At 42.9% G+C, this 72,089-nt stretch overlaps 1 protein-coding gene and 2 pseudogenes across 1 annotated transcript; 2 read left to right on the top strand and 1 right to left on the bottom strand.

The window, feature by feature from the left end:
• Positions 1–5,440: 5,440 nt before the first annotated feature.
• LOC148518158 (5S ribosomal RNA) lies at positions 5,441–5,559 on the bottom strand (annotated as a pseudogene).
• Positions 5,560–14,652: 9,093 nt separating this feature from the next.
• On the top strand, positions 14,653–14,771 carry LOC148518159 (5S ribosomal RNA; annotated as a pseudogene).
• Positions 14,772–29,705: 14,934 nt separating this feature from the next.
• OTOR (otoraplin) lies at positions 29,706–45,251 on the top strand. The gene is made up of 4 exons (XM_088477201.1): positions 29,706–29,913; positions 30,458–30,600; positions 34,388–34,498; positions 42,436–45,251. The coding sequence occupies exons 1-4, from the start codon at positions 29,790–29,792 to the stop codon at positions 42,457–42,459; spliced, it is 402 nt and encodes a 133-aa protein (XP_088333327.1). The 5' UTR covers positions 29,706–29,789; the 3' UTR covers positions 42,460–45,251.
• Positions 45,252–72,089: the final 26,838 nt, after the last annotated feature.

The following is a 72,089-nucleotide window of genomic DNA, read 5'->3' on the forward strand; positions in this document are numbered from 1 at the left end:
GGGCGTGTGTGGGGCTCTTTATAGTCTTTCCCTGGGGAGGGATTTTTGTACCTCGCATTTGGAGTTTGTACCTAAGAAGGTGAGAGGCAAGTTTAGATTTATCCAGCATCTTTCCTGCCCTGAACGGTGATCTGTTAACGACGCGTTAGATTCGTCAGTTTGCCGTGAAGTGTACCAATCCTTCGAACAAGCACTGGAGAGGGTGCAAAGTTTTTGAGAGCGAGCTCACCTGGATAAAGTGGATATCTTTCTGTGTATGGGAATTTAAGTAGCTGGAACTTGTTCCATAGATAATTCCTTTCTAACGGTTTGTTCTGTTTACTTTTCCTTTGTCGGCTGTTGCATTGGTGCGTGCAACCACGTACACATCACAGGGGGGCAGCCCAATTATTTGGTTGCTTGATTGGTAGTAGGGGGCCACTCGGTGGTTTAGTTTGCAAGGATTTAATTTTCTTTACAGGCGTCTTTTATTCGATTCTAGGCGTACCGGTTTCTCGCGAAGAAACTGAGGTCTCTGGTTAAACGTTTGTCCTCTCTGGGGATAGATATGCACACTTTGCTATCTTTGCCGATTGCCTTTGGTTAAGGTTAGTGAATTGGGGAATTATTGGGAAGAGTCACTAAAGTAATTGCAGTCGCTTCTAGGCCATGAATTTGATTGAGGAGTAATACCCACGGGCAGGAAATTGTCGTCGCTTGGATCGCTCCACAGCCAGGATTCAATTCTCAACATTTTAGTTTTATCTTAGGGCTTGTGGGAAGATCTGCACGTTTGGTTGGTAATGCTTCGGGATTTCAACGGATTTAGAATTGGCTACCTGCTCAGGTGGACAATTACGGACTGCAGTTGTTTAAGGATGCGTCTAGTTCCGTAGTTTTCGGGGAGTTATTAGAGGGTGACTGTGAGCAAGATTTTGGTCGGAATCATAATGCGGTGAGATCTAACTGCCAGTATGCTGTTTTTGGAGGGTTTTTTTTACAATCCTGGTTGTAGCAGAAAGCTGGGATACCAGACTCGGCACCAGCAGGATTATGTTATGCAGACATATTTTAAGGGTAGTTCAAGCTATCTATATTTACGGCCTCCGTTTGTTTATGGCCTTGCGTTTGTTTAGGCGTTCTTTCACCTCTTTGTGGGTTTGCCCAGGAGCATGGACGTTAGGGCGCATCATGTTATGGGAGCGGAGTATGGTATTGCAGATGTCCTTATCTCGTTTTTTTGCTGAAATACATGGCTTACCCTAGTCCCGTTAATATCGGCTGGCTGTCACGTCGGAATGTAGGTAGTTTGTTTTGAGGTCATTGGCTCCGGGTACGCTGAGTATTTATTTGACGGTTTTGTAAGGTTTACCAAAGTTTTCTTGGTTACGAGTACAAGGGGAGGTTCGCCATCCCATACATACCTGTTAGAATCGTTGTGAATGGCATGAGCAAAGTCGTTCCAGGGCTTCCATGTCGGCAGCTCGGGCTAGCGTTTTCTTCTTTCACAAAGTTTCCTGTTATGTCGGTCAGGGGTGGAGAGCCCCATTCTAAGTGATTTCGCAAAGACCTATGAGCTATCAATTGTAAAAGAGCTGATAGTTACAGGGTTGGGTATCGCATTGGTTCATTAAGAGGCGTAACTTTACCCTGCCAATTTGGTTAGCTTATCTAGGGATCTTTTTAATTGGCGGGTTATTATCAAATAAGATGATTTAGATATCAACGGGTGGTTGATTATGGATTAAGTTTTCAGTATTACCTGTAATTGTGTCGTATTCATAGATTACTTAAATGATCAGCTTGCTAAAGGGTGATTGACCTCTATCCCAACTCCAGCACACACTTTCACCAACCCTAGCCGGATTGGCCGTATGTTTAATAGTTACGGCCCTCACGCAGCGCACGCTGGCTCCTTCACGCCACTCAGACAACATTATCTAGGTTTATTTTACAGGGGTCTTTCACAACTGTTTGGGCCTTTAGATTTGCTGCTAGATCGGTTTGGCACACATTTTTCAGGATTGGAGCGGCAGTCTGCATGGCAGCCGCAGGTGCTTCCATTGATGCTTTAAAACATTTAGGTCAATGGTAGTCGTCAGCCTACAAGAATTAGTTGCATTGCGCTAAGTTGCATAGTTAGCATCGCTTCTTGAAAGTGTGCTGGGAAACCCAGGGGCCCTATGCCTACTGCCACTAGGGATTTTGAAGGGTTTTTCAGCTTTTGCCCTCAAAGAGGTTTTGCTGTTTTTCACCTTCAGGTGGGTCACCCAACTATTGTTTTCCTTCCCTAGGCTAGGGTGTTTTCTATAAATTGTATCAGACGTGTTTAACACCTTTTTGCAGGTTATTAGAAATGCTAACTGTCGAGTGTGGTTCGTGGGACATTCATGTATCTATTGGGCTAATGAGCATCTTTTAGTAATTCAGGCCCCACATTATTAGGTACTAATAAGATTGAGTTCAGTGTTGGGGGCATGCCCTGGTAGTTACGATTACATTGCATTTATACTTGCTATTAGGAAGGACCTGCAAATAGTCTACTAGAGATGGCCAGCAGCAGGGTAGGCTGGCGGTAATACCTAGTCCGGTCACTAATGGACGGGCATGTTATATGGTGCACCTTAGATTGCCTTACAAGAGAGTTTTTATAGGCCCGAAGAGATACACCTCACGGGAGCAAGTCTAAAGTGTTTTATTCAAAACATTGCAGTCTTCCTTGGAGTGCGATTATTTCCTGATGGGTGGCTGGGCTTGGCTCTTTGAGCCGAGCTTTTGGCGGGAAGCAGTGCTCCTAGGAGGCCTATTATAGCGTAAGAGTGCCTGGGTAGCATTTGCCTTTTGATAGCGGCCAGTTGGTCATTCACCTTAAAGGGGGACCGGGCCATCAAAATTAGGGAGGGGTCAGAGCTAGGCCAATTAAGGGAGAATGGTTCTGCCTCAGGCCAGTTTACGCCGGGCGGGGATCCGCCTCTTATTATTTAGTCAAATATATTTGCTGGGCTGTTGGCCTTGGAGCACTGCTTTTTTACTGCCACCATATTTCTAATTACAGATTGATCAATACATTTCGGCTGTGTCCTCTTTTAATTCCACATACGTGTCCATGTGGTTATTTCTAGATAGTAGTTAAGTGAGCGAAGTAGCATAATGTAAGATTAAAACAATGGATGACTTGTTCCACGTGAAAGAACCAGACAAGGCAGCCATCAGGGGCACACTATCTACATAGGTTACATTGGGCAGGATGAGCAATTAATAGATGTGTAACATACAGATATGTCCACTTGCATCTTTGCCGCTTGTGCGGCAAATCGCGCCATGTATGGCGCAAGTCCGCGAACGGGTATGCACGCTGCATTTTCACCTGCGATCCATAGAATTGCATGATACAAATGCAATGCATGGCGCACGCAGCTGGGGCAAATCACATGGCACGATGTGTGCGCACGTCTGCAGCACAAGCGCCAAAGATGCAAGAGGACACATTTGTACAGTGAGGAATTACAAAAAAGGGAAAGAAATCTGATTTCACACCTAAACTATTGTAGTGAACAATAATCCTTTTGTTTGTGCGCAGCTCACGTAAAGTGACAATAAAGTCAAAAAGCCGTCACGGAAGCACACACAAGTGTATTAGATAAAGGATTGAAATTTGCCTCTCAGTCAACTGTTATACATAGATTGTGAAAAACAAGAGAATTGACAATCAGGCGACTAGTTTGCTAGATGTGTAAATTCACACACAGTAAAATGTACAGTGGATAAGTTAATGGTTTCCAAATGTAGTTATACCTCAGACCATATAGAGGGGTGTGTTCCACGCTAATTAATAAATATAACAAACCAATAAATAGCAAGGTGCTTAGTGCAAAATATGATATATCTGATTACATCTAAATAAAAATTGTTGAACTCATATAGATAACAAAGTGCTAGTGCAAAAATATGAATGAATCTGAAACAAAGTGCTAGTGCCAAGTATAATAAAAATTATGACAATTTATTGAAAAACAGTGCACATAAAAATATATAAATAAATATGGCAGTAAATAGATAAAAACAAAGTAGAGGAAAGTTGATATTTTTAAGCAGCTTATCTGATTAAAGGAGAGAGGTAGTTCTCCACAGTGCATGAGGCAGCCAACAGACCCAACGCGTTTCGTCACTATGACTTCATCAAGGGGATATTGCTTCAGTGTGGTGGTCCTGTATTTATACCACACTGAGTTCAAATGAGAGTCAGGTGTTCACCTTATTTCCTTTGTCTTAGGGAGACCTCAAAACCAAGCGATTTCATAATTCAGCAAGCCATCATTTAAAATAGTTTGTGTTACAGGGTTTCCCATAAAAAAATGTTAGTTATAAATAGTCAAACGGCGATCTTTTAAGTTCAACTTCCGCCCTTTGTGAACTGGCTTCTGCCCTTACTTGGAGCGTCACATCCGTTCCCGGCAGCTGTGTTGAACCATAGCGCGCGATGAAGCACTTCCGTTTTCTTCCTCGTGTTCCGAGCTGGACACGTCACTTCCGCCCGCCGCGTGTTGACGTGTTCGGAGGTGAGCCACGTCACTTCCGCCAACCCTTCTTTCGTTTCGCTCCAGGACGCGGCACATCACTTCCGCCCTTACTTAATAGATGTGTTGAGCTCTTCCGCCCCATTGTTTTCTCCGGACTTAATGCTTCCGCCCTTCTTGTCTATAGAATTAGTATGTTTTTGCCCAAGTATGAATAATGAATAGGTGGTGTCTTCCATCTTATCTGAAACTAAAATAATAAAGGATAAGCATTCCATTTAAGGAGGATAATCTGTTTTGATGCTGGATATATAGGTTAGATCATTAAATGATTAGTCTAAGTATACCATTCTCTTTAGGCATAGATATATATTAGAATAATAAGATAGTGATAGTTTGATCTAAAAACTATGAATATGTACTGAATTGTTTTATGTATATAATATTGGATATTGTTTAGATATTTATTCCAAAAAGGAATTTCTTTAAAAGTTCAACCAAGAGGAGCAGAAATTCAGGGATATAATAAGTTGTGAAATGTTCTTAAAGTATGGGGATCATTCTTTCACTCTTTTCCTTGAAGAAGAGGTTCCAAAGACTCTGAAAATTTCTTGGATTTTCATATTGGTCAGACTCAGACAAACGACCTCTTTTCATCCAGTTAGATAGTTAAAATCAGTTTTAAGATGTACTTGAAGTATGGGGATCATTCTTTTACTCTTTTTCTTGAAGGGGAGGTTCCAAAGACTCTGAGGATTTCCTGGATAATCATATTAGTCAGACCCAAGATCCACCTCTTTCCATTCAATTGGGTAGTTAGAATTGTAAAGTTCTGATACCATTATTCACTCCTCAGCCTTAAGGCTTACAATTATGAATATGCTATAATTCCCTTTTTAGGCATTATCATTCTCTAGCCTGGTTATATTCCAAACCGCCGGCTCAATTTGCAGCACCAGGTATTCTCAAGGGGTTACCTTCCTTGGTACTAACCTGGCCCAATCATGCTTTGCTTCCAAGATCGGACGAGATTGGGCTCACACATGATGGTATGGCAGCAAATACATATTTCGATGGTCCATAATGCCAGATATTCTACCAAACCTGGACTTCCCTCAGAAGATGAACCTTCAGGGTACTACTCAGGCCCATCCATAACCTGGGGGTATATTGGTAGATAGGAATGGAGCATATCACAAGAAAGGAGCAATTTCGTAGTATTCATTGAAGCCTTTAGGTGCCAGTGTGTCCAGTTCAAACAGCCAGAACATCTCTCTTCTTGATAGCAGATTGCCCAAATCCCCACCTCTTTCTCCCAGAGTAACGTGTTCTATTGCCTTGAAGGTGATATCTTCGGGATCCGAATTATGTTTTATTGAGAAGTGTTTGGAGACTGCATGTCCTTCAACTCTGTTTCTAATGTTCCTAATGTGCTCCTGAATTCTGATTTTGAGTGGTCTCTTGGTTTTTCCTATGTACTTAAGTCCACATGTGCACTCTAACAGGTATATCACTGATGTGGAGTTACAGTTCATAAAATTCTTTATAGTATATTCCTTAGATCCGTCCGAATTCGTAAATGTTTTTCTCTTGGGGTGAAGAAATTTGCAAATATTGCAATGTCCGCATTTATAGCTTCCATTGCACTTCAAAGTGTTCATAGTTGGTCTTTCATTTCCTTTATCCCTCAGCATACTCGGTGCCAGTAAATCTTTTAAGTTCCTTGACTTTCTATATATAATCTGTGGTTTTGTCGGTAGGATCTTTTGGAGTAAAGGATCCATCAGAAGGATATTCCAGTTTTTGTTAAGAGATTTTTTAATGTGATTCTCGTGTCCATTATATGTTGTAATAAATGGTACCATTTCTTCTTTTTGTGGTTTCTCCGTCTTGTATTGTAGTAGATTATTTCTCTGTAGGTTTTTCGTTTTCTGCATAGCTGTATTGATGATTGCTTCCGGATACTCTTTTTCTCTAAACCTGGTTGCATAAATATCAAGTTGTTCATTACAGACGTTAACATTGCTGCAATTACGTTTAATTCTGTAGAACTGGGAGTATGGTATGTTGTTCTTCCATTTGTCCAGGTGACAGCTTTTATAATGCAGGTAGCTGTTCGCATCTACTCCTTTTATAGATTTTTTGTGCAAATTTGGTCACCTTCTGATGTTAAAATCAAATCCAAAAACTCAATACTTCTGTTGTTAAAATTTGATGTGAATTTAAGATTCATATTGTTATTTGAAATAAAAATTAAAAAATCGTTAAAAGATTCTTCCGATCCTTCCCAAATAATTAAAATATCATCAATATATCTCTTATAAAAAATGATATTGTCTTTAAAAGGGTTATTGCTGTAAATATAATTCTTTTCCCAACATCCCATGAACAAATTCGCAAAGCTGGGAGCAAAAGTTGTACCCATTGCGGTTCCACAAATTTGACGATAAAATTGATTTAAAAATTTAAAATAATTATGAGTAAGTATAAAAGACATAAGATCACATAAAAACTCTTTGTGTGGAACTTCAATTTCTTCATCCAACTCTAAAAACATTCTTGATGCGTTGATACCTTTTTCATGCTCAATACATGTATATAATGATTGTACGTCGATAGTTATCCAGTTATAAGTTGATCTCCATGTTATATTTTCGGTTTGCTGTAATACACTCGTAGTATCCTTTAGATAAGATTCTAGTTTGATAACATATTTTTGTAAAAATATGTCAACAGTGCTGTAATACACTCGTAGTATCCTTTAGATAAGATTCTAGTTTGATAACATATTTTTGTAAAAAGATGTCAACATATTTGGAGAGGTTAGATGTGAGGGAGTCAATACCTGCTATTATGGGCCTCCCTGGAGGTTCTGTAAGTGACTTATGTATTTTTGATAAAAAATAGAAAATCGGGGTTGTGTGGTTTGATTTCATTAAAAATTGAAATTCTTCTTTGGTTAAAATATTCCTCTGTAGACCAAAGAGTAGAATGGTTCTAAGTTCTTCTGTATATTCTTCAACTGGATCTTTGGTCAGTTTTTCATAAGAAATTTGGTCATCAAGTAATCTATGTGCTTCTTTTAAATAGTAAGCATAATCCATGATAACCAAACCCCCCCCTTTATCAGCTGGTTTTAGAACTATCTCACGGTTTTCTTTTAAGTTTTTAAGTGCCTCCTTTTCTCTATTACTTAGATTTTGTTTTTTTATTGGTGCATAGTTTGTCTGATTACTGCAAAGGTCCTTCTTTACCATTTCATAGAAAACGTTTATGTGAGTCCCTTTTGATTCCAGTGGGTAGTATGTTGATTTACCTCTAAGACCGGATTTTGAATTAGGGGCAATATAGTTCTTTAAAGGTGCTGATTCTTTTCTCAAAAAATGTCGTTTGAGTGTGAGATTTCTCACAAACTTGTTTAAATCAATAAAAGTGTTGAATTTGTTCATGCTTCTTGTCGGGGCAAAGTTCAAGCCTTTGCTTAATAGCGTTATTTCAGATTTAGTGAGTGTATGCTGGGATAAATTAAATATGCCTTTGGATTTCGGATCTATTAAAAATTCCTCCTTTTTTGGTTTCTTCCTCCTGCCGCCCCGTTTTCCTCTTCTTCTCTGTACCTTCGCTTCAGGGGGGAGGCTGTTTTGGTGGTTTCTCTGAACATTGGATTTTTGTTGCTTAAATGATCTTGTGCTGGTGATAAAAAAAGCTCATTATCACTGTTTGAGTCCAGATGTTGTAATGCGGAAAATCTATTTCTAGGTTTAAGTCCTATCGGACCAGTATAAGTAGGGGGATCTCTGTTTCTTCTGTAGCTAAACCTTCTAGTGGGTGCTACTTTCCAGCTATGTCCTTCTCCAGACTCATATCTGGTGTTGGTTCTCTCTTTTTTCTGGAATCTCGTCCAATTTTTAACTTTATTCAACTCGTAGTCCTTCTTATCTCTAATAAACTTCTTTTCTTTGTTCTTCATGACTGATTCTTCTACTCTCTCCACCTTTCTAAGTAGTACTTTTTCATTTTCTTTATATTCCTCTTTTTCTTTGTGTTCTTCCATCTGGGGTTCCATTCTAATGATTTCCTTCTATAAATTTGAGAGTACTGCCTTTTTTTCCTCAATTATTAGTTTTATAAGCTCTAATGAGCATTTGTGTAAAATGTCATCCCATTTTTTAAAAAAATCTGAATTATCCAGTCCAAAAGTTGGATTCTTAATAAGTCTTAGACCTCTTGGGATTCTGTTAACAGATAAATAGTGTTTCAGTCCCCTAATGTCCCAGCATGCCTTTACTTCTTTTGTGAGCAATCTTTCCATTTCCCAGAACATATTATCCATGTTCTGTGTGGGGACATTTTCACATATTGGGGTGTTTTCATTGAACACTCTTTGGCATAGGTCATTCCTTTTATTCACACGATCTTTATTTCTAAACATGTTGAACAAGTATAGGCAGCTATTCCCCCAATCAACACAAAAAAGAAAGAAGTATCAAGCAATATATGGGTACAGCGCCACTACCTGTGTGACTTACTGAGTGAAACAAATAAATATTAAAATGTATAGCAACTTAGCCTATTATTTTTTCGGCGTCCGCTCTGAGACAATAGTGTAATACTAGTGTGAGTATTTTTATAAAGTGAAAAACAAGAGAATTGACAATCAGGCGACTAGTTTGCTAGATGTGTAAATTCACACACAGTAAAATGTACAGTGGATAAGTTAATGTTTCCAAATGTAGTTATACCTCAGACCATATAGAGGGGCGTGTTCCACACTAATTAATAAATATAACAAACCAATAAATAGCAAGGTGCTTAGTGCAAAATATGATATATCTGATTACATCTAAATAAAATTTGTTGAACTCATATAGATAACAAAGTGCTAGTGCAAAAATATGAATGAATCTGAAACAAAGTGCTAGTGCCAAGTATAATAAAAATTATGACAATTTATTGAAAAACAGTGCACATAAAAATATATAAATAAATATGACCATAAAAACAACGACTGGCAGTAAATAGATAAAAACAAAGTAGAGGAAAGTTGATATTTTTAAGCAGCTTATCTGATTAAAGGAGAGAGGTAGTTCTCCACAGTGCATGAGGCAGCCAACAGTTCCAACGCGTTTCGTCACTATGACTTCATCAAGGGGATATTGCTTCAGTGTGGTGGTCCTGTATTTATACCACACTGAGTTCAAATGAGAGTCAGGTGTTCACCTTATTTCCTTTGTCTTAGGGAGACCTCAAAACCAAGCGATTTCATAATTCAGCAAGCCATCATTTAAAATAGTTTGTGTTACAGGGTTTTCCATAAAAAAATGTTAGTTATAAATAGTCAAACGGCGATCTTTTAAGTTCAACTTCCGCCCTTTGTGAACTGGCTTCTGCCCTTACTTGGAGCGTCACATCCGTTCCCGGCAGCTGTGTTGAACCATAGCGCGCGATGAAGCACTTCCGTTTTCTTCCTCGTGTTCCGAGCTGGACACGTCACTTCCGCCCGCCGCGTGTTGACGTGTTCGGAGGTGAGCCACGTCACTTCCACCAACCCTTCTTTCGTTTCGCTCCAGGACGCAGCACATCACTTCCGCCCTTACTTAATAGATGTGTTGAGCTCTTCCGCCCCATTGTTTTCTCCGGACTTAATGCTTCCGCCCTTCTTGTCTATAGAATTAGTATGTTTTTGCCCAAGTATGAATAATGAATAGGTGGTGTCTTCCATCTTATCTGAAACTAAAATAATAAAGGATAAGCATTCCATTTAAGGAGGATAATCTGTTTTGATGCTGGATATATAGGTTAGATCATTAAATGATTAGTCTAAGTATACCATTCTCTTTAGGCATAGATATATATTAGAATAATAAGATAGTGATAGTTTGATCTAAAAACTATGAATATGTACTGAATTGTTTTATGTATATAATTATATTGGATATTGTTTAGATATTTATTCCAAAAAGGAATTTCTTTAAAAGTTCAACCAAGAGGAGCAGAAATTCAGGGATATAATAAGTTGTGAAATGTTCTTAAAGTATGGGGATCATTCTTTCACTCTTTTCCTTGAAGAAGAGGTTCCAAAGACTCTGAAAATTTTGGGACTGTTGGCTGCCTCATGCACTGTGGAGAACTACCTCTCTCCTTTAATCAGATAAGCTGCTTAAAAATATCAACTTTCCTCTACTTTGTTTTTATCTATTTACTGCCAGTCGTTGTTTTTATGGTCATATTTATTTATATATTTTTATGTGCACTGTTTTTCAATAAATTGTCATAATTTTTATTATACTTGGCACTAGCACTTTGTTTCAGATTCATTCATATTTTTGCACTAGCACTTTGTTATCTATATGAGTTCAACAATTTTTATTTAGATGTAATCAGATATATCATATTTTGCACTAAGCACCTTGCTATTATTGGTTTGTTATATTTATTAATTAGTGTGGAACACGCCCCTCTATATGGTCTGAGGTATAACTACATTTGGAAACCATTAACTTATCCACTGTACATTTTACTGTGTGTGAATTTACACATCTAGCAAACTAGTCGCCTGATTGTCAATTCTCTTGTTTTTCACTTTCTAAAAATACTCACACTAGTATTACACTATTGTCTCAGAGTGGACGGCGAAAAAATAATAGGCTAAGTTGCTATACATTTTAATATTTATTTGTTTCACTCAGTAAGTCACACAGGTAGTGGCGCTGTACCCATATATTGCTTGATACTTCTTTCTTTTTTGTGTTGATTGGGGGAATAGCTGCCTATACTTGTTCAACATGTTTAGAAATAAAGATCGTGTGAATAAAAGGAATGACCTATGCCAAAGAGTGTTCAATGAAAACACCCCAATATGTGAAAATGTCCCCACACAGAACATGGATAATATGTTCTGGGAAATGGAAAAAATGCTCACAAAAGAAGTAAAGGCATGCTGGGACATTAGGGGACTGAAACACTATTTATCTGTTAACAGAATCCCAAGAGGTCTAAGACTTATTAAGAATCCAACTTTTGGACTGGATAATTCAGATTTTTTTAAAAAATGGGATGACATTTTACACAAATGCTCATTAGAGCTTATAAAACTAATAATTGAGGAAAAAAAGGCAGTACTCTCAAATTTATAGAAGGAAATCATTAGAATGGAACCCCAGATGGAAGAACACAAAGAAAAAGAGGAATATAAAGAAAATGAAAAAGTACTACTTAGAAAGGTGGAGAGAGTAGAAGAATCAGTCATGAAGAACAAAGAAAAGAAGTTTATTAGAGATAAGAAGGACTACGAGTTGAATAAAGTTAAAAATTGGACGAGATTCCAGAAAAAAGAGAGAACCAACACCAGATATGAGTCTGGAGAAGGACATAGCTGGAAAGTAGCACCCACTAGAAGGTTTAGCTACAGAAGAAACAGAGATCCTCCTACTTATACTGGTCTGATAGGACTTAAACCTAGAAATAGATTTTCCGCATTACAACATCTGGACTCAAACAGTGATAATGAGCTTTTTTTATCACCAGCACAAGATCATTTAAGCAACAAAAATCCAATGTTCAGAGAAACCACCAAAACAGCCTCCCCCCTGAAGCGAAGGTACAGAGAAGAAGAGGAAAACGGGGCGGCAGGAGGAAGAAACCAAAAAAGGAGGAATTTTTAATAGATCCGAAATCCAAAGGCATATTTAATTTATCCCAGCATACACTCACTAAATCTGAAATAACGCTATTAAGCAAAGGCTTGAACTTTGCCCCGACAAGAAGCATGAACAAATTCAACACTTTTATTGATTTAAACAAGTTTGTGAGAAATCTCACACTCAAACGACATTTTTTGAGAAAAGAATCAGCACCTTTAAAGTACTATATTGCCCCTAATTCAAAATCCGGTCTTAGAGGTAAATCAACATACTACCCACTGGAATCAAAAGGGACTCACATAAACGTTTTCTATGAAATGGTAAAGAAGGACCTTTGCAGTAATCAGACAAACTATGCACCAATAAAAAAACAAAATCTAAGTAATAGAGAAAAGGAGGCACTTAAAAACTTAATGGAAAACTGTGAGATAGTTCTAAAACCAGCTGATAAAGGGGGGGGGTTTGGTTATCATGGATTATGCTTACTATTTAAAAGAAGCACATAGATTACTTGATGACCAAATTTCTTATGAAAAACTGACCAAAGATCCAGTTGAAGAATATACAGAAGAACTTAGAACCATTCTACTCTTTGGTCTACAGAGGAATATTTTAACCAAAGAAGAATTTCAATTTTTAATGAAATCAAACCACACAACCCCGATTTTCTATTTTTTATCAAAAATACATAAGTCACTTACAGAACCTCCAGGGAGGCCCATAATAGCAGGTATTGACTCCCTCACATCCAACCTCTCCAAATATGTTGACATCTTTTTACAAAAATATGTTATCAAACTAGAATCTTATCTAAAGGATACTACGAGTGTATTACAGCACTGTTGACATATTTTTACAAAAATATGTTATCAAACTAGAATCTTATCTAAAGGATACTACGAGTGTATTACAGCAAACCAAAAATATAACATGGAGATCAACTTATAACTGGATAACTATCGACGTACAATCATTATATACATGTATTGAGCATGAAAAAGGTATCAACGCATCAAGAATGTTTTTAGAGTTGGATGAAGAAATTGAAGTTCCACACAAAGAGTTTTTATGTGATCTTATGTCTTTTATACTTACTCATAATTATTTTAAATTTTTAAATCAATTTTATCGTCAAATTTGTGGAACCGCAATGGGTACAACTTTTGCTCCCAGCTTTGCGAATTTGTTCATGGGATGTTGGGAAAAGAATTATATTTACAGCAATAACCCTTTTAAAGACAATATCATTTTTTATAAGAGATATATTGATGATATTTTAATTATTTGGGAAGGATCGGAAGAATCTTTTAACGATTTTTTAATTTTTATTTCAAATAACAATATGAATCTTAAATTCACATCAAATTTTAACAACAGAAGTATTGAGTTTTTGGATTTGATTTTAACATCAGAAGGTGACCAAATTTGCACAAAAAAATCTATAAAAGGAGTAGATGCGAACAGCTACCTGCATTATAAAAGCTGTCACCTGGACAAATGGAAGAACAACATACCATACTCCCAGTTCTACAGAATTAAACGTAATTGCAGCAATGTTAACGTCTGTAATGAACAACTTGATATTTATGCAACCAGGTTTAGAGAAAAAGAGTATCCGGAAGCAATCATCAATACAGCTATGCAGAAAATGAAAAACCTACAGAGAAATAATCTACTACAATACAAGACGGAGAAACCACAAAAAGAAGAAATGGTACCATTTATTACAACATATAATGGACACGAGAATCACATTAAAAAATCTCTTAACAAAAACTGGAATATCCTTCTGATGGATCCTTTACTCCAAAAGATCCTACCGACAAAACCACAGATTATATATAGAAAATCAAGGAACTTAAAAGATTTACTGGCACCGAGTATGCTGAGGGATAAAGGAAATGAAAGACCAACTATGAACACTTTGAAGTGCAATGGAAGCTATAAATGCGGACATTGCAATATTTGCAAATTTCTTCACCCCAAGAGAAAAACATTTACGAATTCGGACGGATCTAAGGAATATACTATAAAGAATTTTATGAACTGTAACTCCACATCAGTGATATACCTGTTAGAGTGCACATGTGGACTTAAGTACATAGGAAAAACCAAGAGACCACTCAAAATCAGAATTCAGGAGCACATTAGGAACATTAGAAACAGAGTTGAAGGACATGCAGTCTCCAAACACTTCTCAATAAAACATAATTCGGATCCCGAAGATATCACCTTCAAGGCAATAGAACACGTTACCCTGGGAGAAAGAGGTGGGGATTTGGGCAATCTGCTATCAAGAAGAGAGATGTTCTGGCTGTTTGAACTGGACACACTGGCACCTAAAGGCTTCAATGAATACTACGAAATTGCTCCTTTCTTGTAATATGCTCCATTCCTATCTACCAATATACCCCCAGGTTATGGATGGGCCTGAGTAGTACCCTGAAGGTTCATCTTCTGAGGGAAGTTCAGGTTTGGTAGAATATCTGGCATTATGGACCATCGAAATATGTATTTGCTGCCATACCATCATGTGTGAGCCCAATCTCGTCCAATCTTGGAAGCAAAGCATGATTGGGCCAGGTTAGTACCAAGGAAGGTAACCCCTTGAGAATACCTGGTGCTGCAAATTGAGCCGGCGGTTTGGAATATAACCAGGCTAGAGAATGATAATGCCTAAAAAGGGAATTATAGCATATTCATAATTGTAAGCCTTAAGGCTGAGGAGTGAATAATGGTATCAGAACTTTACAATTCTAACTACCCAATTGAATGGAAAGAGGTGGATCTTGGGTTTGACTAATATGATTATCCAGGAAATCCTCAGAGTCTTTGGAACCTCCCCTTCAAGAAAAAGAGTAAAAGAATGATCCCCATACTTCAAGTACATCTTAAAACTGATTTTAACTATCTAACTGGATGAAAAGAGGTCGTTTGTCTGAGTCTGACCAATATGAAAATCCAAGAAATTTTCAGAGTCTTTGGAACCTCTTCTTCAAGGAAAAGAGTGAAAGAATGATCCCCATACTTTAAGAACATTTCACAACTTATTATATCCCTGAATTTCTGCTCCTCTTGGTTGAACTTTTAAAGAAATTCCTTTTTGGAATAAATATCTAAACAATATCCAATATAATTATATACATAAAACAATTCAGTACATATTCATAGTTTTTAGATCAAACTATCACTATCTTATTATTCTAATATATATCTATGCCTAAAGAGAATGGTATACTTAGACTAATCATTTAATGATCTAACCTATATATCCAGCATCAAAACAGATTATCCTCCTTAAATGGAATGCTTATCCTTTATTATTTTAGTTTCAGATAAGATGGAAGACACCACCTATTCATTATTCATACTTGGGCAAAAACATACTAATTCTATAGACAAGAAGGCCGGAAGCATTAAGTCCGGAGAAAACAATGGGGCGGAAGAGCTCAACACATCTATTAAGTAAGGGCGGAAGTGATGTGCCGCGTCCTGGAGCGAAACGAAAGAAGGGTTGGCGGAAGTGACGCGGCTCACCTCCGAACACGTCAACACGCGGCGGGCGGAAGTGACGTGTCCAACTCGGAACACGAGGAAGAAAATGGAAGTGCTTCATCGCACGCTATGGTTCAACACAGCTGCCGGGAACGGATGTGACTCTCCAAGTAAGGGCAGAAGCCAGTTCACAAAGGGCGGAAGTTGAACTTAAAAGATCGCCGTTTGACTATTTATAACTAAAAATTTTTTATGGGAAACCCTGTAACACAAACTATTTTAAATGATGGCTTGCTGAATTATGAAATCGCTTGGTTTTGAGGTCTCCCTAAGACAAAGGAAATAAGGTGAACACCTGACTCTCATTTGAACTCAGTGTGGTATAAATACAGGACCACCACACTGAAGCAATATCCCCTTGATGAAGTCATAGTGACGAAACGCGTTGGAGTGTTGGCTGCCTCATGCACTGTGGAGAACTACCTCTCTCCTTTAATCAGATAAGCTGCTTAAAAATATCAACTTTCCTCTACTTTGTTTTTATCTATTTACTGCCAGTCGTTGTTTTTATGGTCATATTTATTTATATATTTTTATGTGCACTGTTTTTCAATAAATTGTCATAATTTTTATTATACTTGGCACTAGCACTTTGTTTCAGATTCATTCATATTTTTGCACTAGCACTTTGTTATCTATATGAGTTCAACAATTTTTATTTAGATGTAATCAGATATATCATATTTTGCACTAAGCACCTTGCTATTTATTGGTTTGTTATATTTATTAATTAGCATGGAACACGCCCCTCTATATGGTCTGAGGTATAACTACATTTGGAAACCATTAACTTATCCACTGTACATTTTACTGTGTGTGAATTTACACATCTAGCAAACTAGTCGCCTGATTGTCAATTCTCTTGTTTTTCACTTTCTAAAAATACTCACACTAGTATTACACTATTGTCTCAGAGCGGACGCCGAAAAAATAATAGGCTAAGTTGCTATACATATTAATATTTATTTGTTTCACTCAGTAAGTCACACAGGTAGTGGTGCTGTACCCATCTATTGCTTGATACTTCTTATACATAGATACTCAAAAATTCATTAGAAAATTGTGTAATAATAAATACTTTATTAAAGACCCTGTCACGAGACAAGCTACAGCTTCAAGTTCGAAATTCCAACACACACGTCATTAAAACCAACCTCAAACTTTAATCCAGTTCATGTGAAAGGGACCACATATTGCAACTGAAATTAGTAGAAAAAGAAATGGAACTTTTGACAGAAAAAATTAAGATGAATTACAATTTCATAGCTGAAGATCAAAATGGACTAAGGGGCCTATGTATCAAGCTGATTTTTATATAAATAGATGCAAAAACTGCAGTTTCTGCATTATTTTATGTATTGCTCCTATGTACTAATAGCCCTAATGCAGGAGATTTGACAGCAGTGTCAGCTTGTCACGGGAAGTCTTTCACTTCAGTGAAAGACTTCTCTGAAATGCCGGGGGTACAACTTATGTGGACAACAGTTACTGCAACTGCTGTCCCTGCCAGTTCTCGGTAGTACATAGCTGGGATATTTTTATTAAAAATTTAAATATCCCCGGTGAGTTGGAACGTTAATAATCGTGGCAGTGCCGTGATTATTATTACATAGACCCTAAGAGAATTAAAAGAAGATAATTTAATAATTATAACCCTGCTGACAAGAGAGGAGGAGTGGTAATTATGGACAGGGAAAAGTATGAACAGGAGGCAGAACGACTATTATCTGACACAGAAAAATTTGAAAAGCAAAAAAATTTTAAAAAACCATTTTGTAAACTTTTAGATGTAGATAGATATAGTCAATAATAAAAGTACTACTTCCTACTTGAAAAGAATCGAAAGATCCCCAGATTTTATTTTCTGCCAAAAATACACAAGAATCAGGAAAACCCACCGGGGATAACCAACAATATCGGGCATTGGGTCAAACATATCAAAATATGTAGATCATTTTTGCAGCCCCTTTTTGGAAGACAAAAAAAATTATTTTAAAGGTACCATGAATATTTTACAGGAATTCATAAGTTAGAATGAAAACAGTCGTATATACTTTGTACAAGTGATGTGAGGTCATTATACACCAGTATTGAACACAAAATAAGGTGTGAAAATACAAGACACTACCTCTCAATAATGACAAATATCCCCAAGCAGCAAATTTTTTTATGGAAAATGTTGATTTTATTTTAAAACATAACTACTCCTGGTATAAAGGGAGCTTTTATTTGCAAAAGAAAGGCACAGCAATGGACACATCTTTGCACCTAGCTACGCTTTTTCGTAGCAAAATAGGAAGACAATATGATATGTAGTAACAACACTTATACACAAACATCATTTGCTGGCATAGATACAGTACATTGATAACTTGTTCTACATATGGGAAGGATCTGAAAAAGATTTGAATGGCTTTATAAAATAAATGAATGAGAATATAATTAAACTGGAGTTCGTCACCACCACTAGCAAAGAAATGATGGTTTTCTTAAATTTGCAGACTTTTATAAAGGAACATAAAATCCAAACAAGAACCCACACAAAGAAGTAACTGGCAATAACATACTTTCCACTAATAGTAACCACCATCAAAAGTGGATAGACAATTTTCCTGGAGGATAATGACGAATTGCACCGAAGAAAGAACCTTCAAAGAACAAATTCAAGCAATGAAAGAAATATTTATACAAAAAAGATATAAGGAATCAGTCCGTCAGGAACAAATTAACAAAGTTTCACAATTAAATAAGAAAGACCGTATACAATATAAAAAGAATGGGAAAATTAAGATATCAAAATGTGTTTTATTACACAATTCAATAGCAACCACCTGTTACAAGTCGCGGTTACGACTTGTCTCCCTCGAGCAGTTTACCTTCTCATGACGGTGTTGTTCCGAATTCCTCAGTTGCTAGGCAATGTACACGCCTCGGGAGGTCACATGTTATCCACACTACGGTGTGATTGGTTTCTCCTCCTATTTGTACACGCTGGCCTTTTGGCACCGCGCCGACTATAGCATTCCTGTAGGTCCTCTCGGCTCAGCCGCACCGGCAGAATTCTGTATCACCTCGTGAAAGTGTATTCTGGTACTCCACCGGAATTACCTTGCTCCCGGCTCTAGCCTCTCCAACGGCTCCCTAGCTGTACCAGCGGCTTCCGTGCTGCCTCCGGCTCTCAAAGCCGTATCACGGTAGACAGTCTTGTATACCAGCTCTCAAAGCTGCAAACTTGTGTACCAGCTATCAAAGCTGCCGTACACAAACAAGTACACTGTTTTCAGTCTACCGGCTCTCAAAGCCACATCAATTGTGTACTATCATCTGCTACCTGCTCCAAGCCGCACCATCGGCTCCAAAGCCACTGCACATGCATACCAACTTCTGCAATTGGCTCCTGCCGAACCATCGGCTCACAAGCCGCACCATCAGCTCTCAAAGCCGCATCACTTGTTCTCCAAGCTCTGCTACCAGTTCTTGTTGCACAATCGGTTCCCAAACTGCACCGTCAGATCACTAAGTCGTACCATCGACTTTCAAGCCTTACCTGTACCTATATCTGTTCCTGTCGTTCCTCTCACCACTGAATCCCATTGTACCTTCGTGGGAATCAGTGCTACCCCGAGTTTTAAGACCAGGCAGCTGCCTAAGTACTGGTGAATGTGTCTCAGGTTCTAAGGGAACAACGGGCAGTTGTTAGTGGCGGAAGACCTCGCTAGAAAGAGGGGGGGGTACTGCGCTTGAATGAACTTTGTGATATTACGTATATGAATGAAACTCACACTGTATGTTTTATTAATAACTGGCGTTTATTAGGAGTCACACTGCTCCTGCATAAAATTAATGAATGTGTGTCCGTAGGTGGACACTAAATGCTTGTTTGTTCTAAATTAAATGAATACCCTTAGGTACTTGTTAATAGGTCTCTTATTAAGGTGCCTGACCCAGTATGGATGGATTAATCCTGGGTGGATGAGAGTGTATTAATGTCAGGGCATGCAGTATTGTTCAGTATTAATGAATACATAGGTAAATAGTATCGGGCTGAGTGGTGGAGAAAACCAATGTCAATACGCGAGGTGTTGTAAGCAGTGTCTGGCGGGGCGGCGTCCCGTGACCCCCAGGTGCACTTACTTACCCTCCGCGTCCTTTCCGTACACCTCCGGGTGTACCCGCAGTCTTCCTCTGTGTCCTCCTGGTCTCCAATGTCCTGCGTCTAAGGGATGCAGTCCACACTGGGTTCTGCGAGACTTCCGGGTGTCACGTGTACTGTGATCTCGCGGCACCCGGGGTCAGCAGGCTCCCCAGCGGCTCTACTCGCTTCTGGCGCGAGGAGACTTCCGGATTCCTAATTAGGTGTCAGACAATTCTGCGATGAGTGGTGTGTCTCTTAGATCTGTAACTCCGATGCGTATCAGCCTTCCGGGCCTTTCTCAAGGAGTGCTGGTGTGTGCCATCTTGTATGTGGCATCCTCATATATAGGGGAGGTGCTGGTGGGCACCATCTTGGTTGTGGCGTATGTGTCATTACAAGTATCAGTTGTTATACAGGCAATTCCCCATATGCGGTGGCCATCTTTAGTGAGGGAATTATCTTGATTAAAAATGGGAATCATGTTCACTAGATCCCTGTGCTGTGTTTTACTTGTGAATGCTGATGATGATCGACGGTCATCTTAATTAAGGGAAAGCGCAGTACCCCCCCCCTCTTTCTTGTCAGATTATCTTATATAAGGTTTGGGTGACCTTGAAGGTACCACTGCTGCATGAACACACAACCCCTATCCATTTAGTGAGAGCGCAGGTAGACACCCACAATTATAGGAAGACCTCGGTAGCCTGGGTTCTAAGGGGTTCACACGGAGCAGGCTTTGGGATTCATAACACCACCATATGATAGAATCAATACTACAGAAACACTGGCATGGTCTTTTGTTAGACGAAAATTGGAGAAAAACTGGAATTGCCGGGATGACCATGTATGCAAATTAGCCAAGTGACACCATTATCCATGGCTGCCGCTGGCCAGATGCACCCGCTGCAAGAACAGGAGGATCTGACCAATTCGAACACTAAGCTCAGACCTCCAAGAGAATGGCAGGGTTGAATAGGGACAGACGGGGTATTGCACTCTGTAAAGGCACCGGAGCCTCATCTCTAATACAACTGCACCCGGCTCTCACTAAAAGGAGAAGACTATAAACATTTAATACCTCACTAACCCATTTCTCATGTTTACAGGTGTCACCATTTGGAGCGCTTATTTTTCCTTTATTAGCATATTATTTGTATGAGCTGCTACTTTCAAATACTGTGGTCACTCTTCTTATTAATTGGGAAAAAAAACAAAACCCAGAGGTTGTTCATTAGACAGAGTTCTTGTCATACAGGGCAATATTTTCCCCATTTAGGGTGTTTACACAAAGCCACATCTTTATACACCAAAGTCAGCACTGGAGATTATCTTGTATTGTACAAGTCTTTGAAAGGCACCTGGGAAGCTTCAGTTTATCTCCCCAGTTCTGGTCTTTACACGATGTGGCGCCAACTAATGTATTTCTGCTTGCCCAACCCCCCTACCTAAAAAAAATGAGATATGAAAAGCAGCGTGTTGCAAGAAGTACATGGGAACATTGACAAAGGTGACATAATGCAAAATGAGTTTTTTTAGAGATAATAAATTAAGTTTCATATACCAATGTGTTACTCATATGTTCCAACATAATTATCAGAGCGCAGTGTACTTCTTAGCATGCTACAGAGTGGTACACATCTCCAGGGTCGGACTGGCCCACAGGGATACAGGGGAAATCCCCGGTGGGCCCCACTGCCTCTGGCCCCCACTCCCTCCTCTAAGGGTGGAGCAGGCTCATGGATGAACTTGGGTTCTTGAATTGTTTCTATAGAAACTACACTAAGATTAGGCTTAGTGCTGATCAAAGTGGGTGGTGCTCACAAACCCCTACCACCTCTTTTGGGCGCTGTTCTTTGTATGTCCTCTCTAATGGTTGGCCAAGTCCATCTGTTGTGGCTGGTCACACCCCCTCTGGTGGCTGGTCACACTGCTTAAGCTTGGGCCGCTACCACTGCTTTCCCTGGTGGGCCCTTCATGCCCCAGTCCAACACTGCACATCTCAGCCTTTTCTCTGCAGCCTCTAAATTGGCATTTATGTGTGGAAACTGGACGACAACAGTGCAAACGCACCATTTAGCAGATCTGTCATGGGGCGTTGCCAGGATTGACTGAAAACGTTGTTCTGGGTCCTGCGCATGCACAGTGGATGCCAAATTTAAACAGCCGATCTTCTGCAACTACAACTAGTGTGGTAGAGTTTTCCAGCTCCATTACTTGGGGACCCCTAACAGTGCATGTTTTACAGACATCCTCAGAATCACAATTGGAATAATTATAATATTGTAATGATACACCTGTGCACCAACAAGGAGATCTGCAAAACATGCATTGTTAGGGGTCCCTGAAAACTGGAGTCGGGAAACACTGTCTTATCGGGAAGGTGGAAGTGTTGATGATAGTGATGACATATGTTCTTACAAACGGGGGGAGGTGCGTTCGCTACGATGCATTCAACTCAGGATATGTGCGTATAACCGCAACGGCATTCTATTCGCAATCTGTTTACAGCAGTTGCCCGGGGTTGTGTACACATTACATGTAACTCAAAATCGGGCTGTAAATGTTTATTTTATTTATTAGATTCTAGAAGCTATGCAGTCCCTTTGTAACCATAGAAAGGTTCATTGTATAATGTTCTAAAAAACTAAACAAAATACTATTGTTTATAGTGTGTTGTAGATAAATAGAATGAAAATACAGTTCGTGATACAAAAGTTTGTACAACTTTATAACCTGGGGCTCTCCTGTATAAATGCAGAATCTTTTTCTCTCCACTGAATAACCTACATTTTATTCCACGTCCCCTGGTCCTTAATTATTCTGTGCAAAACTTTTCCTGCCCATAGTCAGCTATATATTTGAAGAACAAAATACAACATATTGCAAAAAATAACTGGAACATTAACTATTACAACCAACCTGTTAAAGTACTTCAGGCTCAGCATTCCTAGGATTTCACTGCAATAGAAATGTGATACATTTATTATCTCAGCTATAAAGAATCTATAAAATAAAATGCGTTATTGATTTCACTTTAAAGCATTAGAGAGCTGAGCCACTATTGTCATATTTTGGTGCTCTGTGACTTTAATATAAAATAATGCAATGTAATTATGATACAGTGGGCTATTTATAATTGGTTGCAGTGAGGCCCTGAGAAAGTATCATTCCTCGTAACTGCAAGTCGCAGGGGACTATTTACCAATTTATTCAAGCCAGGACAGCTGCTACAATAAGCATTTATTATTATATTATTAGTTATTTATATTTTCGCACACATATTCCACTGTTTTACTGACAATATTGCAGTCATTCACACCAGTCACTGTGCTATGGAGCTTACAATCTATGAGGGTGGTTCAGTAAGTAAGGTAACAAGACATCTCGTGTGTCTATTTCATTCTTATTTTCCACCAGACCAGAGCCTGTAGGCCACTGCTTCCCCTCACGGCCATTAGACTGCGCCTCATATCAGTCATACTGTCCCTACATCCGATGTAAGATAGCGGGGCTGGTGGAAACATGGTCCAACATTGAGGTGCGTAGTGTGATCAGATTTCTGCATCTAAAGGGCACATCAGCAGCTGAAATTCATCGCCAACTTGTCGTGGTGTACGGTGATAACGTCATGTCACAGAAACATGTTTGGGTTTGGTGCACTGCCTTTTTATCATCTGTGGTGGATGTGTTTGGCCGGCCAGATTGCTGCTCATTTTGAACGTCTGTCCTGCAGTTATCAAAGGCTCTACCTGCTCCGGTCTGTCGGGGAATTGGAATGATATAGAGAACATCACACATGTGAGAGGTCTTGTTATCTTAGTTACTGAACCACCCTTGTATGTTCCCTTACATACACTAGGGTTTCATTTCACACATTTATAGATGGCACATACACAGATGGTCCATGACCAGGAATTGAACTCATGACTTCAGCCACTACACCATCCGTGCAGACCCCAATAAAAAGACACTGGTCCATTCCGTTTGACATTTCATAGAAATTAATAGATTTGTGTTATATTGACCCTTAATTGTCCTTGATCAGTCATTTCCACTACTATATATAGCCATAGCTACCATTTATTGTATGAATGTAAGTAATCTCTTATTATTAATTTCACAACTGATACCTCTTTGTCAAATAATTAACTTTCTAGTTCATTATTCCTTTATTTCTGTGTATTCCTTGAACTTTGTTTAAAGGGCAGGGTGACCCCCGATAAGTAAGTATCCAACTCGCTGCGAGTAGCAATGGTGGATACAAAATCATCAGGGCAATTCAACATAGCTCTGCTGCAGAGACAGCATCCAAAAATCAGCTGTCCCTGTGATCTCTATCACCGCTACTTTATCACCACTACTTTATCATTGCTACTTTATCACCACTACTTTATCACCACTACTTTACTTTATCACCACTACTTTATCACCACTACTTTATCATCGCTACTTTATCACCGCTACTTTACTTTATCACCACTACTTTATCACCGCTACTTTACTTTATCACCACCACTTTATCACCACTACTTTATCATCGCTACTTTACTTTATCACCGCTACTTTATCACTGCTACTTTATCACCACTACTTTATCACCACTACTTTACTTTATCACCACTACTTTATCACCGCTACTTTATCACCACTACTTTACTTTATCACCACTACTTTATCACCGCTACTTTACTTTATCATCAGTATTTTATCATCGCTACTTTAGTTTATCACCACTACTTTATAACCATTACTTTACTTTATCACCGCTACTTTATCACCGCTACTTTACTTTATGACCATTACTTTATCATCACTACTTTATCACTGCTACTTTATCACCACTACTTTATCACCACTACTTTATCACTGCTACTTTATCACCACTACTTTATCACCACTACTTTATCCTTCTACTTTATCACCGCTACTTTACTTTATCACCACTACTTTATCCTTCTACTTTATCACCGGTACTTTACTTTATCACCATTGCTTACCTTATCACAACTACTTTATCACCGCTACTTTATCACCACTACTTTATCACCACTACTTTATCACCGCTACTTTACTTTCTCACCACTACTTACTTAATCACCACTACTTACTTTATCACCGCTACTTTATCACCGCTACTTTATCACCGCTACTTTATCATTGCTACTTTATCACCACTATTTTATCATCGCTACTTTATCACCGCTACTTTACTTTATCACCGCTATTTTATCACCGCTACTTTACTTTATCACCACTACTTACTTTATCACCACTACTTTATTACCACTACTTTATCACTGCTACTTTATCACCGCTACTTTATTACCACTACTTTATCACTGCTACTTTATCACCGCTACTTTACTTTATCACCACTACTTGCTTAAGCACCGCTACTTTATCACTGCTAATTTATCACCACTACTTTATCACCACTACTTTATCATCGCTACTTTAGCACTGCTACTTTAGTAGTGAAACCCAAGTTCACATATGCGCAGTAGCTGGCTCGGCAGTGCTAGTGTGCAAGTGTGAACTTGGTCTCACTTCACACATGCACACAAAAAACTCGGCATCCAGCTGAAGAAGCCGAACAGAGGTGGAGGAATCTGAAAGAATCCTTCTTCCAACCGGGATTCTTTCCCATCGGAAAGGAGCGGTGTCCGGTAATAGTTTTAAAGGAGCAATCAGGTTTTGCCTTTTAAATGATTGCTCCTTTAAAACATCGGTCCGACTTGACAGGAACTCACTGATGCCTGCATCGCGCAGGCTATTACATTTACCCCCTGTTCTTCACTTTGAATCAGATGCCTCAAACTTACTTCGACTCATCTGGCCATAGTCAGTGGCGTAACTAGGGCAGGGCTGCCGGGGTGCGGGGGGAGGGGGGCACCGCCGACCATGGTACAGGCCTGTCCTAGTTAGCCAGTGTAGTGCACACCGCAGTGAATAGTGCGGTCGCACTACACGTTTACACACATATCGCCGCCGGCGGCAATGTGTATGTTTCAGCAGCTAATGAGAGTCAGACAGACTCTCATTGGCTGCTGTGCCCACTGCCAGAGCCGTGCTGGAGCTCACAAATGAGCTCCGCCTTCCTGCTCCTGCAATGGGTGATGGGAGAGACGTCATGATGTCTCTCCCATAGGACCAAATGGAAGGATGGAGATGGAGAAGCAGACTGCTGCGGGTGCGGCAGGAGCGGGGTCTCAGGTAAGTCTGTTTTTTCTGTTTTGTGTGTATGTCTATGCGTGATCACTACTGGGGGCCTGCATAAGGGGGACCACTACTGGGGTCACTGGGCACTAATGGGGGCCTGCATAAGGGGGACCTCTACTGGGGGGGCACTGTGTAAGGGATACTAATGGGGGATTGCATAAGGGGGATCACTACTGGGGGCACTGTATAAGGGGCACTACTGTGGGCCTGCATAAGGTGGACCACTACTGGGGTACTGTATGTGGGGCACTAATAGGGGCCTGCATAAGGGGGACCACTACTGAGGGCATTGCATAGGGGGGACTGTATAAGGGGCACTGCATTAAGGTGCATATGGAATGGAAAGGAATGTTCCCAGAGTGCCATGAAAAGGTGTGTGTGTCATGTTGACAAGCCCCATTTTTCAGTGGCCATGTCCATTTTTGGGTGCACGTACAGAGGGGAAGGAGTGGGGCTCCTTTTTTCAATTTGCCCTGGGCTCCAAATACCCTAGTTACGCCACTGGTCATAGTACTCTTTTCCAGTCATCCACTGACCAACGTCTGTGTTCTTTAGTGAATTGTAATCTTTCTTTCCTATTTGATCATTTCAACAATGGCTTTTTCTTTGCAACCTTTGCCTATAGGGCAATGGTTATCTTTTTACTGTGGCACATGTCACTGGATTTTGGTGTGCACTTTTTAAGGAAGCTGGCAACTCAGAAGCTGTAAAACTTCTGTTTTTCGCACTGCAGACTCTGAAGGGGTTGGGTACAGGATGCTGCCGCTCGGGATCCCAGCAGTCAGAATCTCGACACTGGCATCCCGACAAGGTTAAAATACTGACAGCGGCGGCTATGTACCCTAACCCAACCCCTAAACCTAGCCTCACCCCCTAGTCCTAAACCTAGCCATCCCCCTCTAGTGCCTAAACCTAGCCCTCCCCCTTAATACCTAATCCTAACCCTCCCCCTACTGCCTAACCCTAATCCCTACCCCCCCCCCAGCCCAAGGACGTGCAGTCAGGGTAGGCAGGGGAGGCTGAGCCACCCATGTCATACTCCTGAATTTTGATATAAAAATGATTAGCATAATACAAAGATAGTTATAACTTCTAAACGTCTACAGTACTTTGTTTATTGTTATCATTTTTATAGTTAACACTCACCAGCTTTGTGGAGCTCCCTGGGACTGCAGGGAGACGAGAGATGAGGAAGAACAGCCGAGCCTCACTTCTGTATAGTCAGACACTGCTTGCAGAGCTATGGGTGGGGCCACACCACGGGCAGTAAGCTGCACAGAAAGAGAGGTAATAGAGGCATGCCTGAGTATGGGGGACGTGCCTTGAGCACTGATGGACTCCTTGGATGTGTCATGTGACCAGGAAGTGCCGAGCAGTGTTTAGAGACTGGAGTCAGCAGCAGCAAGAGAAGACAGTGATGCAGGTAGGAGAATCAATGGACACTGAAGCTTAAGTGTAGTGAGGGGAGAGTTACAGTGAGTAGAGGGTGAGAGATAGGCTCCCAGCAGGGGCATATCTACCCATTGGCCAGGATGGCACTCGCCAAGGGTGCCGGCCAAAGGGGGGGCCCCAATCTGGCAGTGCCACCAGCACCCAATGGGTGGACTAACCCAGGGGCTTGAACTAGCCCTGCTAGTCCCCCGGGCCCCAAGTGTAGGGCAGACCGCAGTGAGAGCAGTCTGCCCTACACAGTTACAAACACACAGCCATCAGCGGCAGCTCTCTGTTATAGCAGCCAGCCAATGAGAGTCACAGACTCTCACTGGCTGCTGCGTCATCCACAGAGGGAGCCAGCTGGAGTTCACTCATGAACTCCGACTCCCTCCGCAGCGGGTGATGGGAGAGACGTCATGGCCCGGAGGAGTGGACAGCGGCGGTTGTCGGCAGGGGCGGGGATCAGGTAAGTTGCTTTTTTTTTCTGTGTGTTTTTTTTTTTTTAGCACATCACAGGGGGGGAGGAGTGTGGCTACTAGGGGGCACTGTATAGGAAGTGGCCGCTACTGGGGGCACGTTATGGGGGGATGGACGTTACTGGGAGCACTGTATTGTAGGGGCCGCTACTGGGGGCACGTTATGTGGGGGATGGCCGCTACTGGGGGCACTGTATAGGGGGGACTACTACTGGGGCACTGCATAGGGGGGACTATTACTGGGGGCACTTCTTGAAATTATGGGGGGTGCCAGCCCATTACCTTGCCAGGGGTGCTCGGATCCCTAGACACACCCCTGGCTCCCAGCACTCAGACCCATCTCCATGTTTGCCTCCCCAGCCATTGACCTTACTGCACGTCACTACCCTAACCCCACTACTTACCGTCGGGATGCTGGAGCTGATTGGTGTCGGTATTCCAGCATCGGCATTATGAGTGCCTGTATCTTGGAGCCAGCATTTCAACTACCTCCCCTCTGAAGTACTTATCTTCTTGTACTGTAGTATATCTGGCCCTTCTAGGTTAGTTCCTGTTCTCTCAAGACAATAGTGAACAACTTTGTATGATATTCAGCTTCTTGGCAATCTGATGCATGGAATAGTCCTACAGTAATTTCTCAAAACAATTGACTTAAGTGTTTCTGAACTCAGGGCCTGATTCAGCAAGCATCGCTATTCTGCTAGAACGCACGCACCGCAGTTGCTAATATCAGTGGTGAATGCAAATGTTTGCAATCGCATTGTGATCACAGCTTACCATGAGGACGCCCACTTCCCTTCACACACATCCGTATACTTGGGCAACATAGCAAAATAATCGGTAACATCGGACCCATGCGCACAGTTAAGCAGGTCAGACCTCACTCAGGAATTGCTAACTTCAGCGCACGCTATGCGGCCTCAGGCTGCGTATGGTATTGCAGTGGATAATTTATGCACGCCCCATGCAACGGTGTTGCAATGCACTGGCACGCCTGCGTTCGCCCGCCCACCCCCCGTCACCACCCACAAACGGCACTTCCTGTCAATCAATGTGCTCGAGGTCTGCGTAGCCTCTGCAAACCCATTTCCCATCGCAATTGCTAGTTCGTGCCCACGCACTGCGGTGGGTCTTTGCTACTGCGATCCTTCCCGAATCAGGCCCTCAGAGCTGAACCTTACAAATGCATGTGCAATGCTCTAGTTTGCAACCCAACGTAAAACAATTCGCTTATTTTATTGAACAGAATAATGTTTTTCTGTTTAAATTGTTTAATGGACTCTAACTAGAACGGCTTGTATAGAATTTTTACTGCTCAAGTTCAACAAAAATAAATGACTATACTTACATGATATAATGGCCTATAACGTGATTACTTTGTAAAATGATCAGGAGAGAAAGTACAAAAGTATAAATGTGTAAATGTTTACTGTATGCTAATGCCTGTCTACAGTACAGTATGTGTGTGTTCAATATGTAGTATAAGGAATAATGCACTTCTAGTAATTATTTATAAAATAAATGAAAAAACACTGTATATGGTACATTGGAATTGTTAGACCAGTTAATACTCTGTGTGCATAAAGTTGTTTTTCCAAGTAAGGGAAGTGTCTGCTTGTCTTTCATAACCAGCTGCATAGGAGCCCTCTTGTTTTCACATCCCCATGTGAGAGACTGGAATGCTGCACAAGTCATCCCCTATTGGCTGCCTGGAGTTTTCCAGATGTTCAGCTTCTGCCTAAATGCACTGCATATGATTGAAGGTGCCGAGTAACGCGGCATTTCGTACTACGACACTGACTGAGGTGCTTGGGAGGAAATATTGGGAGAAATGTCTCCGGTTGTTTATTTTGTGGTTATATTCTTGTGTCTTGGATTTATACATCAGGAGGCTAATGGGGCTTTCATGCCGAAGTTGGCAAGGGATAAGCTTTGTGCGGACGATGAATGTGTTTGTAAGTCTGCCAGGGACATAAATTTAAATGTACTATTTTGAAAAACTTCACTCTGGCTAATGCTTTTTTCCTGTTATATCTACTGTACATTCACTTGGTTAAATATTATCTTTATTTATGACAACTTTTAGTAATACTGGATCTCTCTAATCCTGCTTTTTTACCCATGTTCCCTTTTTCTTCTACATTTTTATAAGTATGTTACACAAACCTTTACATATAAAAAATGTATAACTTCTTCAAAGACCCCTATCGTCACCCTGTCTGTTATTGTATGCAACTTGTAGTGTTTGTGACTATGCTTTTGTGTACATGTCTATGTACTGTACACTACAGTATGTGTCATTGGACACAAGCAAAATTGCGTTTCACCATTTAATAAATGTTGAATTTTAATACAGTAAGGAGATGATACAGTGAATGATTTACATTCGTTTTCACCATAGGCACTAAAGATGGAATACTAATTAAATCAAAACAAACTTTAAAGTGACACTAATTTGACTAAAATGATTGACTTTCCCTTGTTTTTTTTCTTATTCAGATGCTATCTCACTTGGTAAAGCTGTAGATGATTATTATGCCCCAGACTGCAGATTTATTAACGTCAAGAAAAATGAGCTGGTCTATGTCTATACTAAACTGGTAAAGGACGATGAGGACTCGGGAGAGTTCTGGTCTGGAAGTGTAAGATTACATATACTGAATACTGAAAATGTCCTTGGTTATAGATTTATCAGCTCGCCATGACCAATATAATTATTGCTAAGTACTAAGACACTGACTTCTTTTAAATTAGTGCTTTTAACTCCAGTCCTCGAATACCATGAAAGGTCATGTTTTCTGGATTCTTTAATCTCTTGGCTGCTGAAGGTTTTCTCAACCCTGCGCAGAGGCCATTTTGTTGACGTTCTAAACCAGGAGGTGGGGCTTCGATGACGTGATTCAGTGCAAATTGCGTCATCGCACCCCCGAACCGCCCATTTTTTCGGCGGGCACTTTGGGAGTCGGGGGAGGGGGGCATCCGCCATTCCGGGGGACTTGCCTACTCTTGCAGGGTGCTGGGAGGAGCACCCGATATTCGGGAGGTCCCGGGAGAGTAGGCAAGTATGCTTTTAATGCAACTATATTGAAAATAACTGGGAATAATAAGACTGCATATAAAATAAACCATAGGAATAAATGGCATATGCATTTTGAAAACGATGGTGATGCTATAATATCAATTAATATCACATTGCAATATTAGATGTTATCACAGGTTTTATCACAAGCTCTGTCCTGGCAATGTGTCCTCATCGGGCTTACGCCTTCACTTGCTGGGTCACACTCTGCACATGCCCAGTACAATAAAGCAGCGGGTGCAGACAGATCATGAAGTCAGTGCCTGATAGGACTACACAGTTCAGCTCATCCAGTTACAGAAGCAGCTCACTCACCGATGGCGTTAGTTTAGAAGGGTTTGTTCCAAAAGATTTAACAATTGAGGTTAGATAAATCTAGGACAACCGGGTGTGGATTGAAAGATCTACAGTAAAAAGGTAGACAATGTCTATATAGACACCAAATGTTAGCCAGTCAATAGGTCAACAGGGACAAAAGGTCGACACACTAAATGTCAACATGTAAGAAGGTCGAAAGGATCAAAAGGTCGACATGAAAAAGGTAGACAAAAAATGGTTGACACATTTTTTTGTTTGTTTTCTAACTCTAATCTTCACCCTAACCCTAACCCTCCCCTTGGTGCCTAACCCTAAGCATTGGGGTAGGTGCCTGACCCTAACCGTCCCTTCTAGTGCCTAACCCTAACCCTCCGGTAAGTGCCTAACCTTAACCCTCCCTCCTGGTGCCTAACCCTAACCATCAGGGTAAGTGCCTAACCCAAACATTGGGGTAAGTGCCTAACCCTCTGGTAAGTGCCTAACCCTAAACCTAACCTTAAACCTATCCCTATCCCTAAAAAACCCCCAAATGTGTCGACCATTTTTTATGTCTACCTTTTTCATGCCAACTTTTTGACCCTGTCGACCATTTGTACCTGTCGACCTTCTTACATGTCGACCTTTAGTGTGTCGACCTTTTGTCCCTGTCAACCTTTTATCCCTGTCGACCTATTGACTGTCTAACATCTGGTGTCTATCTAGACATTGTCTACCTTTTTACTGTAGGTCTTTAGACTGGATCCCGGGCTGACCATATGTACTATCACAGGTGTAGGAAATGTCAATAAGCAGAGCTGATGGGCATGGAGAAGATTTTATTGAAATCTGCTCCAAAAGCCCTGTGATAAATTTTTGTGAAACTAAAATAATGTGAAAATTATGTGAAAATGGCCGTTTTTACATTATTTTAGTTGAAAACTCAGTAATATGCCCCCTAAGTATCATAGTGGTAGTAGATGTTTACATTGAAGAACTAATCATTTATACCTGTGACCAAAAACGTAGTTGAGTTGAGATATTCTTGAAATTCAGGCCCAGATTCATCGAGTGATATTCTTATCACTCATTACGAATCTTATACAGTGCTCCTCCAACCACTCAGCTCCTAACTGTCATGTGTTTGATAACTTAACGTTAGGAGCTGATTGGTTGGAGCACCATTTAAGATTCGTAACAAGTGATAACAAAAATATCACTAGTTGATAAATCATAGTATCATGTCTCTGGCAGTAAACAAAACTGCTCCAGGTGTCATTAAACTGTAGGCTCTGGCAGAGAATATACTGGGCGTTTTAGTTCAACAACAGCTGCACTGCCATAGGCTGAATATATAATTGATTAAGTAGTTGTTATTTTGGCCACAATTCTCTATGTGCTTATCAGTTGATATATTCCATAGCACTTTGAAAATTACAGTACATTCACGGGCAAACACAGGAATTTTACAGGGGGGTTTCCACACATACACACACATACATAAGTCACACATACCTTACACACACACATACATAAGTTACACATACATTACACACACACATACATAAGTTACACATACATTACACACACACACTTACCTTGCACAAATCAATAGGCTCCCCCCTAGCGGCAAAATGCCGCGATTTGCTGGTCAATCATGAGGGGGCAGAGCCAAATTACACGATTCTAATGGAATCACGTCTTATTGGCTCCGCCTTCTCCCGACTGACCTGGGGAATTTGCCTTGAGGTGGACGGGGCTTAAGAACATGGTGCCTGCTCTTGGGTCTGTCAGGGGGGGTTTCTGGGTACTCAGAAACCTCCCTGCGTGCGCTACTGAGTACATTTGCCCTCTGAACCCTTTCCTTGTTTATACCTAAATCAGAACTGTCCTGGTGTAGCCTGGACCAATTAGTCATATTCTGAGCATTTAAAAAAGTGATCAAAGGATTAACATGTCATTCATTTAAATATATCTTCTCAAATCAGTTAATTGCACATTTACAGAAGTAGGGATCTTGCATTCAGCTAATAGTGATACTTAGCAGTTTTGAAGTCTTACATAGGGCCTGATTTACTACAGAACCCAACTGTGAATGCAACAGTGATTACGCACGCAGGTCAACTGCGATAGTATGGTAATTCATTGCGATCGCAATGCTGCCACACCACTACGTAGGGACGCCCACTTTATCTTACACACATCTGTAATGTTTAGCAAGACTGCGAAAACATCGGTACAATTGTGTACCATCGCAGCCTCACACCCACCTGCACAAGCTCTAATTTTACTCAGAAATTGCAAACCTCATTGCACGCTATCAGGCCTCAGGCTGCGTAGGGCATCGCAGTGGATAATTTAGGCATGCCCCTGCAAAGGCGTTCAAACGCACTGGCACACCTGCGTTCAGCCGACCACCCCCCCTTATCACCCACAAACGGTACTTCCTGTCAATCACTCTGTGATGGGTCTGCGTAGTCACTGTGATGGCAGTCCCGATCGCAATGGCTAGTTCGCGCACTGCGATGCATACGTATGCGCAGAATGCAATAATCGGCCAATTCCGTGTGTATTAGCAACTGCGTACCTTCCTGAATCAGGCCCATAATACAGTAACCAATGTTCCGGCTACTGTATTATCAGACTGTATAAAACGTGACATTGGAAACATGACTTATCACTTATTGTTACCACATACTGTCCATCATGGGCTGGCGAGAGACAACAAAGGCCTGGGTACTGGAGGGGTGTGTCCAAATATGGGAGGCGTGACCATGTCCACTCCCCCCAAAAAAGTGAAAAAATACTATGTCCCCCTCAGCAGCTGACCTGGGTTTCTGCCGGGCCCCTCCAACAAGCCTGGGCCTGGGTAATTAATAACCCCCACCCTCTTGGTGAGCCAGGGTCCATCTGGTAAGCTAGTAGGGCAAGTTGTAAGATTTGTTTGATTATTCATTGAAAAAATGATCGTTCAGCAGAAGTGACAGCTGCTTTGTTCCATATCAGTGCAACCTGGAATTATGCCGATCTTGTCTAATTCTCCTTCTCATTGGCAGGTATATAGTGACCAGTACAGGGATCAGATGGGAATTGTTGGTTATTTTCCTAGCAATCTCATCGAAGAGCTGACTGTCTACCAGGACACACTTCTGGAATTACCCACAACAGTAAGTCAGCAAGCTATTGAATACAATGTGCAACATGCAATTCGCTTTCATTGTATTTGTTAACATTGTTTGAGATGTATCAAGTTTTAGAGAGAGATAATCTGATGTATGCAGATAAACCAAATTGGCACTCAATGGGGAGGAGGGAGATAATGGGGTTTATAATAGTAATAATAATAATTTTAATTGTATTGCACTTTTCTCCAGAAGGACTCAAGAGTCTATACACAAACCCGATGGTTTAACATATTCCGGAGCTGCAGTGCACATTTGCTGCAAATTAGCTGCTGCTCCAGTCGCAGAGTGTTGGGGAAGCTGCAGCCTGATTGACAGGTTGCTGCCATTTGGGGGCAGGGAGGCTGACCGTTTCAGCCTAATTTCTGGGCATGGCAAGGCCAGTCTCTGCGTCTTCTGACACAGATTAACTGGCCTCAGCAGTGGAGTTCGGGCAGCCATTCTGAGTAGGCTTACTCAGATGGCCGATGACCAATGCTACATCTTTGGATGCAGCCCTCAGATCTGTGATGCTGGCAGTGGGCATCCTATGCATGCTCAGAAAACGGGGCTGACCCCCCATGTTTTCTGGGATGCTGGCCATCTCCCCTTCCTCACCTCAAAATGGCTACAGCATTTCAACCATGCTGCAACTTAGGGGGCACTGCGACCGCCATCACAGATCCTGCACATGCGCCAATCGGGAACCATTGGAGTTGCACAAACCATTGGGTTTGCGTACAACTCTGAACAGGGGCGGTTGAAGAAATGAGCTGGCAGCACTACTGCCCAGAGCACTGCGGCCTTGGGCACAGCTGCAGTCACCCCACCAGCACCGCTGCTGCCATATAGCCAATGGGCACTAAGATCCTGCGGCGCTCCACAGAGGTGCATCTCCAGACATGTGCCTTCTGCACATGTACAAATGAAGGCAGTCCAAGAAGAAGGTAAGTTGAAGCGGCCAAGAAGGCGAATGGAGTGATGGGGGACTGAAGGTTGGAGTGACAGGGAACAGGAGGCTGGAGTGATATGGGGGAAGAGAATTGTGTGATGGGGCAGGAGGCAGGAGTGACAGGAGGCTGGAGTAACAGGGGGCAGGAGGGTAAACTGATGGGGCAGGAGGCTGGAGTGACGGGGCCGGAGGCTGGAGTGATGGGGCAGGAGGATGGAGTGACGAGGCAGGAGGATGAAGTGACGGGGCAGGTGGATGGAGTGACAGGGTCCAGGAGGCTGGAGTGACAGGGGGCAGGAGGCCGGAGTAACAAGGGGCAGGAGGCTGGAGTGATGGGCCAGGAGTATGAAGTGACAAGAGGCTGAAGTCATGGCGCAGAAAGATTGAGTGATAGGAGGCTGGAGTGACAGACAACTGGAGATTGGAGTGACAGCCAGCAGAAGGCTTGAAAGACAGGAGGCTGGAGTGATATGGGTCAGGATAATTGTGTGATGGGGCAGGAGGCTGGAGTGACAGGGAGCAGGAGAATGGAGTGATACAGCAGGAGGATGGAGTGACAGGGGGCAGGAGGCTGGAGTGACAGGAGGCAGGAGTGATGGGGTAGGAGGGTAAACTGATGGGGCATGAGACTGGAGAGACAGGCAGGAAGATGGAGTGACAGGGGACAGGAGGATGGAGTGACAGGGTCCAGGAGGCTGGAGTAACAGTGGGCAGGAGGATGGAGTTACAGGGGGCAGGAGGATTGAGTGACAGGGGGCAAGAGGATGGAGTGACAGGGGCCAGGAGACTGGAGTAACAGGGGGCATGAGGCTGGATTGATGGGTCAGGAGTATGAAGTGACAGAAGGCTGCAGTGATGGGGCAGAAAGATTGAGTGATAGGAGGCTGGAGTGACAGAGAGCTGGAGACTGGAGTGACAGCCAGCAGAAGGCTTGAAAGACAGGAGGCTGGAGTGACAGGGGGTAGAAGGCTAGAGTGATGGACCAAGAGGCTGGAGTGACAAAGGGCAGGAGCCTGGAAAGACATGGGGCAGGACCCTTTAAAAATGGGAGTCTGGTAGGACAGGAGGCTGGAGAAACACAAGGGGCAGGAGACTGGAGGGGACACATGGGGCACAAGTCTGGTTGAACCTGTGTGGAAAGACAGGAGGCTGGAGTGACAGGAGGCTGGAGTGAGGGGGCAAAAGGCTGGAGTGACAGGATGCTGGAGTGAGAGGGACCAGGAGGCTGGAGTGACAAGAGGCTGGAGTGACAGGGTGGAGGAGGCTGGAGTAATGGGGCTGGAGTGACAGGAGACTGGAGGGGACATGGGGCAGAAGGTAACACAGGGCGCACAAGTCTGGTTAAACCTCTGTTGTATGATGACGACATTGGTCACATTCCTACACAAACAGGCATCTTCCGGACCATGTGATCTCTTACATGAATACAGAATACCAACTGAAGACACTGCCTGACCGTGAGTGCACTCTATTACTTTCTTTTGGATTATATAGTTATAAATAAATAGAGTGATGTTACAGGCAGGCATAACAGATACAGCTATGAATCAGTAGAGCCAGTGAATAAGTGGTGTGAAGGGATGCATGGATAAAATGTTCCTTCTTTGTGAGTAGTCAGAGGCATGTGTCAGTCATGCCTAATTATACATCTAGTCCAGGACAACATTCCAACCATTAATTGGAAGCATAGCTTTTTATTTGAATAATATGAATATATTCTTAACAGAAAAATAATCAGTCAACAGCTAATATAATTGTTTATTTAATATGTTTTTAAGAGGCCATTTAAACAACGCATTCAAACAAAATTGTATTTAGTTCTGCATTCTGAACTGTAGCTGCAAATCACCCAGCAGATTGCATACTAGCAAATGAACAGTTGTTTATTAAGATATTTGTTACTGCACACGTGGAAACTAAGCAGAAATTGGCAGCATTGCTTACGCCTCTCAGTTCTAGACAGATGGATTATTGAATACACACACGTACAATTGCGTTTTATGTTTTTCTCCTCACTTCCCTAAAGTATTATTATATATTCTGGAGAGCTGGTTTTACAAACATAAGGACTGTATGAAATGTATTTGTACAGCGTTTTGGTCATCTATATGTGTCATGCTTTTACTGTTATGATGCAAATATATATTAAACTTGTAATTTTATATTAAGCATGTTTTAGATCGGGATTCTCAACTTCAGTCCTCAGTAATTATCCCACCTGCTTCCACAGACAGAAATGCTGAAAACATGACCTGTTGGGGAAACATGAGGGTTGAGTTCCTCTGCTTCAGATAGTAATGTATTCAATTTTTTTATACAGCAAGTGTCTGTGGCACTATACATGAAGTATTATTAGCTGTTGCTTTGGAAGTCTTCTTGCCTGGCCTGACCCAGACTTGGCTTACATAGCTGGCAAAAACCAGTCAACCAAATGTTAGAAATGCCTAAAATTCTGGGATCCCATAGCTAGTTTGTGTCCTTTCAGGATAGGCTAGGATAGGTCATATACAGTGCATCCGGAAAGTATTCACAGCGCTTCACTTTTTCCACATTTTGTTATGTTACAGCCTTATTCCAAAATGGAATAAATTCATTTTTGGCCTCAAAATTCTACACACAATACCCCATAATGACAACGTGTAAAAACTTTTTTTGAGATTTTTGCAAATTTAATAAAAAAAAAAAACCCTAAGAAATCACATGTACATAAGTATTCACAGCCTTTGCTCAATACTCTGTTGATGCACCTTTGACCGCCATTACAGCCTCAAGTCTTTTTGAATATGATGCCACAAGCTTGGCACACCTATCTTTGGGCAGTTTTGCAGTTTCGCCCATTCCTCTTTGCAGCATCTCTCAAGCTCTATCAGGTTGAATGGGAAGCCTCGGTGCGCACAGCCATTTTCAGATCTCTCCAGAGATGTTCAATCGGATTCAATGTCTAGGTGATTGCTAGTGTAAGCTTGTCTGTCTGCTGCACACCACTTTTCTATCTGCTCTTCAGTGTATTAACCCCAACTGATTAATTGACCATCTGTTCTGCCTGTTCCATTTACCTGCTCTGATATCTGTGTATCAGATCTCTGCTACATTTAGTCCTTGTTCTTTGTCAAACCTTTACTGCTTACTCTCCTGTGTATCAGACCTGGAACAGTACTTAGACTCTCCCTTGCCTTGTCTGCTACTGAAGTGCCTGATTATGTACCAAACCTGACTACGATTCAGGGTGCTGCCCCTTGGTCTGTTAGTGTATTGGACCTCCGAATCGAATCCAGACTTCATTGTCTGCCATTATATTTGCCTGCTAGTGTGCTAATCTCAGGACTCTAGACCCTGATATAAAATAACATTTACATGTTGTTCTTCCTAAATGCCATATCATCATTACCACTTTTAGGTCACTCTTGCCCTGTTGCCATACATGCACCTGTGCTCCTGCCACTGGAATACTCCTGTAAACACAGTAAAATCCTCACTTGAGTTTTATACCTGGTTCACGTAACAACCAGTTAGCCATCTTAATAAATAATGCATAGTCAATCATTTCCCTGCTCCTCAGTCCTTATTCGATGTAAAGTAATCCATGTGAATCTTGATTGAAGCTCTTGGGATTTTCATCTCAGGTCCCAGTTAATTTCTTCTATCACCTGCAGTTGTTTTCTTTAGTTGACATGGCAACTGCTGATTGCTAAGTACGGTATACAATTTCATTTTCCAAATATTCAAAATTCTTGCTTAGCTTTACTCAATTTCTGTGGCATAGTTCAGCTTAAACTTTTGATTATCTTCAGATATATTTTTTTCTATTGCGAACAGTTATCTAGTCTTCATGTTGGTCTAGGCTCACTGACACCAGGTCATGCACTAAAGAGACTGTAGCAGCCAGGGCCAAATTAACAATGGGGCGGATGGAGCTCCTGCTCCAGGCCTTCAAATAAAAAATAGGCCCACCTTCATGGCAGCATGATGATGCCCAGCTGCCCACACAGTTGGCCAGATATCTTAAGTATTAAAATTGTGTTTCTAGTGTTCTCAAACTAAATAAATAAATAAATAATAATTATGCAATTTTTCACTTTTTATGTACTTAGAGGGACCATGGAGCGGATAGTGTAGGGGTGTACACGCCCACATGGCACCACCCACACAGCACTCCCCTCCCCTTCTCAGTATAGGCCTTCAACTTTTTCCTGGTAACAGTCTAATATAACTCATAATTTTTGTGACTCTGAAAGGCCAATAGAAAACTACTGGCAATCAACTGTGTCATTACTCAAAATGGCTAATAATAACGTACTGTATGTCACCTATGAACAGAACTAATCTTAATTGCAAAGGGGATTTCTGTAATTCTGTCTTATTTTCATATACTATCTGAATCAACTTTGACTCCTCTGTCCCCATACCGATGGAGAGCACTGTGTAGGCTGGTTCACAGTTGCTCACAGTACATTTTGCATACATATACACACAGGGGCATCTTAAGCGAGGAAGGGGCCCGTGTGCACTCCCCGTGCAGGGCCCCCTCCTCTCTTCCAGGTGGCCGGCAGCCGACTGATGCGACTGGCCAGCCACCGGAGCATTAGTAGACTCCGGGCACTAGAGTGTGCCCGGAGTCTACTGCGCATGTGCAGAACACCGGAAAAATGGCTGCGGCGCCCATTTTCCGGTGTTCTTAGCAGCGCTGACACCGATCGCGGGACCACAGACAGGTAAGTTTAAAATAATATGGGTGCAGGGTGTGCGGTGCGGGACCCCCCTGGACCTGGGGGTCCATGTGCCCCGCACACACTGCACCCATTATAGATACGCCACTGTATATACAGTATTCATTATTTATTTTCTTGCACTGGGCGTGCATCCAAGCTGAGCATTCACAACTATGAGTGGCTACAAGAGATTCAGGGTCGTACCTATCTCAGCTGCATCTCCACTTGTAGCTAAATTGTTGTAACTGGGCATTCACGGGTAGCATAAGTCCTAAAGACCTTTCTAAGCTGCTGGTCCTTCTGAGTCACACGCAGAGGGGCTGTAGCTGCGGGCGGCCCCATATGGCTGATTTACTACCTTTTTCTCATGTGAGAATCCGTAGGGCTACTGCAGATGTTCGTGCGTCTGCATGTAGAAACCTGCGCCGCCCATTCATTTTAGACCAGTTGCAACCGTCATCATTATAGTATCGGTATTTGCCACAGCCCAAGGGTTGTGGTTGCTACGGGGCTCGCAATCCCCCCTGCACTCAGTTATGCATCAGAATCTGCCCCCCTGCTGTCCATCCTCCTGCCTCCAGCAAGGCTCTCTGCAGCTTACAGACAAGGAGGTGGCGGCCCCAGCTTGCCCGTCACCTTCTCCATCGAATCACACTGCATAATCTATTCCAGCTGCCCTGCTGGTATGGACTGACTGTGCAATGTTACAGTAGGCAGAGGTGGCAGGAAGAGTGCGCTGCTTTGGAGTCCCGTACTAGGGGCGGAATACAGCAAAAGCAAGAAATGCGGTCAAACCCCTGAAAGTGCCCTTTTCAGGGTTCTGACCACATTTCTCATATGCATCAAGCCCCGGAATGCGATATATTTCAGGGCTTTGATGCGGTGGGCAACGTCATCTTCAGATGGCATTGCCCAATAGAAGCCTATGGGCTTCTATTCACAGCGCACCCCATGGGGAGGCATCCAATCGGATTCCTCCCAGCAACTCACAGGTTGCGTGTCCTTCTACACATGCGCAGAAGGACGCCAAAGGGTCATAGACCTTGAAGTCCTTCACTTGCAAAGGATAGCTCTTACCGAGAGAGCTGACCTTTGCATTTTCCATCATGCATACTGGTGTTATTAACGCCGGCATGCATGCAAAGAGTGGCGGGATACCTCGCAACCCGAATGCGATGCGTCATGCATCCCGCCATAGGTAAACGCTGTCCACTTTCTCTCGGACATTAAGCAATAGTCTGCAGATTGAAGCAGAAGCTGCAATACATAAAGTCAATGATTGTGGACAGGGCCGTAACTAGGGTGGTGCGACATGTGCCACGGCACAGGGCACCACAGGGTAGGGGGCACTGCTCCGACCTGTGAACTTCCTGTTTATAATCATTCTCACTTGTAGACTTTTCTTATATCCCCAGCTTGTTCTGGCCACAACTATCTCCTCCCTGGGCAACTCCCCACTCACCTTCAGTCACATCCTCTTTTATTTAGCGCACACATTTCAAAATGCTGTCATACCCGGGACTCAAATCTATCACCTTTCAAATCCTGCTGCAGGTGCAGCTTCACCAGCGCTCTCCTACATCTAAAGCTGGTGGGTTATACTGCATAATTATTGTGTATCATCACTGCAGCCATTGGATTCACACTGTAGTTGGCTGTGACACCTGGATAGCAGAGGTACAACAGGATCAGTACACCTTCATCATTGTATTTGGCAAATCATATTTGTCATGCCCCTTCCCCATAGGGCCACACCCATCTTTTGGGTGCTCATCTTATGTCCCTATTTGAAAAGTGGGGAGGGGGGGAATGGGGAAGGGGGGGTGCCAATGCTCTTTCTGGCCCAGGGCATCAAAAAGTCTACTTACGGCTCTTATTGTGGAAGGTAAGCGTGGGACTGAGGGAGCGCTTTGAAAACTTGTAACTGGAGAGGGGGGAGACTTTGACAATATTGCCGTGAGGCCGCTAGGTTCTCGTTGCACCCCTGCCCCATCCTAGATGCAAGAGATGCGTCATGACACTGTAAGTACAGGTGCCCAAATTATCACTTGTAAAAGTACTACATGCTTCTGTTGCAGTGATCATTATCCATTCTGCTCACTAGTGTTAATTAGATATTGGGCACAGACCAGCCAGCAAACTAATCCTTTCTGTAACAGAAGGGGATGAAGAAAACTATATTCTAGTAACAAAGGTTTCTTAGATGTTACAGCTATACATTGACTTTTTGTAAGGTACTTTTGGTGTTAATTGCAAATATTTTCTTTATATCTCTCTTGCAGGCTATCGATTTCTACTGTGACTAAAACATAATGGATAAAAAGTGAAGATAAGCATCAAGATTCTGAAATATCCACAGTTATGTGTCTACAGTATATAATATTGCATGCGTTAACAAGAAAACTATCAAACTTTGTTCAAGTTTAACCTTGGTTTAAGATATTACTATATATTGACCAATAAAAATGCATAGATTGCGATGGAGCGAGTGTAATTCAGGCAAACATTGTGGCACAGTGCTAGCTGTACAGCATGTACTATGCAATATCCACCCGGGTACTATGCAAGTGCATTGGATGTGTGGGGACGGCAGAACTGTGGTAAGGAGCCATGCTGCCTAGAGAAAACAGTATTAAGGTGCAGGGGGTTTGGACAACATGGAGAGGGTGTGGACAGCATTAGAAGGCTGCATAACTAGTGTACAGTCTCCATAGGAATGGAAATAATAGCCAGTGTATGTAGAAATCTATATTTAGGACATGGTTTCCTATGGAAAATACTGCTTTCTTTTCACGCATGACCACATCAGAGTGCATAACTAATACCATTATCGCCTGTTGGGGTTGTTAGAGCTTCTAAACAAAGAATATTTCTGAATGACCTGACTTAATGAGACACCCAACAGTTTAGGCAGAGGCATCTATGTTGCATGTTATAGGAGGGTACACTATACTATTTATACTCCTGTCTCCAGTGCTGAACTAAGGGCTATAAGGGCCCGGGGTTGAAAATAATCAAGGGCCTATTGTGAGAAGGGGAGGAGGTGTGACCAGTGCTGTATGGGTGTGGCCAATACCATGTGGGTTTGACCAGTGCTGTATGGGTGTGGCCAGGGCCATGTGGGTGTGACCAGTGATGTGTGGGTGTGGCCAGGGCCATGTGGGCGTGTACCCCCCTACACTATCAGCCCTAATCTCTCCGTAATTATGTAAAAGTAGAAAAAAATTGCATCATTTTTGTGAGGAAATTAGAAATACTATTGTAATACTTACAGTGGCGGCTCTAGAGGTAGAGCTGCAGCACAGTCCAAAATTAAAATAGGGGAACCACACCAACTGCCATTTTAAACGCTGCCAAACATAGATGGCTGGGACTCACTGACAGTCGAAGTGGCTCCCCTATTTGTATTTTGAACTGCGTTGCAACCCCACCCCTGGAGCCACCACTGAATATTTTTTGATTTATGGGCGAGTGTGTGGTCAACTGGGTGGATTGTCATCATCATGCTGTCATCATAATGGGCCTATTTTCATGTGAAAGCCTGGAGCTGTACTGTAGTTCCATTAATAATCTGGCCATATCTGTCTTTTGTCTTGTTGTCTTCTATATTCCTGAATAAATGTTCTCATAGATGTATGATCTCTAGCTTGTTCTTCTCCAACTTCTGTTTCCTATATTCCAATCAATCTCCAATTCTCCTTTCTCTCCTGCTGGCAGAGTATTTCTCTGCTAGCAGGATCCTTGTATTTTGTTTTATTACAGTTCTCCTCATTCAGCAAAGTTCTGCTCAGCCTGGGTTCAGTGCCAGACCGCTGAGGGTTACAAGTTGAACTGTGAAGCAGATTCTGGCCTGGTTAAAGCTCCTCTCAATAGGTAGGAGAGGAATGGGAGTAGAAGGTGGAGCAGCTGGAACGTTGCTACACCCACCATTTAGTTCCAATTAGGAAGCACTCTTGAGTTTATTACCTGTCTAAGATGACATGATAGCAGTGCGACTCACATGGTGAGAGTGACTGAACACCTGTGGCACCCTGGTAGTGCATCCAGTGCCGCTTCCGCCGACTCCGCCCATGCACTGCCTAAGCGGAAATATGGCACAACATTTTCTCCATCTTGTTATGGACCTCGCCATTTGATTTAATTAAACTACAGATGAGTGGGTCGGTTGTGACTCAGTTCTTTTTATCAAATTACTGTAAGTTTGGATTTATATTATTGGCTATCCAAAACACGTTCGAGCCGGATAGCCAATAAGATGCTGTTTTTGAGATCCCAACATAAACAAGCAAAACCGAACCGCTCATTTATAAATTAAACGCACTTCATTTGTACTATGTCTTCCTACAGTGCAATTGATCAGTGTGTTACTGTGTTCTAATACAAGCAGGAGTGGGTAATGCAATATCTGTTCCTTATTCATTGTATATAAAATAAGAGTTTTGATGGCACAGTTTTCTGCTGCGTTTGGCTTGGATGTAGAACTGGGAATATGAAAACCTGCTGTTTTGTCCAATCAACACATAACACAAAAGTGCCACAAAATATTTGTATACTCTTTTAACATACGTGTGATATCATGGCCTAAAATGGTCTGGAAAATAAAACATAGATGTGCCAATCCAGTAAATATGTTTAAGTTGGCTATTATTAACACTACGCGGTAATACCGGATGGATACATGAATCTATAGGAGAAATAATTTTATTTGCTCTGCTTACAACCACATCCTGTTTTAATAGGTACTTAGAATATTAAACCTATATGCTACAATGTATTATTACAATAAGAATGGACCCCTACAAAGAAATATACTGCTAAACTCCCACCTTATATACTCTCTTTCATGTGTTATAAGTGCTATTAAATCATTTTGATAAAACGCCAACTCATTTTCTGGGTTCTGTTTCCAAGCATCATTTTATCCTTCACTAATAATTATATTTTTTGTCAGTTTTACCTATTGCTAATCTACAGTGTTGTATTTTATCTTTCTATATATATATGTGGGATTTATTCATTACTGTATGTTGTTAAACTGTATGTATTTGCTACATGATTTATGTATTATATTTCAGATAGCATGCTGGGATTTAATAAATATTGCATTTAATAATCTGTTTTTTTTTCTTCATTTTTTTCATTAAATGTGTTAAGATTTCCACATTTCATGAAGAATCACAGCACATGATTAACAACACATAGAGTAGGTATTAAATGAAAGCTGAGCTGTAACTAGACCAGTCTTGGCTAACCTTGACACTCCAGCTGTTATGGAACTACATAACCCAGCATGCACTGCTACAGTTTTGCTATTAGGGCATGCTAAAACTGTGGCAGGGCATGCTGGGATATATAGTTCCACAACAGCTGGAGTGTCAAGGTTAGCCAACACTGAACTAGACAGTTCCAGGAGAGACAACACTGGCAGCTCCCATGGCACACTCACTTTGGTGGGAGTAATGGAATGTACCCCGGGAGGTATCACATGTTGCACCGCCTTATCCACGGTTCTATTGTTATATAATACAATAGTTTCCATGTTACGTAGCCTTTGAAGTGCAGCTTAACCTTCCAACCCCAATGTTTTACTTGCCATATACTACAAAATGCAAAGCTCGCATTCCCTGCTTCAACACAGATATAAACATTGTATAGACTCAAATGCTTGCTGGGGAAAGGCACAGCCAGTGTTGTAAGCACATTACATTAAGGTGAAATCACTTACAGTATACTGTATTTATTATATAGTTTTGGGATCTTCAGAATGTCTTCACTGTTAAATGCAGTGGAGGAATGAAGAGCAGAGCACAGACAAATTATCAGACATAGAGGTAAGTATTGCTGCCTGTACTACACAGCACACTAACTCCTCACATACACCATCCCTCAAAGAATAAAATCCACCTCACTCACCTCTACTCAGACACCATAGCTCACTCACTGCAAGCCTCTTCCCACATCACTTCTCTTTGGCACCATACCTCGGCCACTGAAATATCCTTTATCCATCACTACTCATTAACCTTACATACCTTACCCACTGAAATAGCCATCACACAAGACTACTATTTGGCAATATGCATAACCCACTGAAATCTCATTTGCCTATCACTACTCACTGGCACCATACCTCACCCACTGAAATATCCTTTATGCACCACTACTCCTTCACCTTACATACCTTACCCACTGAAATAGCCATCACTCTCCACTACTTTTCGGCAAATATCCATCACCCACTGAAATCTCATTTTTCCCATCACTTCTCGCTGGCACCATACATCATGCACTAAGATAGTCACCACTCACCAGCACTCCTTGGCACCATACTTCACCCATCACTTCTCCCTGGCAGCATACCTAACCCATTGAAATACTCCTCACTCACCACCACTCTCTGGCACCATACCTCACAAAATCTGACAAGAAAAAACTCCACACAATGCAGAGAGCATCTGAATGACCACCATACAATACAGAGAGCATCCTATCAACTTCAATACAATACAAACAGCATCTTAGCAAACTCCATACAATAGAGAGCATCCCAGTGATCACAATACAATAGAGAGAGCATCTTAGTAACCATCATACAGTACTGACTTCTGCACAAGCCCCCCACATGCCATCCACATACCTCCCAGACCTCAACACGTGCAACCCTCATCCCAAATACCACCTAAACTTCCCCACACACTAGCTAATCTAGCAAACTTTATTCAAAACCCTTACCTTTAGTTTGGAGCTGACAGAGGAAAAAGGAGCGCAATCGTGGAGAATACATTGCACTCCCTCCACTTCCTCTGATTGGATGTGCTGCCTGACCTTCCTGCAGTGGGCACATGAGGTCACATGATGTGGAAGCCGCTTTCAGTTATGTAACTCAGAGAATAAGAGCAGAGGGCAATGCTAAGGGCCACAGTTAAATATTCACTTGGCCCCCATTACCAGCCACTAGTATAAACTGATCTTATTCACTATACCAGCTGGAAATTTATAAATTACCTTCGGTAACAAGTATCTGGTTACAAAAAAAACAGCTGTGAAAAAAATATCTCAGGGCTACAACAAATCTCATTACAGAATCATTATAGAAGCTTTAATCTTACATATGCACAGGTAGTTACACAGTGTATGGAAGTGCAGACTGTATTATGCCGATAAGTGACATTAACATGAATTAATTTTCTTGGGTTGCCATAAAGTCTATTCCATTTTCCATTCTGCTTCCAGCAAGTGATTGGAAACATCCAGCTTAAGAAACATGAAAACATCTGAATATGATAAAATACTGACATATCGTTTGCAGGTGTTTTCTTTTCTTTTCTAGGAACGTTCACTGCGGGCTTCATATCTTACAGAATGTATTCACTTCTCAGGCATTTATTTAAAACAAAAGTATTCACCAGTGACAGCAGTCAGGCATTTAATTGAAAATTTAACAAGTAGGTTCTGAAAAGTAATTAAAACTTGGCATGTAAAACGTTAATTCTGCATGTATTTTCCGATATTGTAACTACTTGCAGGCATATAGTTTTGTGATGAAAGGGGCTATTGACTTTTGGAGAATTCTAATTAGTTCCCCAACATACAGAAATAAGGGGTGTGTCCCTCCTCTGGGATTCTGAGTATTATTTCAAATGAATGCGCTCTATATACCCTAAAATAAAAATTTGTACCATCAAGCCACTGTATGGGATTATTTTACTCCCAGGGACAGGGCTGGCGAGAGGACCCTGGAGCTTAGGTGCAGCGACATTTTAGGGGCCCTATAGACCCTAAGTGTATATGATTTTTGCAAACGCAGATGGTGGATTTGCAGCCTAAGGGGGTGTGACTGTACTGACCAATAGGAAGTTATCCAACAATCGCAGCCTAATGCCCATCACAGGGGAGGTCCAGGCCTGTGGATTTTGTAACCCCACCACCATTGTTGCCTCTGACCAGGGAGTTCCGCATCGGATAGCATGAAAATAATCTGACACTTATACAATATATGAACAGCTATGGATTTCTGCTATCCAATGATTAGGTGGTAGATTACTTGCTAAAGGTAGGAGTCTGAGGGGCCTATTCTTCAACACTAAAATAATGTTTTTACGGTCATTTTCCTTAATTAACATTATTTTAGTATTCATGAAGATACTTAGCACAGGAGATATCACTGATATCTCCTTGCTAAGTCCCCCTACATTAATTTCCACACTCCCCATACAATAGTATGGGGATATGGAAATTATGGATTTTCGGAATTTGATTGAGTTACTATCCACCACTGTGAGGTGGCGAATAGCAGGTGACACTTACCTGTGTCAGCGTGGGCAGGTCCCACGGCGTCTCCCTCCGTCGCTCTGGTCCCTCCTCTGGCTCCGGAGACTGGTCTGACAAGTGTTCTCCCAGCAGAACACAATACTGTTAACAATATCACCGGAGCCGGAGGTGCTGCAGCGGGCAAGTAAATGCGGGGACGGGAGGGGGTTGGGGGGGACACAAAATTACCACAGCTGTAGGCAGTGCTGCGCATGCGCTGACTCTACGAATGTAACAGCGCATGCGCAGCACGGATTACAGCTGCGGTAAGGTAGTGTAGAGAGGGAAAACAATTTCGTGAAGAGTTGTCATCGCAAAAATGACAGTTTTTCGGAATAGATAGTTATGGGGAGGAGGAATGATGAATTCCTCTGGTAATTAGGTAGAACTCCATGCGAATTCTAAACCTAATTACCTCCAGAGAAAGTTTAGGTATAATGAATAGGCCCCTGAATGACTTGTAACCATGTGACTACTATGCAGTCATCAGATTTATTAAAATGTTTCTGAAATATGGAAAATATAGTTGTCAGGTACTGTGGCTCACTCTCTTAATACTGCTGGCTGTTGCATTGAAATAGGTATGCTGCTTATCAGAGCCGTAACTAGACTTTTTGGTGCCCTGTGCCAGAAAGAGCATTGGCACACCCTCATTTTTCAAAGGGACATAATGCAGCCAAAAAAGGGGAATGGCCTCATGGGGAAGGGCCAGGGAAGAGATGGGGAGGCCAGGAGGTGCTGGGGATGAAATAAGAGGAATCTACAAGTGAGAATGATAATACACAGAAATTTGACAGGCCCAAAGAGTGCCCCCTGCCCTGTGGTGCCCTGTGTGATGGCACTGGCCACACTACCCTAGTTACGGCTCTGCTGCTTATTGGCTCCGGGGGTCACATGACAGTAATGCTATGATGCTATGAAGAAGGGTTCACTCCTTAGTAGTATTCTGGTTGATTGTTGTCAGTTTAAATGGCAGGCAGTGCAGAGCTTCTTTGCCAGCATTTCCAGCTGCACGGCTCCTTCATGCTGCATGCTGTACCTGCTGCTGATTTCTACCTAATCTGGCCTTTGGTTTAGCTAATGTTGCCTGCCCTGACCTCTGGCTCATACTCATATACAGCTGTATGCTGACTTGCTGTCTGCTCTGACGTTTGGCTAGTCTTACTGGATTCTCCTTGTCTGTCATCTATCTTGACTCTTTAATTGTTCTTGCTTGTTCTTCTCTTCTCATCTAGTCTGGTTTTGGTGTACCTCTCTGTCTATAGTCCACCCATTACCTCACTAGTCTCCAGGGCGGGTGGTGCGGCCGGTGCCTCCGCACAGGGCGGAATCCTCCAGCGGCACTGGCCACACACTTCCCGGCGCCGGAGGTCTGCAGGAAGAGACCTCCGGCAGTGGTGCACGGCCCAACAAGAACGTCGGCATAAGATCCCGCCCTCCTTCCATCCCCTGGATGGCAAGGTAAGCGCTCAGGGGGAGGAGGGGGGTGGAGAGGGAGCGAGAGGGGCGACAGTGCTGCACAGGGTGCACTGCCATCCAGTTACGGCGCTGCTAGCCTCCATGGGGTCTATTTACTAAGCTGTGTTAGGAGATAAAGTGAACGGTTATAAGGTACCAGCCAATCAGCTCCTAACTGCCATGTCACAGGCTGTTTGAAAAATAGCAGTTAGGAGCTGATTGGCTGGTACCTTATCTCTGTTCACTTTATCTCCTAACACAGCTTAGTAAATAAACCCCAATATGTCTATGCTAGCTGGCACTTAGATAAGTCTCTACCACTCTGAGTTTGAAGTTATAAAGGCATCTAAGTATCTGTGAGCCTATAACGCTCTGCAGGAAAGGTAGCTTTCTATAGGTAAAGACCTCTGTACATCTATTTCTATCGATGCATTTATTGTCCAGCAGTAGTCCTAGCATGGTCACTAGACATGTAGAGAAACACTCTCTGTTAGACCCTCTGATAATCCTACACCATTCTGAAACAACTGGCGTTATTCAAAAAGTAATACTCCTCTGTGAACTTCACATTCACGCACAATTGCAACCAGCTAAAAAATATGCATTACTTTTATCAATTCCAAACATTTTGCTGCTCCTTAAAACTGGCTGTCTGAAACATTATTGGAGTGTGCCTCACTATATGCAGATCGATGCAACAAGTTATGAGCTTTCCCAGGGCATCAAAATCTATTCCTTCCCAGCAAAGCTAGCTGGCAGTGGTAACCAGATACTTCACCAGCTTTGGCGTCTTTCAAATAGATCTTCATGCCCAATACATCAGAAATGCTGGATCCATCCTGGAGGGAAGATGTAACAGGATTCAGCACAATGCCGGTAGCGATGCTCCGATACCTGTTCCCCGGAGCCTTCATTGTTACTGTGCATGTTTGACATTGGGGTCTATTTACTAAGCCTTGGATGGAGACAAACTGAACAGAGATAACGTACCAGCCGATCAGCTCCTAACTGTCATTTTTCAAACACAGCCTGTGACATGGCAGTTAGGAGCTGATTGGCTGGTACTTTATATCCGTTCACTATATCTCCATCCAAGGCTTAGTAAATAGATCCCTCTATCTTTTATCAACCTTTCCCTAAATCCCCATCTGCGTATTAACAGAAATAGTATCGTTCCTGATTATTCTTTATATTAAATACAAAGATGGCAATCCTATATCGATCCAAAAGTTTGATGTGGGATTACCGACTGGCCATCAATTTTGTTTTGGGTTTCAAGCTTTTTTTTTGTTTACTTTGGCGCATAATAACTTGTAGAAATCTACTTCTGTGCCAACGTGCAACTGGAAGGACCAAAATGCAATAAAAGTATAGTTGCTGCAAAAATAAAGTCCTATTGCACAGTGGGAAAGGCCACGCAACCTGTATTGCTTTATCTTATATTAAATGGAATCTCTGCACATTGGTGCCAGGAATGCTCTCACTTCGTCCAACTCCTCCCATCATTCCGTGTAAACTTTTTTTGTCCTGCAAATGCTGCGGTCGTTCCCAGTAAACACATGGCTTTTGTGGAAATGAGGCCCACAGCCAAACCAAAGAGAAGTTTGCTCTGTTCCTAAGCTGTTCTGTGAATGAGGCCCAATAGTTTCCCATCATTATTGTCTGTATATCATCCCATGATTTTGTAACATTCAAAGGATTGCGACAGGTAGTCAACCAAATGTAATATGTATGTGTGATAGATTACTGGTGATGTCTGAAAATGACATCTATTGATTCAAGAATGCTGACCTTTGTGCATGGTAAACATGTTCCCATGTTCCAATAAATGTGGTCCGGATCTCTCATACGATGTTTCACAATTTGATGACAGTTACTGGTTTCTAGCCAAGCAAAGACTAATTGATTTTTGAGAAAAACTTGGCAAGTAACCTTTATCCCTCTTTGTTTTATGGTCAAAGAACATAGATGCTTTATGGGCCAAGTTAGTGATCATAGGCTTTGCTGGCAGATTTTACAGATTGAAAGGGTTTTAAGCGATAGCAAAATGAGGGGAAGAGTTTAGTCTGAAGCCTGGTGGATCTCTACTGACATCTAGTGACCCAAATTGAGACTTATTTTTACAGTGTATGATAAATAGTAAATGTTCTGATTCAAACTTTTATAACAAGTAGGCAATCTTGCATATCAAAATGTTGATAATGGCTTTGCATTACAAGAGAAGGACCAAAGGGCGTAAATCTCCCCATTGAATTTGTTTTTCTCATTAGTTTCAATTAACATAATTGTTACATGGATACGTGTTACACTCTGTAATCACAGATGCTGGATTCAAGTAACAGAAAGGCTTAATTAATAGTCAGATATAAATATACTGCAATTAACTTACAGTGCATCTGGAAAGTATTCACAGCGCCTCACTTTTTCCACATTTTGTTATGTTACAGCCTTATTCCAAAATGGAATAAATTAATTTTTGTCCTCAAAATTCTACACACAATACCCCATAATGACAATGTGCAAATTGAATAAAAAAAAAAACATAAGAAATTACATGTACATAAGTATTCACAGCCTTTGCCATGAAGCTCAAAATTGAGTTCAGGTGCATCCTGTTTCCACTGATCATCCTTGAGATGTTCCTACAGCTTAATTGGAGTCCACCTGTGGTAAATTCAGTTGATTGGACATGATTTTGAAAGGAATACACCTGTCTATATAAGGTCCCACACTTGACAGTGCATGTCAGAGCACAAACCAAGCACAAAGTCCAAGGAATTGTCTGTAGACCTCCGAGACAGGATTGTCTCGAGGCACAAATCTGGGAAAGGGTACAGAAAAATATCTGCTGCTTTGAAGGTCCCAGTGAGCACAGAGGCCTCCATTATCCGTAAATTGAAGAAGTTCGGAACCACCAGGACTCTTCCTAGAGTTGGCCAGGCATCTAAATTGAGCGATCGTGGGAGAAGAGCCCTAGTCAGGGAGGTGACCAAGAACCCGATGGGCCGATGGTCACTCTGTCAGAGCTACAGCATTCCTCTGTGCAGAGAGGAGAACCTTCCAGAAGGACAGCCGTCTCTGCAGCAATCCAATGTGGAAAAAGTGAAGCACTGTGAATACTTTCCAAATGTACTGTATAACTAAGCCTCTCATCTGCTAATGACGTTTTCTGGGTATAGCATGTTCAAAGCAGCAGAAGATAAGACTCCATTCAAACACACAGCAATTGCTTTAAATAATATAGGCATATTTTGGTGCTGCTCTAGGCCACCTAGAAAAGTGGGCAAATGTTCCAGAGGCTGGAACCACTTGGCAGCGACTGCCCACTTCCCAAGTGAATTGTGTCATCATGGCTCTGCCCTCAGCTTTGCAATGCCGGTAATTGTGAAATTGGATAGCGGGGGGCAGGGCTACGCTGATGCAATCACAATATCACGCCCCCAGACTTGCCCACTTCCACTGCATCCTGCCCCACGTAGTGCCAACCTGGCGGGGCAGCCAAAAGGTCAGCATATATGAATAAAGGACCAAACAGAGGCAGGTCAGACACACTCCAAGGTCCAGCAACAGGTAGCCAAATGTGATGGGCGAAGACAGAGGCAAGGTCAGACACACTCCAAGGTCTGGTAACAGCTATTCAAGTATTATCACTGTTGACAGGCGCATGAGTTAGGAGTTAACCATCTGTGAGCAGACTAATCACCATTACGTACTGTACATCCAAACAACCTGTCCTTTCATGCACTGGCGGTTCTAGGGGCGGGCTAACAGGGCTGTCGCCCGGAGAACCGGCTCCTAGAGGGCGCCACTGCGTCCCCACAAAAAAGAAAGAAAAAAAACAGTGCCGGTCCCGGTCCCCCCCCCCCAAGCCGCCGCAGGGAGGCTCCATTTGCCGGGCGCCTGCTGATATCTGTTATCAGCTGGCACTCGGCTCCCTCCCTGCAGCCGAAAGCTGAAGCTCACTCCTGAGCACTATGGGAGGTACGTCATGACATCTCTCCCATAGATCCGAGGAGCCGGAGCTCACTCCTGAGCTCCGGCTCTCGCAGAGAGCACTATGGGAGGGACGTCATGATGTAATGACGTCTCTCCCATAGATCCGTGGTGGAGCCACGGTTGGACCGGACGGCAGTGGACGCAGGAGCGGGGCTTAAGGTAAGTAATGTGTTTGTATTTTAATTGTATTTTTTTTTTCAGAAGCACCAGCACTGGGGGCATGGCTATAGGGGGCATTACTATTGAGGGCATGGCTATAGGGGGGACATTACTACTGGGGCATGGCTATAGAGGGGATTAATATAGGGGCATTACTACTGGGGGCATGGCTATAGGAGGGCATTACTACTGGGGGCACAACTATAGGGGAGACGACTATATGGGGGCATTACTACTGGGGGCATTACAACAGGGGGCATTACTAATGGGGACATAACTTAGGGGACATTACTACTGGGGGCACTACTATAGTGGGCATTACTACTGAAGGTACTACTAATGGAGGCATTACTACTGGAGGCACTACTAATGGGTGATTACTATAGTGGGCATTACTACTGGAGACACTACTATAGGGGGCATTACTACTTTGGGCACTACTATAGGGGGAATTCATACTGGGGGCACTACTAATGTGGGCATTACAACTTTGGGCACTACTATTGGGGGCATTACCAATGGGGGCACTACTATAGGGGACATTACCAATGGGGGCATTAACACTGTGGGCATTACCAATGGGGGCATTACCACTGCGGGCACTACTAATGAGGGCGCTGCATGGGGGGCACCACTACCGGGGACATTGTGTAATGGGCACCACTACCGGGCCATTGTGTAAGGGGCACCACTGCTGTGGGCATTGTATAAGGGGCACTACTACTGTGGGCATTGTATTAGGGGCACTACTACTGTGGGCATTGTATTAGGGGCACTACTACTGTAGGCCTTGTGTATAAGGGGCACTACTACTGTGGGCATTGTATTACGGGCACCACTGTGTCATAACATGAATAAGATACTACTGTGTGGCGTAAAATTTGAATTGGGGATAATGTATTATAAGGGGAATTACTGTGTGTGGCACAATGTGTTATACAGGGCATTACTGAGTGTGGCATAATGTGTTATAAATGGCATTGCTGCGTGTGGCGTAATGTGTTATACAGGGCATTACTGCGTGTGGCATAATGTGTTATAAAGGGCATTACTGCGTGTGGCATAATGTGTTATACAGGGCATTAGTGCATGTGGCATAATGTGTTATACAGGGCATTACTGCATGTGGCATAATGTGTTATACAGGGCATTACTGCCTGTGGCGTAATGTGTTATAAAGGGCATTACTGCGTGTGGCGTAATGTGTTATAAAGGGCATTACTGCGTGTGGCGTAATGTGTTATACAGGGCATTACTGCGTGTGGCGTAATGTGTTATACAGGGCATTACTGCGTGTGGCGTAATGTGTTATAAAGGGCATTACTGCGTGTGGCGTAATGTGTTATAAAGGGCATTACAGCGTGTGGCCTAATGTGTTGTAAAGGCCATTACTGTGTGTGGCATAATGTGTTATAAAGGGCATTACTGCGTGTGGCGTAATGTGTTATACAGGGCATTACTGCATGTGGCGTAATGTGTTATACAGGGCATTGCTGCAGGTGGCATTATGTGTTATAAAGGGCATTACTGCGTGTGGCGTAATGTGTTATAAAGGGCATTACTGCGTGTGGCGTAATGTGTTATAAAGGGCATTACTGAGTGTGGCGTAATGTGTTATAAAGGGCATTACTGCGTGTGGCATAATGTGTTATACAGGGCATTACTGCGTGTGGCATATTGTGTTATACAGGGCATTACTGCGTGTGGCGTAATGTGTTATAAAGGGCATTACTGCGTGTGGCGTAATGTGTTATATAGGGCATTACTGCGTGTGGCGTAATGTGTTATAAAGGGCAGTACTGCGTGTGGCGTAATGTGTTATACAGGGCATTACTGCGTGTGGCGTATTGTGTTATACAGGGCATTACTGCGTGTGGCGTAATGTGTTATACAGGGCATTACTGCGTGTGGCGTAATGTGTTATAAAGGGCATTACTGCGTGTGGCGTAATGTGTTATAAAGGGCATTACAGCGTGTGGCCTAATGTGTTGTAAAGGCCATTACTGTGTGTGGCATAATGTGTTATAAAGGGCATTACTGCGTGTGGCGTAATGTGTTATACAGGGCATTACTGCATGTGGCGTAATGTGTTATACAGGGCATTGCTGCAGGTGGCATTATGTGTTATAAAGGGCATTACTGCGTGTGGCGTAATGTGTTATAAAGGGCATTACTGCGTGTGGCGTAATGTGTTATAAAGGGCATTACTGCGTGTGGCATAATGTGTTATACAGGGCATTACTGCGTGTGGCATATTGTGTTATACAGGGCATTACTGCGTGTGGCGTAATGTGTTATAAAGGGCATTACTGCGTGTGGCGTAATGTGTTATATAGGGCATTACTGCGTGTGGCGTAATGTGTTATAAAGGGCAGTACTGCGTGTGGCGTAATGTGTTATACAGGGCATTACTGCGTGTGGCGTATTGTGTTATACAGGGCATTACTGCGTGTGGCGTAATGTGTTATAAAGGGCATTACTGCATGTGGCGTAATGTGTTATAAAGGGCATTACTGCGTGTGGCGTAATGTGTTATACAGGGCAGTACTGCGTGTGGCGTAATGTGTTATAAAGGGCATTACTGCGTGTGGCGTAATGTGTTATACAGGGCATTACTGCGTGTGGCGTAATGTGTTATACAGGGCATTACTGCGTGTGGCGTAATGTGTTATACAGGGCATTACTGCGTGTGGCGTAATGTGTTATAAAGGGCATTACTTCGTGTGGCGTAATGTGTTATAAAGAGCATTACTGCGTGTGGCGTAATGTGTTATAAAGGGCATTACTGCGTGTGGCGTAATGTGTTATAAAGGGCATTACTGCGTGTGGCGTAATGTGTTATACAGGGCATTACTGCGTGTGGCGTAATGTGTTATACAGGGCATTACTCTGTGTGGCGTAATGTGTTATAAAGGGCATTACTGCTTGTGGCATAATGTGTTATAAAGGGCATTACTGCATGTGGCGTAATGTGTTATACAGGGCATTACTGCGTGTGGCGTAATGTGTTATAAAGGGCATTACTGCGTGTGGCGTAATGTGTTATACAGGGCATTACTGCGTGTGGCGTAATGTGTTATACAGGGCATTACTGCGTGTGGCGTAATGTGTTATACAGGGCATTACTGCGTGTGGCATAATGTGTTATACAGGGCATTACTGCGTGTGGCATATTGTGTTATACAGGGCATTACTGCGTGTGGCATAATGTGTTATAAAGGGCATTACTGCGTGTGGCGTAATGTGTTATAAAGGGCATTACTGCATGTGGCGTAATGTGTTATAAAGGGCAGTACTGCGTGTGGCCTAATGTGTTATACAGGGCATTACTGCGTGTGGCATATTGTGTTATACAGGGCATTACTGCGTGTGGCGTAATGTGTTATAAAGGGCATTACTGCGTGTGGCGTAATGTGTTATAAAGGGCATTACTGCGTGTGGCGTAATGTGTTATACAGGGCAGTACTGCGTGTGGCGTAATGTGTTATACAGGGCATTACTGCATGTGGCGGAATGTGTTATAAAGGGCATTACTGCATGTGGCGTAATGTGTTATAAAGGGCAGTACTGCGTGTGGCGTAATGTGTTATACAGGGCATTACTGCGTGTGGCGTAATGTGTTATAAAGGGCATTACTGCGTGTGGCGTAATGTGTTATAAAGGGCATTACTGCTTGTGGCGTAATGTGTTATACAGGGCATTACTGCGTGTGGCGTAATGTGTTATAAAGGGCATTACTGCGTGTGGCGTAATGTGTTATACAGGGCATTACTGCGTGTGGCGTAATGTGTTATACAGGGCATTACTGCGTGTGGCGTAATGTGTTATAAAGGGCATTACTGCTTGTGGCGTAATGTGTTATACAGGGCATTACTGCGTGTGGCGTAATGTGTTATAAAGGGCATTACTGCGTGTGGCGTAATGTGTTATACAGGGCATTACTGCGTGTGGCGTAATGTGTTATACAGGGCATTACTGCGTGTGGCGTAATGTGTTATAAAGGGCATTACTGCGTGTGGCGTAATGTGTTATACAGGGCATTACTGCGTGTGGCGTAATGTGTTATACAGGGCATTACTGCGTGTGGCGTAATGTGTTATAAAGGGCATTACTTCGTGTGGCGTAATGTGTTATAAAGAGCATTACTGCGTGTGGCGTAATGTGTTATAAAGGGCATTACTGCGTGTGGCGTAATGTGTTATAAAGGGCATTACTGCGTGTGGCGTAATGTGTTATACAGGGCATTACTGCGTGTGGCGTAATGTGTTATACAGGGCATTACTCTGTGTGGCGTAATGTGTTATAAAGGGCATTACTGCTTGTGGCATAATGTGTTATAAAGGGCATTACTGCATGTGGCGTAATGTGTTATACAGGGCATTACTGCGTGTGGCGTAATGTGTTATAAAGGGCATTACTGCGTGTGGCGTAATGTGTTATACAGGGCATTACTGCGTGTGGCGTAATGTGTTATACAGGGCATTACTGCGTGTGGCGTAATGTGTTATACAGGGCATTACTGCGTGTGGCCTAATGTGTTATACAGGGCATTACTGCGTGTGGCATATTGTGTTATACAGGGCATTACTGCGTGTGGCGTAATGTGTTATAAAGGGCATTACTGCGTGTGGCGTAATGTGTTATAAAGGGCATTACTGCATGTGGCGTAATGTGTTATAAAGGGCAGTACTGCGTGTGGCCTAATGTGTTATACAGGGCATTACTGCGTGTGGCATATTGTGTTATACAGGGCATTACTGCGTGTGGCGTAATGTGTTATAAAGGGCATTACTGCGTGTGGCGTAATGTGTTATAAAGGGCATTACTGCGTGTGGCGTAATGTGTTATACAGGGCAGTACTGCGTGTGGCGTAATGTGTTATACAGGGCATTACTGCGTGTGGCGTAATGTGTTATAAAGGGCATTACTGCGTGTGGCGTAATGTGTTATAAAGGGCATTACTGCTTGTGGCGTAATGTGTTATACAGGGCATTACTGCGTGTGGCGTAATGTGTTATAAAGGGCATTACTGCGTGTGGCGTAATGTGTTATACAGGGCATTACTGCGTGTGGCGTAATGTGTTATACAGGGCATTACTGCGTGTGGCGTAATGTGTTATAAAGGGCATTACTGCTTGTGGCGTAATGTGTTATACAGGGCATTACTGCGTGTGGCGTAATGTGTTATAAAGGGCATTACTGCGTGTGGCGTAATGTGTTATACAGGGCATTACTGCGTGTGGCGTAATGTGTTATACAGGGCATTACTGCGTGTGGCGTAATGTGTTATAAAGGGCATTACTGCGTGTGGCGTAATGTGTTATACAGGGCATTACTGCGTGTGGCGTAATGTGTTATACAGGGCATTACTGCGTGTGGCGTAATGTGTTATAAAGGGCATTACTTCGTGTGGCGTAATGTGTTATAAAGAGCATTACTGCGTGTGGCGTAATGTGTTATAAAGGGCATTACTGCGTGTGGCGTAATGTGTTATAAAGGGCATTACTGCGTGTGGCGTAATGTGTTATACAGGGCATTACTGCGTGTGGCGTAATGTGTTATACAGGGCATTACTCTGTGTGGCGTAATGTGTTATAAAGGGCATTACTGCTTGTGGCATAATGTGTTATAAAGGGCATTACTGCATGTGGCGTAATGTGTTATACAGGGCATTACTGCGTGTGGCGTAATGTGTTATAAAGGGCATTACTGCGTGTGGCGTAATGTGTTATACAGGGCATTACTGCGTGTGGCGTAATGTGTTATACAGGGCATTACTGCGTGTGGCGTAATGTGTTATACAGGGCATTACTGCGTGTGGCATAATGTGTTATACAGGGCATTACTGCGTGTGGCATATTGTGTTATACAGGGCATTACTGCGTGTGGCGTAATGTGTTATAAAGGGCATTACTGCGTGTGGCGTAATGTGTTATAAAGGGCATTACTGCATGTGGCGTAATGTGTTATAAAGGGCAGTACTGCGTGTGGCCTAATGTGTTATACAGGGCATTACTGCGTGTGGCATATTGTGTTATACAGGGCATTACTGCGTGTGGCGTAATGTGTTATAAAGGGCATTACTGCGTGTGGCGTAATGTGTTATAAAGGGCATTACTGCGTGTGGCGTAATGTGTTATACAGGGCAGTACTGCGTGTGGCGTAATGTGTTATACAGGGCATTACTGCATGTGGCGGAATGTGTTATAAAGGGCATTACTGCATGTGGCGTAATGTGTTATAAAGGGCAGTACTGCGTGTGGCGTAATGTGTTATACAGGGCATTACTGCGTGTGGCATAATGTGTTATAAAGGGCATTACTGCGTGTGGCGTAATGTGTTATAAAGGGCATTACTGCGTGTGGCGTAATGTGTTATACAGGGCATTACTGCGTGTGGCGTAATGTGTTATAAAGGGCATTACTGCGTGTGGCGTAATGTGTTATACAGGGCATTACTGCATGTGGCATAATGTGTTATACAGGGCATTACTGCCTGTGGCGTAATGTGTTATAAAGGGCATTACTGCGTGTGGCGTAATGTGTTATAAAGGGCATTACTGCGTGTGGCGTAATGTGTTATACAGGGCATTACTGCGTGTGGCGTAATGTGTTATACAGGGCATTACTGCGTGTGGCGTAATGTGTTATAAAGGGCATTACTGCGTGTGGCGTAATGTGTTATAAAGGGCATTACAGCGTGTGGCCTAATGTGTTGTAAAGGCCATTACTGTGTGTGGCATAATGTGTTATAAAGGGCATTACTGCGTGTGGCGTAATGTGTTATACAGGGCATTACTGCATGTGGCGTAATGTGTTATACAGGGCATTGCTGCAGGTGGCATTATGTGTTATAAAGGGCATTACTGCGTGTGGCGTAATGTGTTATAAAGGGCATTACTGCGTGTGGCGTAATGTGTTATAAAGGGCATTACTGAGTGTGGCGTAATGTGTTATAAAGGGCATTACTGCGTGTGGCATAATGTGTTATACAGGGCATTACTGCGTGTGGCATATTGTGTTATACAGGGCATTACTGCGTGTGGCGTAATGTGTTATAAAGGGCATTACTGCGTGTGGCGTAATGTGTTATATAGGGCATTACTGCGTGTGGCGTAATGTGTTATAAAGGGCAGTACTGCGTGTGGCGTAATGTGTTATACAGGGCATTACTGCGTGTGGCGTATTGTGTTATACAGGGCATTACTGCGTGTGGCGTAATGTGTTATACAGGGCATTACTGCGTGTGGCGTAATGTGTTATAAAGGGCATTACTGCGTGTGGCGTAATGTGTTATAAAGGGCATTACAGCGTGTGGCCTAATGTGTTGTAAAGGCCATTACTGTGTGTGGCATAATGTGTTATAAAGGGCATTACTGCGTGTGGCGTAATGTGTTATACAGGGCATTACTGCGTGTGGCGTAATGTGTTATACAGGGCATTGCTGCAGGTGGCATTATGTGTTATAAAGGGCATTACTGCGTGTGGCGTAATGTGTTATAAAGGGCATTACTGCGTGTGGCGTAATGTGTTATAAAGGGCATTACTGAGTGTGGCGTAATGTGTTATAAAGGGCATTACTGCGTGTGGCATAATGTGTTATACAGGGCATTACTGCGTGTGGCATATTGTGTTATACAGGGCATTACTGCGTGTGGCGTAATGTGTTATATAGGGCATTACTGCGTGTGGCGTAATGTGTTATAAAGGGCAGTACTGCGTGTGGCGTAATGTGTTATACAGGGCATTACTGCGTGTGGCGTATTGTGTTATACAGGGCATTACTGCGTGTGGCGTAATGTGTTATAAAGGGCATTACTGCATGTGGCGTAATGTGTTATAAAGGGCATTACTGCGTGTGGCGTAATGTGTTATACAGGGCAGTACTGCGTGTGGCGTAATGTGTTATAAAGGGCATTACTGCGTGTGGCGTAATGTGTTATACAGGGCATTACTGCGTGTGGCGTAATGTGTTATACAGGGCATTACTGCGTGTGGCGTGATGTGTTATACAGGGCATTACTGCGTGTGGCGTAATGTGTTATAAAGGGCATTACTTCGTGTGGCGTAATGTGTTATAAAGAGCATTACTGCGTGTGGCGTAATGTGTTATAAAGGGCATTACTGCGTGTGGCGTAATGTGTTATAAAGGGCATTACTGCGTGTGGCGTAATGTGTTATACAGGGCATTACTGCGTGTGGCGTAATGTGTTATACAGGGCATTACTCTGTGTGGCGTAATGTGTTATAAAGGGCATTACTGCTTGTGGCATAATGTGTTATAAAGGGCATTACTGCATGTGGCGTAATGTGTTATACAGGGCATTACTGCGTGTGGCGTAATGTGTTATAAAGGGCATTACTGCGTGTGGCGTAATGTGTTATACAGGGCATTACTGCGTGTGGCGTAATGTGTTATACAGGGCATTACTGCGTGTGGCGTAATGTGTTATACAGGGCATTACTGCGTGTGGCATAATGTGTTATACAGGGCATTACTGCGTGTGGCATATTGTGTTATACAGGGCATTACTGCGTGTGGCATAATGTGTTATAAAGGGCATTACTGCGTGTGGCGTAATGTGTTATAAAGGGCATTACTGCATGTGGCGTAATGTGTTATAAAGGGCAGTACTGCGTGTGGCCTAATGTGTTATACAGGGCATTACTGCGTGTGGCATATTGTGTTATACAGGGCATTACTGCGTGTGGCGTAATGTGTTATAAAGGGCATTACTGCGTGTGGCGTAATGTGTTATAAAGGGCATTACTGCGTGTGGCGTAATGTGTTATACAGGGCAGTACTGCGTGTGGCGTAATGTGTTATACAGGGCATTACTGCATGTGGCGGAATGTGTTATAAAGGGCATTACTGCATGTGGCGTAATGTGTTATAAAGGGCAGTACTGCGTGTGGCGTAATGTGTTATACAGGGCATTACTGCGTGTGGCGTAATGTGTTATAAAGGGCATTACTGCGTGTGGCGTAATGTGTTATAAAGGGCATTACTGCTTGTGGCGTAATGTGTTATACAGGGCATTACTGCGTGTGGCGTAATGTGTTATAAAGGGCATTACTGCGTGTGGCGTAATGTGTTATACAGGGCATTACTGCGTGTGGCGTAATGTGTTATACAGGGCATTACTGCGTGTGGCGTAAAGTGTTATAAAGGGCATTACTGCTTGTGGCGTAATGTGTTATACAGGGCATTACTGCGTGTGGCGTAATGTGTTATAAAGGGCATTACTGCGTGTGGCGTAATGTGTTATACAGGGCATTACTGCGTGTGGCGTAATGTGTTATACAGGGCATTACTGCGTGTGGCGTAATGTGTTATAAAGGGCATTACTGCGTGTGGCGTAATGTGTTATACAGGGCATTACTGCGTGTGGCGTAATGTGTTATACAGGGCATTACTGCGTGTGGCGTAATGTGTTATAAAGGGCATTACTTCGTGTGGCGTAATGTGTTATAAAGAGCATTACTGCGTGTGGCGTAATGTGTTATAAAGGGCATTACTGCGTGTGGCGTAATGTGTTATAAAGGGCATTACTGCGTGTGGCGTAATGTGTTATACAGGGCATTACTGCGTGTGGCGTAATGTGTTATACAGGGCATTACTCTGTGTGGCGTAATGTGTTATAAAGGGCATTACTGCTTGTGGCATAATGTGTTATAAAGGGCATTACTGCATGTGGCGTAATGTGTTATACAGGGCATTACTGCGTGTGGCGTAATGTGTTATAAAGGGCATTACTGCGTGTGGCGTAATGTGTTATACAGGGCATTACTGCGTGTGGCGTAATGTGTTATACAGGGCATTACTGCGTGTGGCGTAATGTGTTATAAAGGGCATTACTGCGTGTGGCGTAATGTGTTATAAAGGGCATTACTGCGTGTGGCGTAATGTGTTATACAGGGCAGTACTGCGTGTGGCGTAATGTGTTATACAGGGCATTACTGCGTGTGGCGGAATGTGTTATAAAGGGCATTACTGCATGTGGCGTAATGTGTTATAAAGGGCAGTACTGCGTGTGGCGTAATGTGTTATACAGGGCATTACTGCGTGTGGCGTAATGTGTTATAAAGGGCATTACTGCGTGTGGCGTAATGTGTTATAAAGGGCATTACTGCTTGTGGCGTAATGTGTTATACAGGGCATTACTGCGTGTGGCGTAATGTGTTATAAAGGGCATTACTGCGTGTGGCGTAATGTGTTATACAGGGCATTACTGCGTGTGGCGTAATGTGTTATACAGGGCATTACTGCGTGTGGCGTAATGTGTTATAAAGGGCATTACTGCTTGTGGCGTAATGTGTTATACAGGGCATTACTGCGTGTGGCGTAATGTGTTATAAAGGGCATTACTGCGTGTGGCGTAATGTGTTATACAGGGCATTACTGCGTGTGGCGTAATGTGTTATACAGGGCATTACTGCGTGTGGCGTAATGTGTTATAAAGGGCATTACTTCGTGTGGCGTAATGTGTTATAAAGAGCATTACTGCGTGTGGCGTAATGTGTTATACAGGGCATTACTGCGTGTGGCGTAATGTGTTATAAAGGGCATTACTTCGTGTGGCGTAATGTGTTATAAAGAGCATTACTGCGTGTGGCGTAATGTGTTATAAAGGGCATTACTGCGTGTGGCGTAATGTGTTTTAAAGGGCATTACTGCGTGTGGCGTAATGTGTTATACAGGGCATTACTGCATGTGGCGTAATGTGTTATACAGGGCATTACTCTGTGTGGCGTAATGTGTTATAAAGGGCATTACTGCTTGTGGCATAATGTGTTATAAAGGGCATTACTGAGTGTGGCGTAATGTGTTATAAAGAGCATTACTGCGTGTGGCGTAATGTGTTATACAGGGCATTACTGCGTGTGGCGTAATGTGTTATAAAGGGCATTACTGAGTGTGGCGTAATGTGTTATAAAGAGCATTACTGCGTGTGGCGTAATGTGTTATACAGGGCACTACTGCGTGGGGTGTTATGTGTTATACAGGGCATTACTGCATGTGGCATAATGTGTTATAAAGGGCATTATTGCGTGTGGCATAATGTGTTATAAAGGCCATTACTGCGTGTGGCATAATGTGTTATAAAGAGCATTACTGCGTGTGGCGTAATGTGTTATACAGGGCATTACTGTGTGTGGCGCAATGTGTTATAAAGGGCATTACTGTGTGTGGCGTAATGTGTTATACAGGGCATTACTGCGTGTGGCGTAATGTGTTATAAAGGGCATTACTGCGTGTGGCATAATGTGTTATAAAGGCCATTACTGTGTGTGGCATAATGTTTTATAAAGGGCATTACTGCATGTGGCATAATGTGTTATAAAGGGCATTACTGCATGTGGTGTAATGTGTTATAAAGGGCATTACTGCATGTGGTGTAATGTGTTATAAAGGGCATTACTGTGTAAGGTGCATTACTGCGCATGGCAATTATTCGCCATGAGGGAAGAGCTTGGGGGAAGCCCAGCACCTTCGTAAGTGCTGGGCACGCCCCACAGTGTGATGAATTGGGGGTGCTTTCAGCACGCACAGAGGAACGCCATCTAAAAAAAAATTATTTCTTTTTTGGGGGGGCGCAACTGGGAACTTTCGCCCTGAGCTCCACAATGTCTAGAACGGGCCCTGCTTTCATGTCAGTCTGAGCTCACTCCACTACGCAGGCCCCCAAACTCCCACTTTCTGCCTTCCAGCAGCCGGAAACAATGACACCTCTATACAGTTCCCCAACCTCCAAACATCAAGTCCGCCCTGGTAGCCAAAAACGATGCAGGAGCCAGAAAATGCTGCCTGCTCATGGAGAAATTCCAGAACCTCACTGGGTACATGAATATGTTCAAGAAGCTCCCAGGAATTTTCCTCTCTTCCATAACCTTCCCATTTTATCAAAAGTAAAGTTTTTCTGTTTGCATTTGGAATTCACAATTCATTCAACAATATTTTCCTCGTAATCAAGAACTTTAACGGTGGAATGGCAACAGTGGTTCAAGAGGCAGCCTTTTATTAGTTGAGAAACTTGAAAGATGGGATGAGGTCATCTCATTAAGGGGCCTATTTATCATTACTAAAAATCGATGGAGGTAATTAGGTTTAGAACTCGCATGGAATTCTACCTAATTACCGGAGGAACTCATCATTCCTCCTCCCCATAAGTATCTATTACGAATAGCTGTCATTTTTGTGATGACAGCTTTTCAGAAAATAGATAGTTTTCCCTGTCTACTCTACCTTATCGCAGCTGTAATCAGTGCTGCCCATGCGCTGTTACGCTCACAAACGTGGCGCATGCTCAGCACTGATTTTAAAACCCGCTATACGCCACCTCAAAGTGGCGTATAGTAACATCATCAAACTCCGAAAATACATAATTTCCGGAATTTGATGAATAGCCTAAATTCTACATCCACATACTAAGGTATGGGGAGTGTGGAAATTAACGCAGATGGACTTAACCAGGAGATATCAGTGATATTTCCTGTGTTAAGTGTGTTAATGAATATTAAAAAAACGGTAATTAAGGAAAATGTCCTTAAAACCGTTATTTTAGTGTTGATGAATACGCCCTTAAATGAGACAATTTCACAGTAACTGCAGATGGAATTTGAGTGATAGGAAAAGACCCACTGAACTTATTGGACAACTTTGGAGAGGCCTGAGACAATTTCAAGTACTTGGTTGTTAGCCAGACCTTGTCACCTACATGCATAGTATTAATACATGAAAGGTTCCGTATACAGCAAGCCCCTCCTCTGAGCAGCTGTCCCCCCATGCCCTGTATCCACCCTTGTGCCGGGAAAGCGGGTCCCTCCTCCTTCGCGGTGCCATCTTCCTAGTGATATTCGTGAAGATGGTGCATGTGGACAAGAGAGCAATGGCCGTGGCACAGTGCTTTCACTACATGGCGTCTATTTCCTGAAGATGTTACTGGGAAGAAAACGGAGGGACCAGCTTGCCGGCACAAGGTAAGTATACTCTGGGTATCGGGTGTGCGGTGCAATGCCCCCATGGACCCATGTGCACCACACACCCTGCACCCATTATAAATACATCTATGTCACTCACTGTGGAGCTGGTGCACGTTTTCTATATTGTTTTCTTTTAGAAATCACTTGTGCCTTGCTCAAATTAGTGTTTAATAATTTTTCAGGTCTCCTTTTATTCCTGTACTGCTAGAACCCTTTTAGAAATGTCAGACATGGAAAAAGCTTCAGGGCGATAGCCGTAATTAAAAAAAAATGGTGTAAATGACATAAAATACAGCAGAGCATTGCTGTAAGCAATCTCCGTAACGGCAGGTAACTTGACCATGTTTCTTGCTGCTCAGTGCAAAAAATGTGCAATAACTGTTCCAGAGATTGATTCACCCACTCTGCTTGGTTTGTGGATGATATCCGGATGATAACTTGGGTTATATGTGCAGAGCATTACAAAAGGTTTTCATTAAACTGGATCCGTCTGCCACTGTCCAGCTCCTTTCGCCAGACGCCAGGGCTTTGTGTACCTGGGTGAACCCTAGTTCTGTACCAGGCGCACTAGCACTGCCAAGTCAGACTACGAATGTAGCAGTGAAAAGATTTGTGGAGAAAATGAGTGAGGTACGAATCCCAGTGGCATACATGCCTACCCTCCCGGTTTTGGCGGGAGGCTCCCGATTTTTCGGGTAACCCCCCGCACCCCCGGAAGGGTAGGCATTTCTCCCGCATTCTGCCCACTTCCTAGTGAAGTGGGCAGAATGAGGAGAATACCCGCGGCGATCGCGGGTCTCCATGAAGGGGGCGGGGCTTAAGGTGTGATTCTGCATGAATCACAGCATTTGGCCCCACCCCCTATGTAAATTTTACCCAATCGCGACAGTTTTGCCACGAGGGGGCGGGACTTAATGACGCGAATCGTTAGGCCACGCCCCCATCGGACCCCTGCTGCTTCTCTTACCCGGGCTTCTCCCGGGAAGAGATTTTTAAAGGTAGGTAAGTATGCCCAGTGGGCCTGTGTGGCACTGAGCGTATGATTCCGAGCCGCATACAATAATGACGTTGAGCATTTCTTTTGCAACTTCGCATGCGTAAAAATTCCTAAAAACTTGTCCGGTGCCAGCGTTACACAAAGTGGAAGTGGCACAAACTCTGCAGTTGCTTTTTCCTATTGCTAGAACTAAGGGCCTGATTCAGAGATGCACGCTAATGTGATCGCGCCTGCGAAAATACTCTAATGGTTAAAAAGCTTACCTGAGCATTAGGACATCTACCGCTGCCTTCTCATATGCGTACAATGACGCTTACGTTTGTAAATATCGGTAACATTGAGGGACACTGAGCAGCCATCTTGCCCTTGTGGCAGGTCTGAGCTGCTGCAGCTTTAAGAGCTCTTCTGACACGCAGAGCTGAGTATGCAATCGCAGTGGCTAATTTATGCGCACCCATGTAACGGCATACAGACAGACACGCCTGCGTTTTTCAGACCATCACCACCCCCAAATGCTCGCAGCCTGCCGCTCACTATGTCATGGATTCCTCTGTGTGTCCGTAGTAGCAAAGCGAATGCTGAACATGCACAGTACGGCTTATACGCATGCACGATGACAAATAATCCCTCGTTACCATGCGTAATCGCCTTTGCGTCCAGTTCTGATTCAGGCCCTAAATGTGATTTACATCTGTTTAGTTCAGATAGGGTAAACAACATTGCTAGTGGTGACCACTTTTTCAGGGATCTGATGAGGAATGCGTTAGTCAGTGCAGTTTATGTTTCCAGGGAACAAGTGATGTTGTGTCCTGTGATGGATGGCAGTAATGAGTAAGGAGGAGTGATGGAAGGAGTTCGCTCCTGTGCTGTGTCCCTCTAGCACTATCCAGGTAGGAGGGAGCTGGCGGTTTCTAGAAACCACCGGGTCTCAGGGTTTGATTAAGAGATGGACGCAATGGCGATTTTTACACAGATCGAGCGATTGTTTGCCAGTGCGCATGCGTGTAAGTCGATTGCTTTTCCCTGGCATCTGGCGATGTTTGCACAGAGGATCCACTCGCTAAGTGAGTGACAGGTAGTCAGCATTTTGAGGGAGATAACGGGGTCATAAAAACACAGGCGTTTATGATCGTTTGAACTAGGGGTGAGCGGGTTCGGATTTCTGAAATCCGAACCCCCCGACCCCCCCGATCCGAGGCCGATCCGAGTCAGGCTCGACTTTTCCCGCCTGACTCAGATCTGAAATCGAGGCAAAACGTCATCATCCCGCCTTCCGGGTCTCGCGGGTTTTGGATTCTATATAAGGTACCCGCGTCGGCGCCATTTTCTCACTCGGCTGTGGACAGTGAAGAGGGAGGGTGGGAGTTAGGGCTGGCTGGACTGTGTAGTGCAGTGTAGTGTTGTGCTGTGCTGCGCTGTGCTGCTGTTGTCCATAGGGGCTGTGTCCACTCCTCCAAAGTCCATAGGGGCTGGCTGTGTTGTGCTGTGCTGCTGTTGTCCATAGGGGCTGTGTCCACTCCTCCAAAGTCCATAGGGGCTGGCTGGACTGTGTTGTGCAGTCAGTTGTCCATAGGGCCACTCCAACGTCCTGTGCAGTGTCCCAGTCCTAAAGGGGTGCTGTAGTGTTGTCCAGGGGGTGCTCTGTCCATCAGGGGAGTGCAAAAAAATAAATATTTTTTCTGTGTTTGTGAATTGTGTGCGCAGTAGCCGCACGTGCATCAACAAAGTAGCACCAAGCGTGTGCCTGTGTCATAAGTAAAGGGCTGGCTGGCTTGACCGTTAAAAGGTGCTGTAACCCCCAAAGTGCACTCCAAACAAAATAAAAAATTATATTCTGTGTTTGCGAATTGTGTGCGCAGTAGCTGCACGTGCATCAACAAAGTAGCGCCAAGCGTGCGCCTGTGTCCCATAAGTCTGTTAAAGGGTGGTGTAACCCCCAAAGTGCACTCCACAAAAAAGAAATAATTTTTTTTTCTGTGTTTGTGTGCGAAATGTATGCGCAGTAGCCGCACATGCATCAACACAGCAGCAGCGCCAAGCGTGCGCCTGTGTCATAAGTCAAGGGCCGGTTTGGACATCTGGTCTGGACTGAAGGACGTGCCAACAGTTTCTGACATGTCTACTGTCACTGCATATGATACTGTCACCACTGACAGAATGGTGGAGGAGTTATTTTCTGTGTTTGTGAATTGTGTGCACTGTGGCTGCACGTGCATCAACAAAGGAGCAGCGCCAAGCGTGCGCCTGTGTCATAAGTAAAGGGCTGGCTGGCTTGTCCGTTAAAGGGTGGTGTAACCCTCAACGTGCGCTCCACAAAAATAAAAAATTCTCTTCTTTTTTTCCGTGTTTGTGTGTGAAATGTATGCGCAGTGGCCGCACCTGCATCCTCAAAGCAGCAGTGACAAGCGTGCGTCTGTCTGTTAAAGGGTGGTGTAACCCTCAAAGTGCGCTCCACAAAAATAAAAAATTCGTCTTTTTTTTTCTGTCTTTGTGAATTTTGTGGGCTGTAGCCGCACCTGCTTCCTCAAAGCAGCAGCGACAAGTGTGCGTCTGTCTGTTAAAGGATTACATCGGTGACAGCATCCAAGTAGGCATGTCAAACAGTCCGTTCCTGTACTGGCAGGAAAAAGAGGCAATTTAGAGGCCCCTGTACAAACTGGCTCTATTTTACCTGAGTTGCCCCCCCTCCAGTGTGTACTCCGAAAGAGTGTTTAGTGCAGCCGGGAACCTTGTCAGCGAAAGGCGTAGGAGGTTGCTTCCACAAAATGTGGAGAAGATGATGTTCATAAAAATGAATTATCAACTTTTCCAGGGAGACCAGCCTCCAGAACGTACAGAGGGACCTGTGGTGGTGGATTCAAGTGGGGACAAATTAATACTCTGTGAGGATGAGGATGTACACAACACTGAAGAGGGTGAGGAATCGGTGAAAGAGGAGGATGAGGACGACATCTTGCCTCTGTAGAGCCAGTTTGTGCAGGGCCAGATTAATTAGCAGCTTGTTTTGTGGGGGCCCAAACGATCCAATCATTTCAGCCACAGTCGTGTGGCAGACCTTGGCGCTGAAATGATTGGTTTGTTAAAGTGTGCATGTCCTGTTTATACAACATAAGGGTGGGTGGGAGGGCCCAAGGACAATTCCATCTTGCACCTCTTTTTTTTCTTTGCATTATGTACTGTTTGGGGCCTAGTTTTTCAAACTGCCATCCTGTCTGCCACTGCAGTGTCACTCCTAGATGGGCCACGTGTTTGTGCCGCCCACTTGTGTCGCTTAGCATAGTCATCCATCTGCCTCGGTGCAACCTTTTGGACATAAAAACACTATTGTGAGGTGTTCAGAATAAACTGGAAATGAGTGGAAATTAAGGTTTTTGAGGTTAATAATAGCATAGGAGCAGAAAAATCAACACATTCTGTGATTTTAGCTGTTTTTATGCTTTTTTAAAAAAAAATACAGATCCAAAACACAAAACCCAGAACCCAAAACACGGAAGGGTGGTTTTGGCAAAACCAATCCAGATCCAAAACACGAAGAAAGATCCAGATCCAAAACGAAAACACAAACCACGAAAAGTGGCCGGTGCACACCCCTAATATAAACACATACATCATTTTTTTTTATTATATATAGATATACATAACAATACATATATACATATGTACTATATATATATAAATACACTAGATATATGATATATTTATGCACACATACACAGCGTGTATATATATATATATATATATATATATATATATACAGTCAGGTGCATAAATATTGGGACATTGACAGAATTTTCATATTTTGGCCTCTATTCACCACCACAATGGCTTTGAAATGAAACAAACAAGATGTGCTTTAACTGCAGACATTCAGATTTAATTTGAGGGTAATTACATCCAAATCAGGTTAACGGTGTAGGAATTACGACAGTTTCTATATGTGCCTCCCACTTTTTAAGGGGCCAAAAGTAATGGGACTATCAACTCAAAAGCTATTTCATGGACAGGTGTGGGCTATTCCCTTGTTATTTCATTA

This window comes from Taudactylus pleione, unplaced genomic scaffold (assembly GCF_031769625.1).
Source record: "Taudactylus pleione unplaced genomic scaffold, aTauple2 ptg000201l, whole genome shotgun sequence".
Classification (NCBI taxonomy): domain Eukaryota; kingdom Metazoa; phylum Chordata; class Amphibia; order Anura; family Myobatrachidae; genus Taudactylus; species Taudactylus pleione.

What these genes read in the sequence shown, in the direction of transcription:
- OTOR (XM_088477201.1), top strand. Translation starts at nt 29,790, where the DNA reads ATGTCTCCGGTTGTTTATTTTGTGGTTATATTCTTGTGTCTTGGATTT. An exon ending in GAGAGTTCTGGTCTGGAAGT is followed by an intron (nt 30,601 to 34,387) that starts GTAAGATTACAT and finishes TCTCATTGGCAG; the next exon opens with GTATATAGTGACCAGTACAG. An exon ending in TTCTGGAATTACCCACAACA is followed by an intron (nt 34,499 to 42,435) that starts GTAAGTCAGCAA and finishes TCTCTCTTGCAG; the next exon opens with GCTATCGATTTCTACTGTGA.